At 35.5% G+C, this 72,089-nt stretch overlaps 1 long non-coding RNA gene across 4 annotated transcripts; it reads left to right on the top strand.

Moving 5' to 3' along the window:
* The first annotated feature begins 18,445 nt into the window (after positions 1-18,445).
* Positions 18,446-61,732, top strand: LOC122201084. 4 transcript variants are annotated; one of them, XR_006194070.1, is made up of 4 exons: positions 18,446-18,583; positions 26,076-26,152; positions 26,739-26,931; positions 61,636-61,732. It is a non-coding gene; the product is annotated as an uncharacterized LOC122201084 (long non-coding RNA). The 4 variants fall into 4 exon arrangements; XR_006194072.1 differs by lacking the exon at positions 61,636-61,732 and adding an exon at positions 50,744-50,983; XR_006194075.1 differs by lacking the exon at positions 61,636-61,732 and adding an exon at positions 30,614-30,639.
* Positions 61,733-72,089: the final 10,357 nt, after the last annotated feature.

The raw sequence follows: 72,089 nt of genomic DNA, 5'->3' as shown, positions 1-72,089 counted from the left end.
GTGATGCTTCCCACTTTGGTTTTCTTTTTCAACAATGCTTTGGCTATTCAGAGTCTTTTGTGGTTCCATACAAATTTTAGGATTGTTCTAGCTCTGAGGAAAATGTTAGTGCAATTTTGATGGGGATTGCGTTGAATGTGTAGATTGCTTTGGGTAGTATTGACATTTTAACATCCTTTATTCTTGGATTTAAGAATACACAGAGACTGAAAGGGATGGGAAAATATTCTCAATATTCTATGAAAATGGGAGGAAAAAAGAAAGTTGGAGTAGCAATAATTATCTCAGACAAAATAAACTTTAAAAAAAAGATTGTAACAAAAGACAAAGAAGGGCATTGCATACTGATAAAGAGACCAATCCAGCAAGAATATTCAACATTTATAAATATATATGCACCCAATATACAAGTACCAAAATATATAAAGAAAATATTAACATACCAAAGGGGGATATTAACAGCACTACAATAATAGCAGGGATTTTAAAACACTACTTATATCAATGGATAGATCATCCAGACAGAAATTCAATAAGGAAACAATGGCTTTAAATAACATATTGGACCAGATGGACTTAACAGATATATTCAGAACATAACATCCAAAAGCAGGAGAATACATATTCTTTTCAAGGACACATGCAACATTCTCCAGAACGGTTCACATGTTAAGCCACAAAATAAGTCTCAATAAATTCAAGAAGGTTGAAATCATATCAACCATCATTTCTGTCCACAACAGTATGAAACTAGGAATCAATTACAAGACAACTGAAAGAAAAACATAAATATTTGGAGATTCAACATGTTATTCAACAACCACTGGATCTTCAAAGAAATTAGAAGAAACATTTGAAACAAAAGAAAAGAAAATGCCTAGAGACAAATGAAAGCAAACAAAAAAAAAAAAAGAAATACTAAGATCAGGATGTAGTAAAAATAGTGCTAAGAGCAATGTTCACAGTAATACAAGCCTACCTCAAGAAAAAAATAAATCTCACATAAAGAATCTGATTTTACACCTAAAGTAACTAGAGAAAGAACATACAAAGCCCAAAGTTAGAAGGAAGGAAATAATAAAGATCAGAATAGAAATAAATGAGACTAAAAACAAAACAGAAAAGAACAATGAAAATAAGAGCTGATTCTTCAAAAATGATAAACAAAATTGACAAAACTGTAGCTACACTAAACAAGAACAGAAAGGACTCAAATAAATAAAATCAAAAATTAAAAGGTTACAACCCACATTAGAGAAATACAAAGGTCCTTAAGACACTACTATGAATAATTATATTTCAACATGTTGAACAATCTACAAGATATGGATAAATTCCTACAAATGTATAATCTTCCAAGATTGAATAAGGAAGAAACAGAAAACCCAAAAAAAACAAAAACAAAAACAAAAACAAAAAAACTGTTTAGTAAGAAGACTGAGTCAGCAATCAAAACTTTTCATCAAACAAAAGTCCAGGGCCAGACAGCTTCACTGCCCTTAAAGAGCCTACAGCTGAGCCAGGAAAATAGATGTTAAACAATTACTTAACTATTCACTTTACAATTGAAAGAAAGAATACTTAACTATTCACTTCATAATAATATCCAGGATAATTTTGTGATTATATAGAGGAAACCTTTGGTGTAAAATCCGGAAATGATCACTGAGTCAAGTCTTAAAGCATAAAAAGAAATTGGTTATGCAAGAAGTGAACAGAAGATGGTTTCAAGAAGATGATAACATATATGAAAAGACCCTGAAATAGGAAGGATCATGTGTATTCAAGATACCTAAAATGGTTCATGCTCCTGGGGTGTACCAATAGGAGGGCAGGTGGAAAGGAATGTGTGATCACTGCAGGAATAAGCAGAGACCAGAGGAATCAGAGCTATATGAATATATCCTTCCATCCAAAGTTCATCCAATAAATACAATTACTCTTCCAAAATTACTGCAATGATTACATTTGGATAAAACACATGATTGTGATTTGTTTTTTTGGTCACATTTATAATCCATCTACATTACAGATGGCATAATACGCATCTTTTGAAATCTTAATAAGAGGTTTTGAAGTACTTTGAAAGTGAGCTACAATAAATAAATATATATATGTATATATATATGTATGTATACACATGTATATATACACACATATATATACATATATATATACATGTATTTATACACGTACACACACACACACACACACATACATATAGTCAGTGAATGTAAATAAATCTTTCTGGTATATTCATATCGTTTCTCAGTCCAATAAGTGATTTACAAACAAATGCAATAATCTATCCTTCTCCTAAAACAAAGCCAAAAAGCTAAAAATGAGTATATATCCACCCCCAATGCAGTTTGAATGAATACTATTCAAATATCAATCATGTGATCCAGTTTGAAAGAGGGAAACAATGCATTGCATAGAATGAGACAAATAAATTTACTTCTCTATGTGATTATTTTTTCAACATCATAGAAATGTTCCAATATTAAAGTATTTTTTTCTAATACAGGTATTAGAAATGAATTTTACATTGTTTGTTTTAGAATGAAATAACCAGCTGAGGCCAGAAACAGAACAATTTTCATTCTATAATACGTTCATTTTTTCCAATTTAAAAATTATTCAATTTCATACTCCTCTGTTCCCCCTGCTATTTACCTGTTGGGAATTAAATTGTTTATTTATGCCACTGTAAAAGATTAAGTGGGGAAAAAAAAGCAAACACCTACAAATCCATGACATTTTTTCTTTTTGTTTTGATTCTCAAGCAAAGTATTGATTAAAGAGACCTGGAAAGAATAATGATAAATAAAAGAACTAATTTCCACTTGGAAGGATCCAGAGGTCATCTAATACAAATTTCCTCCTCTTATAAATAAGAAAACTGTGACCCACGGAGGTTAAATGATTTACCCAGGGTTCTCTAACTAGTTATGGAAGTTGATTGATTTCTGGTTTCCAGCTCTTCCCAATACACCCTGTTCATAATTTCACTTTGCCATGTTATTGTTTTTCCACATGTTAAAGAAGTGGCTGCATATTGCTTTTCAAACTGCAATAATGTTAGAAATAAAATTCATCTAGGACTCTTGTTTATAAGGCATCAACTTCAAAAGATTCAATTAATGTTGCAAAGTAATGAGAATGGAAAAAAAAAGCCAGCAGAGCAATAGACCAAGATGCAAAAGTAAAGGGCCATACTCCTGCTGTCATTTAATCTTTATGTACCCCTTCAAATGGATAACCTTGGTGTTAAAAGTAAAGGAATCAATTTCGTTACATTTTATGCCCAACAGTGACAGTAAACTTGTGAAGTGCTTACCAGAAACAGAGGGCTTGGTTGGCTGTCTAGCAACAAAGTAAATAAACATATTGTAACTTAACTGTTTTTTAGAGAGACCTCATTTTATTATTCACTCGTTAAATCTCTCCACTAATTGGAAGAAAATAATACAAGGCATGGTAGAGAGTGACAACAGGAGAAGTAAGCTCCAAATGTTCTAAATTTACTTTCTAGTAATTTATGAGGATGCACTAATTTTTTTCCCTAATTCAAACAGACCTACAAGGAGATAGATTAAATACTGATGAGATAAAGGAAAACTATTCCAGAATCACTGATTTAAAAAAATGTCTTTGTATTCAGCACTCAGTAATTATGGAAACTTTTGCAGCTATGACTCCTCTTACTTCAAGGAGAAAAGTTTGCTACAATAAAGGGAACTTTGAATAGTTTGATAAAATTTATGAATTATATCTATTACAATCACTAATACCGGTAGGCAATTTTCAAGAGAATTTGCTTCAAAATGAGTGGAAGGAGAAAAAAGAAAAGATTCATTACAGTTTTCCTTGTGAACCATTTCTACTCTTTTTACAGGCACATATCCCATCACACAAAACATAGTAAGAAGAGAGATAGTTTATTTCTGGTCTTGAGCAACTCCCTGGCTCTTGTTCTTGTAAGTAAGCAAATAAGAGGCTTCTGTCTCATCCTTTCTATTGCCCATAAGCAGATTTTGTATAATCCTTGACTCTGAACTTCTTGCTTGGCCTTTGAATCGATGGCATGACCACTGACTTCTACATAGATGTTATTTCCTGACTCCTTACTGTACCCTGATTTGGAGTGCTACCCGGCTTCTGTGTCTGTTTTGGATTTGTATAGTTTCCTTACCTGATCCCTAGGCAATATTTTATTTTTTCTTCACCTATTCTGGTTTTGTCTTTTGCTTCTGCCTCTGACATCTATCTCCATTCACACCCTCTCCATGTGCAGAAGTTCCCTTGATATGTTGTATTATAGAATTTGATATAAAAGACAAAATTTAAACTTTTGGTTGGTCACAGTTCTTTTTAAATACTCAAAATCTGTACTTGTGTTGCTACTTAAATGTAATCAACTCTTCATGAGTCAAGACAAACCAAAAGTATGTCAATGCCCATGTGAAAAGCTACAATAATGTAGAGCCAATTAAAATGGATTTTAAATTCCAATAGTTCTGGAGATCATACTACATGTGTATATTCCAGATGTAGATATAAAAAGGAGAGACAGTAATAAGAATTTTATTTTATTATTATTGTTACTAGCACCATCTTTTGAGTACTCCATGAATCTAGCTAGGATGGTACCTGATTTCTTTTCACCAGAGCTAAAAAACATTATTCAATGAGTATTTTGTGGAGCATTCACTAACTGCAGATGAGGAAACCAACACATACATAATTTAATTATCTTACTCAAGATCACACACTAAATAGGTGAAGGAGCTCAATGAGAAACTGGGTGTCAGAAAACAAAGAAAACATTTTGTCAGAAAACAAAATGAAATAAAAGGCATCCAAATTGGCAAAGAAGAAGTCAAATTTTCACTTTTTGCAGATGACACGATACTCTACGTGGAAAACCCAAAAGACTCCACCACAAAACTGCTAGAACTGATACATGAATTCAACAAAGTTGCAGGGTACAAATTCAATGTACAGAGATCGGTTGCATTTCTATACACCAATAATGAGGCAACAGAAAGAGATATCAAGGAATTGATCCCAATTACAACTGCACCAAGAACCATAAAATACCTAGAAATAAACCTACCCAAAGAGGTAAAAGATCTGTATGCTGAAAAATATAGAAAACTTATGAAAGAAATTGAAGAAGATGCAAAGAAATGGAAAAACATTCCATGCTCGTAGATTGGAAGAACAAATGTTGTTAAAATGTCAATACTACCCAAAGCAATCTACGGATTCAACTGCAATCCAAATCAAAATTGCACTGACATTCTTCTCTGAGCTAGAACAAACAATCCATTTTATGGTTTTTTCTTTTTTTTTTGGAACCACAAAAGACCTCGAATAGCCAAAGTAATGTTGAAAAAGAAAACAAAAGCGGAAGGAATCTCAATCCCAGACTTTAGCCTCTACCACAAAGCTTTATCATCAAGACAATATGGTATTGGCACAAAAACAGACACACAGACAATGGAATAGTATAAAGAACCCAGAACTGGATCCACAAATGTATGGCCAACTAATCTTTGACAAAGCAGGAAAGAGTATCCAATGGAAAAAAGAGTCTCTTTAGTAAATGGTGCTAGGAGAACTGGACAGCAGCATGCAGAAGAATAAAACTGGAACACTTTCTTACATCATACACAAAAAATAAACTCAAAATGTATGAAAGACCTAAATGTGAGACAGGAAACCACCAAAGCCCTAGAGGAGAAAACTGGCAACAACCTCTTTGACCTCTTTGCTGCACCAACTTCTTACTCAACAAGTCTCTGAGGCAAGGGAAATAAAAGCAAAAATGAACTATCAGGACCTCATCAAGATAAAAATCTTCTGCACAGCAAAGGAAACAATCAACAAAACTAAAAGGCAACCGAGGGAATGGGAAAAGATATTTGTTAATGACATATCAGATAAAGGGTTAGTATTCAAAATCTATAAAGAACTTACCAAACTCAACATTACCAAACTCAACACACCTGAAAAACAAATAATCCAGTAAATAAATGGGCAGAAGACATGAATAGACACTTTTCCAAAGAAGACATCCAGATGGTCACATCTGGCCACAGACACATAAAAAGATGCTCAACATCTCTCATCATCAGAGAAACATAAATCAAAACCACATTGAGATACCACCTCACACCAGTCAGAGTGGCTAAAATTAACAACTCAGGCAACAACAGATGTTGGCAAGGATGTGGAGAAATGGGAACCCTTTTACACTGCTGGTGGGAATGAAAACTGGTGCAGCCATTCTGGAAAACAGTATGGAGGTTCCTCAAAAAATTAAAAATAGAATTACCCTATGGCCCAGCAACAGCACTGCTAGGAATTTATCCAAAGGACAAAAGAGTGTTGATTCATAGGGACACATGTACTTCAACGTTTATAGCAGTGCTATCAACAATAGCCCAATTATGGATAGAGTCCAAATGTCCATCAACTGATGAATGGATGAAGAAGATGTGGTTTATATATATAATAGAATACTACTCAGCAATGAGAAAGAATGAAATCTTTCTATTTGCAGCAATGTGGATGGAACTGGAGGGTATTCTGCTAAGTGAAATAAGTCAGAGAAAGCCAGGTATCTTATGTTTTCACTCATATGTGGAATTTGAGAAACTTAACAGGAGACCATGGGGGAATGGAAGGGGAAAAAATAGTTTCAAACAGAAAGGGAGGCAAACTGTAAGAGACTCTTAATTACAGAGAACAAACTGAGGGTTGATGAGGGATGGAGGGAGGGGAAAATGGGTGATGAGCTTTGAGGAGGAAACTTGTTGGGATGAGCACTGGGTGTTGTATGTAAGCAATGAATCATGGGAATCTACTCCTGAAGCCAAGAGTGCCCTGTATATGCTGTATGTTAGCTAACTTGACAATAAATTAAGCTTAAAAAAATAATAAAAAACAAAACATTAAAAAATATATTTTAAAAAAAGAAAAGAAACTGGGTTTTTAGGGCCACCTGGGTGGCTCAGTTGGTTAAGCATCTGACTCTTGGTTTCAGCTCAGGTCATGATCTCATGGGTTTAGTGAGTTAGAGCCCTGTATCGGGCTGTATGCTGACAGTGCAGAGCCTGCTTGGGATTCATTCTCTCTCTCTCTCTCTCTCTCTCTCTCTCTCTCTCTGCCCCTCTCCCACTCATGCTGCTCTTCCCCTACTTTCCATGTCTCTCAAAATAAATAAACAAGCTTTAAAAAAAAGAAATTGGATTTTTATGATTTCAAAGCTGATGCTGTCAGCAATTTGCTAATTTTTTTCCTAAGAAGCATAGCCTTTGCTCCCCTGAAACTCTGTTAAAAAGAAAACAAATTCAGTGGATGACTCCAACTAAAAGCTTTAAAAAAAAAGTCTTTTTCTTTTTTTTTTTTTAACTTTAAAAGAGGTAGATCCAAAGGGAAGAAAAAGCAGTTATTCTCACACATTGCTGGTGTGGGTGTAAGTTGGCACAAACACAATGGGAAAGTATTTGGCAGTTTTTACTAAAGCTGAACATATTAGTATCCTATCACCAGCAATTCTACCGCAGAGTGTGGGTATATATTCAAATGAAGTAAGTGCATATGTCAACTAAAGGACATGCCTATGAATGTTCAATCAGATTTACTTATAATAGCCTAAAACTCAAAACAACCCAAAACTCCATAAAGAATAAAAAAAAATTAAATAGATTGTGATATATCCATACACTGAAGTACTGTGTAACAATGGAAAAAGAAACAACTATGTATATCAAAGACATAAAGTTGAGCTGAAAAACCCTGACACAAAATAGTATATTACATGGTTCCATCAAGTTCAAAAACAGGGAAAACTCAACTCTGGTGACTGTGTTGGGGCAAGTTATTTCCTTTAAGGGGGTTGTATTGACTGGAGAAGGTAGAGGGCTCCTCTACAGACATAAAAATATTCTACATTGACTTGGGTGTTGGGTTGCACTCGTATGTATTCGGGAACATTCACTGTACAATTAAAATGTGTGCATTTGTAACCTATGCTCCAATTTTATTTTATTCTTATTTTTTAATGTTTATTTATTTATTTTGAGAGAGAGGCAGAGAGAGAGAGAGAGAGAGAGACAGAAGACAGAGACAGAGACAGAGAGAGAGAACAGGGGAGGGGCAGAGACAGAGGGAGGCAGACAATCCCAAGCCGGTTCCTCACTGTCAACGCAGAGCCGGACATGGGGCTCAAACTCACAACCATGACATCTGACCTGAGCCGAAATCCACAGTTGGATGCTTAACCAACTGAGCCACCCAGGCACTCTATATGCTTAAATTTTAAAAAAGAAATGTTCTAGGATAAGATAAAAATGAATTCTCATCTATAAAAATGTTATAACAATCCCAGAAAATACACAATTTGAAACATTGTGTTTGCTTCTTTCCTTACAAGGTATGCTTATAAGTATGGTTTCCTTCCAAAATACAGGGTTCTTAAGAAGAACTAGTCAATAATTAGTACTGAGAAAATTGTACCACCTTTAGAGAGGAGAGGAAATACTAAATCATTTTCTCAAGGTATACTAAAAAATAAATTCAACATGGTTTTAAAATTTAAACCTAGTCAAGACACTGAAAAAGTCCTGGAACAAATATAGCAGATTGGTTTTTTTTATTATTCAGTTGAATTAAGTCCATGTGTAAAACTCTATTTGAAACCATGAAGGAAAATATTGAACTATTTTCTATTTTAAAATTTATCATCATTAAAAGTTCAAAAGCAGAATTAGAAAAGTGAACCATAACCTAGAAAAGATTTTTCAGTCTTTGACAGCAAATGGTTACTTATTATCTTTAGTACATAAAGAAAACTTTCTAAGCCTAACTCTGTCTGTCTATCTATCTATCTATCTATCTATCCACCTACCCACCTTCCTATTTACTTATTTCAAAGAAAAGTAGCAGAGTAAAATCAAGAGAATATAGATAATGTAAACAATAAGTAAAACACATTTGTGACCAAATGAAAAATATTCAACTTCATAAGTCAAATGGTATAAGTAAGAACTACAATTTAAAAATACTTAATGAGGGGCGTCTGTGTGGCTCAGTCGGTTGAGCAGCCGACTTCGGCTCAGGTCATGATCTCGCAGTCCGTGAGTTCGAGCCCCATGTCGGGCTCTGTACTGACAGCTCAGAGCCTGGAGCCTGTTTCGGATTCCATGTCTCCCTCTCTCTGACCCTCCCCCGTTCATGCTCTGTCTCTCTCTGTCTCAAAAATAAATAAACGTTAAAAAAATTTTTTTAAATACTTAATCAGGGCACCTGGGTGGCTTCACCGGTTAATGTCCGACTTTGGTTCATGTCATGATTAAACCACTCACGAGTTCAAGCTTGCATTGGGTTCACTGCTTTCAGCATACAGCCCACTTCAGATCCTCTGTCCCCTCTCTCTGTCCCTTCCCTGCTGTTTCTCTCTCTCTGTTTCTCTCTCTCTCTCTCAAAATAAATAAACTTTAAAAATACTTTATCAAATTGATGAAAAGTAAAAATATAATAAAGGAATAAGAAATACAGTGAAACAAACTCAATTATGCATGCTTATTACATGTAAATTGTATGAAACTTTGTTTTTAAATTTTTTCTTTATTTGGGTAAAATTAACATGTTCAAACTTTCTTGAGTGGAATCTAGCTATACACAAGAGCTTTTAAATGCTTGTGGGAGTGCCTGGGTGGCTCAGTCAGTTAAGCGTCTGACTTCGGCTCAGGTCATTATCTCACAGTTTGTGGGTTCAAGCCCCATGATATTGCGGTGTGGAGCCTGCTGTTTGGGATTTCTCCCTCCCCTCTGCCACTGGCACCCACATGTGTTCTCTCTTTCTCTCTCTCAAAGTAAATAAATAAAAACTTTAAATGCTTTTGTTCTCTGAGACACCTGGGTAGCTCAGTCAGTTAAGCGTCTGACTCTTGGGGTTATCGCTGCATGTCCAATATTTACATGACTATGACACCATTTGCATATTACAGAAGCCAATGACCACTTTTTCTATGTATAGGAGAAATAATTTTGAAATGTGATGGTAGAGTGCACATGGGAATAAGTGTTTAAAATACGGAAACAACTGACAATTAAGACGGTAGCTTCAAAATGAGATTTAGTAGAATAAAAAAAGGAGAGAGAAAAAGAAAAGGAAATACCCTTCATATGTTTATGGAAAAAAATGAATAAAAGACAAATCATGCTGAACAATATTTACTTATTTGTTGGAAAATTAGAGGAAAAACCCATAAAACTGAAAACTGTGTCAGTTTCAGACATGTTGTAGAAAGAGCAGTTTGGATTTAAGTGAAAACTAATACTCTCATTTGTAGACCCTGATTTGAAATAATGAAGACAAGTCCATGATAACGTTGCTAACATAGATGATAAACAAAGAGTGTAGGAGCTGGGATTTTGGTTGAAAAATCCTTAAGATTTTCTTCGCCACTGGTGGTATATGTTATTGGGAAAAATGGTCTCTAATGCACCAAGATCGATAACATTACTTGGAATAATTACGTATTATATATGATACTTTATGGATTTGTCCAAGATAGCATAAATAGATGAAAACCATGTCACATATTTGACCAACAACCTCTCTCAATCTCGGGATGGGAACACAACATGCTGTGAGAGCAACTTGATTTCACTCAGCCAAGATACAATGTATCAGAAGAGTTCAGGGAAACAACAAAAGTTTTCAGATAAAGGGCAAAGAGGGGCCTCACACCAATTAAAATTAAGTTTTGAGTACATCTACATATATTTGATAAGAACTTTTGTCTGCTATTAATAATACTAGCAAGTCCTTTAAACAAATTAGGGGTGCCTGCATGGCTCCATTAGTTAAACATTCAACTCTTGATTTCAGCTCAGGTCATAATCTCAAGGTTGTGGGAATGAGTTCCATACTGAGCATACAGCCTGCTTAAGATTCTCTCTCTACTTTCACTCATGCGTGGAATTCGAGAAACTTAACAAATGAACATAAGGGAAGGGAAGGAAAAATAAGATAAAAACAGAGAGGGAAGCAAACCATAAGAGACTCTTACATACAGAGAACAAACGTAGGGTTGATGTGGCAGGGGTGGTGGGTTAAATGGGTGATGGGCATTAAGAAAGGCATTCTTGGGGATAAGCACTGGGTATCATATGTAAGAGATGAATCACTGGGCTCTACTCCTGAAGACAAGACTACACTGTATGTTAACTAACTTGAGAGAAAAAAAAAAAAAGATTCTCTTTTTCTCTGCTCCTCCCCTCTCCTGCTCATGCTCTCTAAAAAAATGACTAAACAAATTAAGTTTGGCTGTTTCACCTTTTTAAATACTTTTTAAAATTTTTTATATTTTGGGCGCACCTGGGTGGCTCAGTCGGTTAAGTGGCCAACTTCAGCTCAGGTCATGATCTCACCGTTCGTGACTTTGAGCCCCACGTCAGCTTCTGTGCTCACAGTTCAGAATCTGCTTTGGATTCTGTGTGTGAGTGTCTCCCTCTCTGGCCACCCCCACCCCCCGCTGTCTCTAAAAAATAAACATTAATTTTTTTTAATTTTTATATTTTTTTGTATTAAAGGAAATTGCATGTGAAATTTGCATAAAGGTAATAGTCTAATAAAATACAATACAGAAATGTTTCCTTGAAGAAAATGTTTACATACAAATATTATGAATTACTTGATACAAAGTCTATTTTCTAGTCTCTGTGGACCAATATATAAATATGACTAAACAGAAGGATGAACAAATTGGGAAACATGCTTTATTTTTTTTAATTTTTTTTTTACATTTATTTATTTTTGAGAGACAGAGACAGAGCACAAGTGGAGAGGGGCAGAGAGAATAGGAGACAGAATCCGAAGCAGGCTCCAGGCTCTGAGCTGTCAGCACAGAGCCAGATGTGGGGCTCGAACTCACAAACCGTGAGATCATGACCTGAGCCGAAGCTGGACACTCAACCAACTGAGCCACCCAGGCACCCCGAAACATGCTTTATTTTTAAGTTTTTGTTTTTATAAACATTCCAGCATGAAAATACTGGAAAGAAGAAACCTTGTATGGCTCTACATATTTGCTGTAAAAGATTACAGATACTATTATAAAAATAATGATTTATATGATGTTAAAATATGTCAGGCTATTTTCTAATGATAATTTATTATATGGTAACCCATTATATATTTCAACATGATATATAAAAATGTATAGTTTTTTTTTTCCCAGTTTAGGTATTGCTTTAAAAATTTATTTATAATTCCATTTGTTACTACCTTGGCAAAGATGATTATCTTCAAATTTTAATTCACATAACACTACTATGAACTATAAAGATTCCAGAGAAGCTACTTAGTTTGGAATACCAATTGTGCGAAAAATATTCATGACTAGTGACTTTGAAATGAAGGAAATAAATTTTGATAATTTAGTAATTTGTAAATGATATGTTTCATCCAACTATCTCCAACATATCAAAGAATACCAGACATGGGCAATATTAATTAGATTGAGTCATCTTTGATCTTGATATTTTTCCATCATTCAGTAATATAAAAATAATACTTTATAAAAGTTTTTATTTATGAAGGTATGTTTGTATAGGTAAACAAAACATGTTTTATACCTTATAAATATTTAGACATACTGTATGTGACTCCCAGTGGTATACCAATACTCTTGGTTGCACAAATGTTAGACAATAGGCAAGAGTTCAGTCAGTAAGAGTTAACTCAGTAGAGGGGGTGGTATATGGAGAAGGGAGAAGATTTAAGAAATTAAAAACAGCATGGGGGCGCCTGGGTGGCTCAGTCGGTTGAGCCTCTGACTTTGGCTCAGGTCATGATCTCACAGCTTGTGAGTTTGAGCCCTGTGTCGGGCTCTGTGCTGACAGCTCAGAGCCTGGAGCCTGCTTCGGAGTCTGTGTCTCCCTCTCTCTCTGCCCCTAACCCATTCACATTCTGTCTCTGTCTCTCTAAAAAATAAATAAACATTAAAAAAAAAATCTTATAAAGGGGCTCCTGGGTTGTTCAGTCAGTTAAACATCTGACTTCAGCTCAGGTCACCATCTCATGGCTTGTGAGTTCCAGCCCCACGTTGGGCTCTGTGCTGACAGCTTGGAGCCTGGAGCCTGCTTCAGATTCCGTGTCTCCCTCTCTCTCTGCCCCTAATCCATTCGCATTCTGTCTCTGTCTCTCTAAAAAATAAATAAACATTAAAAAAAAAAAAAAGATGGCCACAATTGAAAAAAAAAACAAAAACAGAAACAAAAACCAGCATGTATTATGGCCTGGAATTATTTCATTTTTTTAAAAAAAAATTGTTCCCATTAAAATAACTGAAAATATTTCAATATACTACAACATTAGCTATGTGATAAAATGCAGGGGTGGATTTAACAGTAGATGAATAAACACTTTATGTTGTATCCATACAATAAAATGCTACACAGGCACTAAAAATCAAATTTTTGAAGGCTGTTAAACTTAAAAGCATTTGCCTATGAATTTAAATACATAGTAAGATATAAAGTAAGATTTCCATCGTGATCTGGGTTATATCCCTGTTTTTGCTTTCTTGTTCATTCTGATGACTCTCTCAGGCCTCTGCCTCTTTTGTGATAGTATCATTTTTATACATATAAAAAATAAGTAATAGTCTAAAATACAGGTGATTTAAAAATATTATTCTTTTATTCTTAGAGGCTTAAAATACCAACTCCTTCCACATATGTCAGTCGTAATGGGAATGTATAAAGTGTTCTATTAACTGAATTGTAATTTTGTATCAGTGAGGGATAATCTGTTATACATTTTATAACTCTCATTATCTAGCTCAGTATTTAATACAATCATGCTTCAAATAATGTTATTTTAAGCATGAGTCCAATACTTATCCAGCATAAGAACTGAATGTCCTTATTAGAATGAAATTCAAACAAGCCCAATGAGTTAATGACAACAAAGGACAAATGGACTTCCTTGAAAACTGCAGTTACCTTGGCTATGAAAATGACAAATGACAAATGATATTGTGAAAGGAACTTCAGGTTAAATTTTTGTTGTTCAATTCTACTTATCAATGTGGGAAGAACACCATCAGTATTTACCGTGTTAGAGCAGATGGGAGGGTCAGTATGTATCTTAATATACATGCCTAATGACTCGCTATTTTCCTCACTGACGTATAGAAAAACAGGAAACATGGGGGATATGTATGAATAATTTGACAATCAGAAAGAATCACTTTCACTAGTCCCCAAATGATGATATAGGTGAAGGGGCTTAGTAAAGCAGAAGTTAATCATGATTATCATGCCCAGAGACATTGCAGACTTCTGTGTTCCCTGCTTAAAGAATGTTAACAGGAAATTGGATCTATATAGTATTTCCCAAGTAATTAGACAGAAGGGGCTCTTTGAATTAAGGTTTAGAGAGTTATATGGTTCCAGCCTTCCTTTGTTTTCTACTTTCTCTGCCTATATTGCCCTTGGCAATATTTCAACAAGGAAATCATAAACTTCTTCTGAAATTAGAAGTCTGTGGTGATTAGATGTAGCACTTAGATGGGCAGACAGTGCTGCTGCAGAAAAATATTTTAACAATTGTTAATTATTTGCTGCTACATAACTAACTGCCCCATATTTGTTGACCTAAAACAACCATTTCTTGGCCTGCAATTCTATGTGATGGACATTTGGTTCCGGGCTGGTAGATCAAACATGGTTTCCCATGTTTATAAACTCAGGTTGGACTTTTGACTGAGGTGCTTCTGCTCACTTCTGTGTAACTTTTCCTGAAGAATAGGCTAGTCTTCTTAATATGGAGGCAGTGCTTCAAGAGGGTAAACCCAATGTCCAAGCACTCACCAAGCCTCTGGTTCAATCATGCTTTTGATAGTCCTTTGGCCAAAACAAGTCACAATGGCAAGCACATAATTAATGTTCAAGGAGACTGCATCAGGGTGTAAGTACCATTATGGAACCAGTAGAAGACTCTACAGTGGGGTTTTCAGCAGCATGCTCAAATAGCCTCAAAGAAACGTCATAAATGTTTTGGAGCTAGATAAAGGTGATGCCTGCACAAGACTGTGAATATACTGAATAGCAGTATATTTGCACAGCCTAAATCGTTTATTTTATGTTATGTGAATTTCACCTCATTAAAACATTAAAAGAAAGAAATATCCTAAGATGTTCCTTCAATTGAGAGAACATATACCACATGTAATATACATATAAGAGCAAATAAATGTATATATATATATATATATATATATATATATATATATATATATATATATATATCAGAGATACTTATTCTTCATCAACAAATTATATGGTTATTTAACTATATATTAAAATGAACTATCTGTAGACCTAAAAGAAACTCTTATCTTTTCATGTCAGTTAGAGAAGACAAAGAGCAAATGATTTCACTCATATGTGAAATTTAAGAAACAAATGAGCAAAGGGAAACTAAAAAAAGGAGGCAAATCAAGGAATAGAATGTTTATTTTTTTATTTTAGAGAGAGAGAGAGCTCATGAATGGGAGAAAGGGGTAGAAAGAGATAGAGAGAGCGAGAGTGAGAGCAAGAGAGAGAGAGAGGAAGAATGAATACTAAGCATACTCCATGCTCAGCACATAGCCTAACATGGGCCTCGATCTCACAACCTTGGAATCATGACCTGAGCCAAAATCAAGAGTCAGACCCTCAACTGACTGAACCACCCAGGCACCCCATGAAAGAAATTCTTAACCATAGAGAACTGATGGTTACCAGAAAGGAGGTGGTGGGGAAATGGGTAAAATAGGTGATAGAGATTAAAGAGTGCACTTACTGTAATGAGACCAGGAGATGTATCAAGTGTTGAATCACTGTATTATACACCTGAAACCAATATCACACTGTATGTTAACTAACTGGAATTAAAAAAAAAAAAAAAAAGGAATTCTTATCAGTGAAAATTATGTATTTTAACAGAAAAAGAACAAATCACATTAGATGGGCTTCTTTTATAAGAAGCTTATAGCTTCTTATAGATTGTTAAACTTTACCTCTTTCAAATTTATTGTTTAATTGAAAAATTCTTCAGAAGAGACAAAATTTTATGTCTCTTAACAGAAGAAACACAATACTCATTTATTTTGCTTCAAATAAATATCCCTACTTTACCATTTTCAAGGAAAAAGACCTCTAACATTCTCTCAAAGATGAGTTCCAAGCAAAAAGACAATCCGATTAAAAAATGGGCAGAAGACATGAAAATGCATTTTTCCAAAGACATACATACAGATAACCCACAAGTACATGAAAAGATGCTCAACGTCATTAATCATTTGGGAAATGCAAATCAAAGCCACTATGAGCTATGACCTCACACCTGTTTGAATGACTATTATCAAAAAGACAAATAATAAGTGTTGGTAAAAATAGAGACTAGGAAACCCTCATGTACTGTTGGGGGGAAGATAAATCGGGGTCGCCACTATGGAAAATAGTATGGAGGTGCCTCCAAAAATTAAAGAATGTAATTACTGTATGATCCAACAATCCAACCTCTGGTGATCTATCCAAAGAAAACAAAAAGACCAATCCAGAAAACTATCTGCACCCCTATGTTCAACAGTATTTGCAATAGTCAAGATATGGAAAGCAGAGTGTAAATGGGTGAATGGATAAAGAAGTCATGGTGTATATATATGTCCACAATGGAAAATTATCAGCCATAATAAAGAGTGGAAGCTTGCCATTTACAAAATGGATGGGCTATGTTGAGAATATTATGCTAAGTCAAATAGGGAAAGAAAAATGCCATATGATTTCAATGATATATGGAATCTAAAACAACAAAACACATGAACAACAAAACAAAACTTATAGATACAGAGAAAAGAGTGGTAGTTGCTGGGAGAAGTGAAGTTGGGGTCTGGCCAAAACTGGTGAGGGGGGTTGGAAGTACAGACTTCCGTTGTGAAATGTGAAGGTCATGGGGATGTTGTACAGCACAAAAGGACTGTACTCAGTGGTATTATAGAGCATATTTGAAGGTTGCCGGGAGAGTTGAGCTTCACAGTTCTCATCACAAGAAAAAAAAAATCTTTTCTTAAATTTTTTATGGTGACCACAGTCACTAGACTACCTGTGGTGATCATTTCATAGTATAAACAAGTGTTGAATCATTACGTTGTATACCTGAAATTAATACAATGTTGCATGTCAATATTATCTCAATATAGGAAAGAAACAAAAATTAAATCAATTCTTTGGTTCAAATGCCTGTCATTCTTGTTTTCTGTTCTATACATGTTGTGACATGTTTATAATACAATGAATGACTTTTTAATACAAAGAGACTGTTTCATTGTTTCATTAAATTAGAACCATTTTCCAATTTAAAGGGATAGTAATATTTTTAATATATTTTTTCTCCTTTAAAAGGCTATATTATTCTGCTTTCAGTTATTTCAAGTTAGGGTGAACTAGAATCTACTCACTTACATGATTGTTCTTCAAGCCTGAAACTTTTCTCCTACTTTCTTGAGGCTTTAGGTGTGCCTTTAGGACTACTTAGAACTCTGGAGGAATTGTTTTACCCTATTATCATAAATCAAGAGAATTTAATTCAAATAGAATACCAAATACAGCTAGTATTCATGATCAGTTTATTTTCTAATAATCTATTCATCTAATAGAATATGTTAAAATACTCTTTGAAAGATACTTTTTCATCAATATGAATAACTTAACTAATTTTCCTATGTCTAAATTATTAGTGAAAATTGAATTTAAATATAACCACATGCATTCTCTAAAAATTCATGTAATTCCAAAGTCCTAATTACAGTTCCCCATTATTTGAGGCTGAGGCCTGACACAATAATAGAATGTTAAAAATTAAATGTAGCCTCAACTCAGATAGAGATGATTTTAATAAATCTTATTTCTATTTTATAGCTTAGCTAGAAGGAGTAATTTAAATAGATGTATAAATCAATGTTGATGTATATCTGCATTTATTTACATAAAATATGTCTATGGCATATTATTGAGTGAAAAAGCAGGTGCATGCATTCACTGAAAATACATGACATGAACTAGGTTTTTTGGTCAGGATCCAGTTAGGAAATCAGAAACCAATCTATGTAAAGCAGTGAGGGGTCCAAAGTAACAATTTATTATAAAGGTGATAGATGGGCTGAAAGAACTCAAGGAAGATGATGGTGTTGCCCAGAAATCAGGACTTCCCACTACCCAGACCAAATCCCCAAGTTCACTTTGATGCTTCTAGATGTATGTACTAAGCAGTAGCTTCTATGCTCCCATTACTGAAACTACTGATGCTGCTGCCTGGGTCACAAAGCCACTTATAGGTGATTCTGATGCTGGAGCCAGAGGCAGAATGGCTATCCCTCTCACCAGGTGTCTTACCTCTGTCCAGAGACAACTATTGGCAGAACCTATATAAAATCCAACTGCAAAAGAGGCTTAAAATGTAATTTTCAGGTTTCCAATTCTTTGCAATAGTTAACACAAAAGCATGGGAACAGGGGTGAGTACTAACAAACATTACCACCAATGGGGAGAAAAGGTTTTGAACCATGCCCTTATGGAAAGCTTAATCTTCTGAGGAAAGACAATTTATCTGAGAAAAACAAATAGTATTTTATCTGTTACAGCTGCTATGAAGGAGAGGTACCCAGTCTTTTAAGACTAGAAGGTATTAGAAATTTATCTAGAAAGGGAGGATAGAACGGTTTCTCTGAAAAAAAAAAAAAAACAAACAACTGACAATTTAGCTGCTATCTAAAGGTGTCACTTATGTTAACTTCAAGAAAAATTAAGGGGGAAATATCCCAGATAAAGGAATTTCCATACTATTGACATACAAGGTACCATTAGAAACCAATGTGAATAGATCAGAGGGCCAAAGGAGAGGGGAAAATGAGTGGAAATTGATAAGCAGATAGGTTTTAAAATAATACATAGAATAAAAATCCATTTATGTAAAATAGCATACCAGTATCTATATTGATTTATATACATAGAGATACACTTTCTGAGCTATTTGGTGTTTTTGTTGTTGTTGTTATTAATGAATATACATATGTTTTTATAACAATACTATTGAAGCACAAACAAAATCACTGAATGGATATTTCTAGAAAATCTGCAGTCAAAAAAAGATGACCTAATGTAAGCACTGCCATATATATGTGAAAAATCAGTGAGTTTATTTTGAATGACTATTTAGAAAGCTGTATCTTTCCAGACAGGACTAAATTCTTAAGTTCCTTTATTTCGTGGCTCAAATGCTGTTTAATGAGAGGTTTATTATCCAGAGACATAAGTTATATACTGTTGATAAATAATATATACAACTAAAATTCAAATATGAAACTACAGTCAGAGTAGACTCCTGAATTCCTAGACACTCATATCTGGAAAGTCATTACTGTATAATCAATCTATGCTCCAAAAGTATAAAAGATATTATATCATGGGAAGCATCTTGAAGGGAATAAAAATTATTTACGGCAGCGCTGACCAAAAAAGTATTGCAAAGTTTCCACAGTTTCCTTAAGAAAAATTTGGTCAAAGAATAAAACTTTGTTTTTCTTTAAGATTTTTCTTTAAAATACTAACATAATAATGAGCATTTTAAATCTGTAAGAAGGAGAGGTAATACATAGCATTTCTAAACTCTGTTTGCCAATAGGTCCTGTTTTAAATTATCATCCTGCATTGCTGATATTCTATAAAACATATTGAAAATATTATTGGAGAGATGGAAGTTTAAAAATATTCCATGAATATTCATGTCATCCCTATATATGTACATGTATGTGAACTCTAAGAAATCTATAAACTTCAAATTTTACACAAAGAGGAAACAACTTTAACCCGATTTGAAAGACTTAGCCATTTAATTCATTCTTTTAGTCAATCAGTTTGCAACTATTTTTTGAGAGCTAACTCATCCCAAGCCCTATTCTGCATCGCAGAGACCTGATTTGTGTAACTCATCCTCAATTAAGAGAATCAAACTTTTAATTCAGTGATAAGGCTTGATAAGGCCTTATCATGATAAGTCATGACAAGGCTTGATATTTTATCTAAAAATATATACTTTTTCTCATTATAAAACTGGTACAAATCTATTATAGAAAAGTGTATCCAGTACTGGAAAGTAGAAACAAGGGAAGAGTCACCCATAATTTTACCACACAAAAATGATCATCTTAATTTTTTCATTTATGTATGTATGTGTCTATTTATGTATAAAATATTTGTGATATTATATGCATATTTTTATACCTTTTTTCAATAAGAAACAGAATAATACAAGAGTACAGGATCTGCGATCAAAGTTTCTGGGATCAAAGTTCAAATTCCAACTCTCATGTTCTAATGATGTAAGCTCAAGCAGTTTACCTAACACCTTTCTCTCTTGGTGTTATCCACTATAAAACAGGAATGATAACAGTACTTGCTGTGTTTTGTTAATATGAGAATTAGAAAGTTACATAAATGTTTGGAATAGTGTTTTAAATATAATGAGCTTTCAATATACACTAGCTACTAATTAAATACTAAAATATACTCTTTCTACCACAATATTAACTTTTTGTGAATGTTTTAAGTTTTTTACTTATATTTTAATTCCAATGTAGTTACCTTACAGTGTTATAGTAGTTTCATGTGTACAATATAGGGATTCAACAATTCCATACATTTCTCAGGGCTCATTGTGTTAAGTGGACTCTTAAGCCCTTCACCTTTTTCACCCATTGCCCCTCACCACATATTACATTAAATTGATATTATATTAGTGGATAATTAGACTTCTTCCATGCTTTCCTTATTATTAAGAGCACTAGAATAAAAATCTTTCTGTATAAAGAATTTACTTTCTTTTTAATTACTCTTAAAGATACACTATCAGAACAGGAGCTATGGTTCAAAGTGGATGAAGACCTTTAAAGATTTTTTTAGGAAAGCAAAATGGCCTCCATTAAGGTTGTACCAACTTATGTTTCTTCAAAACTACATAAGCAGATTCTTTTCACAATGCTGAGTATTTTGATCTTCAAACAAAGAGTTACTTGGGTTACCTTGTGGAACAACAATTCTTTGTCAGGCATTAGGGCAGAGAGTGGTTAGAAAAGCAAACCAAATCCGTGGCATCCTGGAGGCTCATCATCTTTTCTTTATTGATTTCTATCAACTCTTCATACTGCATTGTAGCATCTTGAGCCCTGTTTGAGCTATGTTGAATAGTTGCTGAGTGACAGATCACATAAAACTTTTTTTTTTATGATGTTTACTATGTATTTACCAATGTGTCCTTTTTTCTTTTGACTTAAAAAATTCTTCGAGTACTATTTAAACCCCTAAATTCAAAATTCATTATTTTATAACATTTACTTGATTCTTATCTGAATTTAAATTGTGGAAGACCTGAAGTTTAGAGAGAAAGTATATAAAGGTTATTAAAGTTATCCATACATGTTATCCAGAAGTAACTGCAACTAGAAATTTGTGCATATATATATATATATATATATATATATATATATACATGTATTTTACACACATATATATATATACACACACATAGTGTATACATATCAATATTAAAAATAAAGATAGTATAATTTAATGAGTGGTTCATGTCAATTAAAACATTAAAAGGAATATTGCTAAAAGTTGCCAAATACTGAAAAGACAGTTTTGTTCATGAGAATTTACTCCCAAAATTCTGGGTCTATTGTTGTCTTAGGTACTTAAAATCTTGCAAACTGTATTTATTATTATTTTGGATAGAAGATAAACACTTTCTGCTTATGGGATTTACCACCAAACACTAAATGAGCATGTTAATGTATGAAACAAATATTGAGTTGTCAGAGATAGAACAAATATACAGTTGTTATTTGTTTGTATGCTTATCAAGGACTGAAGTTTAGTGACTTTTAATTTTCTTTAATTCTACCTCATATTTGAGAAGCTGACTTTTTCCCCATTTGAATTGAGAAAGATTTTTTTACTAGTTAGAACAAAATATTAAACTTTATCTTAACTATTTATAAACATTTGAGATTCTAATACAACTAGAAAAGTTTTTAGATGATCTGCTGCATTAATATATTCATCAACAAAGCAAAATCAGAACATTTGTTGAAATGATGATTTTTCTGAAGACTGGTTCTCTTTTTTCTTTCACTCTTTCATGATGGTTTATTTTAAATATTTTTTTTTTTTTTTTGCTTCCCGGACATACATATGTGAACAAACATCTCCACTGGAAAAAAAATAATGTATATCCATTTCAGCCAAAATTACAGTAGAATTTACCTCAGTAAAAAGCAGGTTTTCCACACACATTTGTTCTTGTTTGGTTCACTCATTTTCAAAAGAAGAAAATGGTAAAGGATAAGAATATTAGGGAATAAAATTGGATGTAATAATCTGTACAAGTAGCCTTTTTAAGTAGGTAAAATTTTATGAACACTGGAATGAGGTTTCTACAAATATTCATTCATATACATTTATTACAAATACATTTATATGACAAAACATTTTTATATATCCAAGAATCAATAGCTTAACAGCACATAATTTATAAGAAAAATTTACTATCATTGTCATTGTTATTCTACTAAGTACATGATCTTTTTTTTTTTTAATTTTTTTTAACGTTTATTTATTTTTGAGACAGAGAGAGACAGAGCATGAGCGAGGGAGGGTCAGAGAGAGAGGGAGACACAGAATCGGAAGCAGGGTCCAGGCTCTGAGCTGTCAGCACAGAGCCCGACTCGGGGCTCGAACTCAGGGACCGTGAGATCATGACCTGAGCCGAAGTCCGTCGCTTAACCGACCAAGCCACCCAGGCGCCCCCATGATCTTTTTATACAACATGACATTTTGTATATTCAACTTTGAATATTTTCACAAATCCTTTTCTTAGAAAGTTGATAGTTCTGTTATCACAAATAGAAATAAACTGAGGTTGGTGATACAATCACCTTTGTTCCGTATGCTGAATATTTAAGTCAGCACTCCGTAGAAGTTGTGATTTTTTTTAAGAAATATTTTAAGGAAATGTATGAAGTCTCTATGTGCCTAGGAAAATCTCAAGGAATATTAAAAATGAAATTTTATCTTCCTTTGTCTTTTTGTATCTTCTGGTAAAACTTCATTAAAATGTATCCAAATTTCAAAAGTAGATTTTATATTTGTATTCCAGACCATACATATTCTTCCTTTTCTCAAAGCTTCTCAAAACGAAGCTGAAATGTGCTAAATGGATTCTGACATATCCTCCTTTATAGATATATAAATTGACAGAAACTGTTAGAAAGATTGGGTTGTAGAATAAATTAATTTTGACAGTGAAAGGATAAAAAAAATGCACTCAAGAAATATAGTGATCGTGACACAAGATCTGAATGAGAACTACAACAAAATGTTTTCTTTTTAACTGGAAAAGAAAAAGAGATGTCTAAAATAACCTTATCAAAGTTCCCACAAAGGCTAAAAAAAAAAAAACATATACCTGAGAATAATGTAGATGAATTTTTTTTTTGTAAGTTTATTCTGAGAGAGAGAGAGAGAGAGAGAGAGAGAAACAGGGGAGGGGCAGAGAGAGGAAGAGAGAATCCCAAGCAGGCTCCATGCCATCAGCACAGAGCCCAATGCGGGGCTCCAACTCACTGTGAGATCATTACCTGAAGTGAAAACAAGAGTCAGATGTTTAACTGCCTGAGCCACCCAGGCGCCCCATAGATGAATCTTAATTCATAGATACATAGATAGCTCTGCATACAAAATTAAAAGCCTAAAAATATGATATAGGTGGGAAGAGTATTCTTTTTAGAATCCATTACCAGTGCTTTCATTATATTTTTAAAGTTCAGAGACTTTTAGTTCAAGGCAGTCTTTAAACATAAGTGTAATTCCCCTACCTCCCCAAATCCCATTTGGCATTGGGGGATCCCCAGCTTAAGCTATCTATCACTGCATCCAGAGAGCAAAACTACCTTGACATATACTTTCCATTGAACCAGAGACCACGATCAGCTCTTCTGTTCACAAGAGATGCTATTGTGGAAACTAACTGGCAAATCGCTAAGAGCACCGTAGCCACCCACACTCCTCAGTCTAACTCTTACTTAAAAACATGAGTAAGAATTATCAAATATTTGGAGTAAAGATCTAACAACATAAAAGGGACTAAGATGGATTAAAACGAAACATAATGCAAATGATAAAAGAATTTTAAAATTCAAATCTGTATTCTCAGCAAGGCTATCTGCAAAAAGGAATAATTATATAACTAAATGAGGGCTATCAGATATTTTAAGATTGATTCCTAAAGGGAAAAAATCCAATAAAATGGCACAAGTGAAGAGGAAATTAATGTTCTGGAAGTTAAAGTACTAACACCAAGTGTTGAACAAATGAGACCTAATAATTACATGTTTTACCTACTTTTTTTTTTTTTTCTCAGAGTAATTTGAAAATGTGTAATTAATTATCTTTTCTCAAAATGAAGCTTAGGCACACATAGTTTTCCAGATTTAACTAAGCTCACCCAGTTAACTAAAATTTATTTATATTTTATTTTTACCATTTTAATAAAGAACAACCATAGAATTTAAAGCCATAGAATTTAAAAAGATTTTTTTCTTGGCCTTCCCCTAAGGCATGAATAAAATTTTCTGTAGTCTCTTTCACTCTCTCTATCTTATCTGAATGACCTACTAGAATTAGATTATATCAGGTCAAAGGTTGTATGGATTGATCTCCAATGGTAGGGTCAGTTTCTGGATTCACAAATATCTCCATGACTTTATTCTCATCTCTCTCCAGCCTATTATACCAGCAGACTCACACTGAGCAGGGATACTGTAACCTCCCTCTAGGGGATTACTGTGACACAAACATTTATCCCCCATGAAATCTGGGGTAATCTTTTAGGTTGTATAAAAAGTTAACTAAATTTTAAAATGAAGCAGTGAAACTTGATTAAGTTACTCTCTTTACTACTTCACTATTATGCCTTTTCTGAAAACAACAAGGATAGGTTCCAAAAAAATCTAAAATCTACACATCGGAAATTCCAGAAAGAATAGAATTAAATAATCAAAAATAAAATAAAATTTGTCATTTCTAAAAAAAAAAAAAAAAAATCACAAACTTCCTCATGGAATGAGCCCTTCAAGAACCAACCAGGACTTTTTTTTTTTTTTTTTAAATACACACACCTAAATCTTTTAGATGAAAGTTCAAAATTTGAAGAAAGTGAGAGAATTTTAAATTCTACAGAGAAGTGAAAAACGTATCCTATATTACAGATAAAAATGTCTGGAAACACCAGAGACTGGTGGCGCTCGAATAAATTTAGCAGGGTTTACTATTCTGAAGATGACTGAGAAGCTGAAGAACTGACAAGAACTTTTGAAAATCTCATAGAGCTGGGATACCTAAAATAGTCTGAAGGTTATCAGGGAAGAGGGGACCAGAGCAGGTGTTTGTTTATTTGTTTTTTTTCTTTGAAATACAAGAGATCCTGAAAGGCCAAACTCTAAGAATAACAATGAATCAGATGCAGTACAGCTGTGGGGTGCCTGAGTGGCTCAGTAGGTTGAGTGGTTGAACATCACTCTTGATCTTGGTTCCCGGTCATGATCTCATGGTTCATGAGATTGAGCCCTGTGTGGGGCTTTATCACTGACAGTGTGGGCTTCCTTGGATTCTCTCTCTCCCTCTCTCCCTACCCCTGCCCTGCTTACTCTTGCACTCTTTCTCTCAAAATAAATAAATAAACATTAAAAAAAAAAGAAAAAGAAAAAGAAACAATGCAGCTGTTACAAGGACTGAATGCTGCCATGGGTTCAATCCCTGATTGAATTAAAATTCATATATCCCTAGCCTCACTACCTGACTAAAGCAAATGTAAATTATTTCCAATGAATAACATCATCCTGAGTCTCAAATTAATTCTTACAATTTTTCCATCTATAATGTCTATTATTCAGTAAAAGAAATGAGCAGTTATGAAAAAGGACAAGAATTACTCAAGCAGCAACACAAAAAAGATCAAACAGATTCACAGGTAAGCTGTACATTAGAGTTATCACACAGAGGCTTTAGGGAGACAAACCATAAGAGACTTAAATACAGAGAGCAAGCTGAGGGTTGCTGGTGGGGTGTTGGGTGGGGGGGGTGGGCTAAATGGGTAATGGGCATTAAGGAAGGCACTCTTTGGGATGAGCACTGGGTGTCATATGTAAGTGATGAATCACTAAATTCTACTCTCGAAACCATTATTACACTATGTTAACTAACTTGGATTTAAGTAAAAAAATAAAATAAAATAAACAATTAAAGACCAAGCCTCATTCATTTTTGTTAACACCAACACTTGTTACGGATTTGATAGACAGTATATAGTTAACAAATGCTTGTTGTCTAAATAAAAAATAAATAAATGCTAAAATTAATATATTCAGGAACACAAATAAGATGCAGAATTTAGACAGTCAACAAAAACTATATTTTTAAATTCTAAAAATCAAGTGGAAATGAAAATGTAATTAAGAACCTAGTACATGTGTGCTTAAGAGCAGATCAGATACAGCTAAAGAGTTAATTATTAATCTTGAAAATTATTAATCTTGAATTATTAATTTTGAAAATAGTTCAGGAAAAAAAAATCCAGACTGAAGTTCCAAGATTCACAGTACTGGCATCCCAGAATGAGAAAAAAAGACAGAACGAGGCAATGGAATATTTAAAGAGACGAGAGCAGAGAATTTTCCAAAACTGAGGAAAGAAATCAAGCCACAGATCTAAGAAATTCCAGGTGACTGTACCTCCCTAGCAAGATGACATGTGAGTATATGTCATGTGATACTACTGAGAGCACAGCTCTCTCCCTCCCGCATTAATGAAGCATTTCTACATGAAGCCTTAGCTGGATAAATGTGTTGCAGACTTCTCACCTGGGCCAGTTCATCTCATTAATCTCAGAGGCAGACGTATAGTGCATTCTATGATGCTGGCAAACAGTAACCTCTACACAAAATACCTTTTAAAATTCCCAAAGAAACGAAAACTAAAACAATATCTCATATTTCACACCCAGCCTCCCCAGGCCAACTTGGCCTGATCGAAATACTTTCTTGAACTCAGTATTGGATAATGGGAACAGAGGTCTGTTTCTTTGACAATTCAGGATTCATCAGACCTTATCTTAACAGTTGCCTACAAGTGAATGAGAATCAGGCTGATTCATAGCTCTCATTTTTCCCATACATCTCTTTGTATCTGGACTTACATATCTCCTTTCTATGTTAACAACTGGTAAATGCTCATAAGTTAAATCCTTTTTCTGAAAAGTTCAACTTTAATCCTGTATTCTGTTTTCTATTCATGCTTTTTAAATTCTCCAATTTAAAATATCTACTCCTCTTCTCTTTTTAATATCCCTTACACAGTTTTCTCTATCCTTTTCAAATTTCCTCTGTTAAGTTGTTTTTGCTGTATCACTTGCATATAATAGACAGATGCTTTTTCCATGCTTGTGAACCTTGTTATTTTCAGTGAGAATTTAATGCATTTGCATGTATAGTTTGGACTATTACCGATTATAACTAAATATAAACTAGATTTTATTGTTTCCATGATTGCTTTTGTTTGGTTGTTTACTTTTCTGTTGAGGTCACTTTCAAGGTTACTAAGCATTTTCTTTTTACTGTACATATTTTTTGGAAGAGTAAACTCTATCCTGACCTTAATTTGACTACTTTTGTTATAGACAGAACCACTTGGTTTTCTAATTTATCTGGAACCTATATAAAAATCTCTCTCAAAGCTATAGTCACAAGGTTCATTTTGTAGGTTTAGACAGATTTCCTGTTGAGCTTAGGCAATGACTGTGAATTTGGTGTGAAATTTGTATTTTCCTTTATTTTAAGGAACGTGCCAGAGTGCACTCTGCCTAACAAGTACCCACCTTATTTTTATGTGGATGCCCTAGGGTTCTGCTTCGTTTCCCAATCAAGGGTGAGCTGTTGAGGCTTCATTTCAAATAGAAATAATCTATCCAAGGGACTTACTTTATAATTTTTTATCTTTCCTACAGCCAAAGGAAGGAGAAACAATAAGCAAAACTTACAGGTTTTGACCAATATTGTTATTATTCAAAATAAATAGAGAATATCATTTGAGATTGCCTCTTACCACCAATGTTTTTTTTTTTTTTAAAGTTCTATCCCTGTTTATTTTTCTTTTTACATTTTGTTTTGAATGAGCATTATCTAGATTATCTTATGGATTCCTAGTAGTCAGATAAATATAAAATGGCAAATTCTTCCATTTTCCCCCCAAGTATCTGGTGATTAATGATTTATCTACAGTGGTAATAAAGGGCTTTTAATCTAGAGTTATAGTCTGTATCTTTTCTCCTCTCCCAATTAACTCCAAGTTCTCTCATTAATTTCTCCTTCAATCCCTCTAGTTACAACCTGTCTCTTTTGATAGTATTAACTTACTTGATCTTTAATCTCTTCTGAAGTAGCCTGTTCTTCTTCAGTTCATATTATCTCTTTTAACATGTACCTCTTTATCCTTCCTGCGGTCAAGTGCTTTTTTCTAGAAACCTGTCTATAGCTTTTCATAGACTTGGTATTCTTCTCTAAGAGGCTGGGAGTAAGCTGCAGAGAATTTAAAACTGTGATCAGAATCCCTTGTAGATAAATCCAGTCACATGTATAAAAAGAAATGAAGAGCTGACTTAGCTACATGAAGTGTCATCAAGGTGATGAGGGTGATGATAAATAGCAGACACGGTGGTGGCTCCACTGGCAGTATAGCTTAGATAAAAATAAGGCAGTAGCAACAGTGGTGGTGTTTTGATGATAGCTATATTGATAACTATGTTAAGAATACCAGCAAAAGTAAGTGGTAAGTTGAAATAATGAGGGCAGTTATAGTGCTATTTTGAGAGACAGTGATGGTGGTGATGGCAGAGGTGGTAGTCGTAGGGTGAGTGATGGATCTCGTCTCCTGAAAAATGTTTCCCTACCTCTCAGTCTACACCTATCCTGCCTGAGGCCCTTTCCCTAGTTATGCTATCACTAATGTCTGGGAGTAAGGAGACTCACCAGCCTTGTTCTACAAGGGATAAAAGGTTACTATCTAACCTCATTGTTACAGCTAAAGAAAGAAAGATGCACCCCCTAGATTTTATAGAGAAGCTGGAAGGCATTAGTCTATAACAAGAATTACATATGTAAATTTATAAAGTAATAAATCCATTTTCTTAGCTACAGTATCGGGATGTTAATAATACTTCCTCATCTAATTGTGAGGTTAAGGTGAGACAATACCATCTGTCAAACACATAATAGCTTTCTAATGGCTTTTGAAAACATTTTTTTTTCCTTTCTTTTCTGTTTCCTTAAAACTTATAGTCCAACCTGGCATGCAAACTGTTACTTCAGTTTGAAAAGCAGGCTCCCATATGAAAAAAAAAACAAAAAAACAAAAAAACAAAAACAGTTCCAGGTTTTAATGAAGTTGGTTCACGAATTAATTTTCAAAACACACGATTCTTGAGAGGGAATTGGCAGGATCTAGTTTAAACAACTGGGTAGGAGATTTGTCCCAAATGTCAGGAATAAGTTTCCAAGACATGTCCCCTCAAAACCCTTATGTTATGGTTTATTTTATAAGAGCTCAAGTAGAAGAAAAAAAAAAGTGTATTGTATTTTGTTTGGGCCATGATAGGGAGCACAGAGCTTATGACAACAGACAACACAGATATAGGTAAGAATGCTCAGGTTAGAAGCCACAGCATCACAAAAACACAGAACATTTTCCTTTAATGAGTGCCTAGGATTACACATTTTGCAAAGAGTACTAAAGGAGAGACATCTTCAAAAACAATCCACAATAAACAATGTACTGAAGGCAAACTTTTACCAGTTGCAAATCCAAAAGCTATGATATTTCTTCTTCCAGAAAAAGACAAGTTTGGCCTCCACTTCCCTTCAATTCACCACCTTGAGGCTAGAGCCATCTTTTCAAAAGAAACATCTGATTATTCCATCTCTCTGCTTTTGAATCTTTTGATGGATACTCAATATTCTTAGAATAAAGGCAAGGTTCTTTGTCATGGTCCCAAGGTCCAGCATGGTTTTGTTCTAACCTATCAACAACCTCACTCTCACTTCACATCATGCTCTGCCTTGCTGATCCCACTTCAACTGCTTCGTCTTTGTTCACTGCCACGCAGACAATTTATCCCCACAGCCTGGAATATTCACATCTTCCTAAGAATCTTTGTTCACACTAGAGTGCAATGGACCTTCACCTCAGGGAAGCCTCCCCCGAAATTCCTTACCTAAAGCCAAGTCATACTCTTTGTGACTCTCATGACTCTTTTCCATGTTATTTACTATAGTAATTCCCATTTGTTTAAAATATGATTTGAATAATATCTTTTGTTTCCAAATTAAATTTCAAACTCTGTGAGGGCAGGGATTGTGGCTGTTTTTTTCTTTTCACTCAGGTTCCTGATACCTTCCATACTAAGACACACAGTAAGTATGCATCTTCTATTCCAAATGACCTTCCCTATCACATTAGGTGGGGTGAAACCACGAGTCACATAGGAACTCATTAAAGCCCAAGGAAAGAGGAATTAAAACCTTCATTGTAAGGGGTAAATTTCCTCACCATTTTTTTGTTAAAAAAGAAATAAAGTACATGTATATTCATAATATAACATCTAGAATTGATAACCAAATATATTTATAATTATACTAAGAAAGATATTAGTATTTATATTTATTTATATTATATTATTATATATTTATTTATATATTTATATTATTTATTTTTATTTATATTAATTTTTATATATTTATATTATTATATTTAAATTCTTTTTTCTGACATATAAGTTCTGTGAGTCTAAAAGAAATTTCATTGCTATATCCAACATATCTATGTGTTTCCATAAAAAATGTCTACCCATGACAGATCTGGCACTCTTTAAATTTTTTTTTAATATTTATTTTTGAGAGAGACAGAGCATGAGAGGGGGAGAGGCAGAGAGAGAGGGGGACATAGAATATGAAGCAGGTTCCAGGCTTTGAGCTGTCAGCCCACAGCCCGACTTGGGGCTCAAACCCATGAACTGCGAGATCATGACCTAAGCTGAAGTCGGACGCTTAACCAACTGAGCTACCCAGGCAACCCCAGATCTGGTATTCATAACAAAATATTACCATCAAGTTTTGGTTTCCCAAAAAAGATGAAAATGAGATAAATAATACTCCTTGCAGAATATTACTTCTCAAGCAGGAATTCTTTACAGATGGGCATAGTTTCTATGTTTGATTGACGACATGGCTTTTTTACATACAATATTATGACACAATTAATGTTGCTTATCTACACTCACAGTGTTTTTTTAGAACAGACTATGAATCCCATTCTCACTAACTCCTTGTCCTACCCATCTTACTCAATGTTATGGCTGAAGTTCTAAACATCAGACAAGAGACCACACATAGATGACTTCAAGGGTCATTGCTAGGGGAAGTGGAGATCCATGAACATGTCAAATCCAGGCAGAATATACATAAATAACAAGTAGTATATAGTTCCAATACTTATGTATCCCTCACTCATGCTAGAAGCTAGGGGTTAAGTGCATAAAGCCCTCAAAAATGGCACAAGTCATCAGTCTGGTAAATTTATGTTTCTAATTGCCACTATTAATGTAAACCCACCCACACATTCATATTTTATTCATTCCTCTCTACTATGTTCAAATCACTAAGAACTTATTTCTTCCTTGTATCTGAGAGACCTGCACTAATTTTCTGCAATGGAACCTGGATTATGTTATAAGGAAGGTTCAGAGCTCATCAGAGTTCAGGATCAAACCCACCACCTGGTCTACTATGTAGGGTTTTTGCCTGGAGGAATCAATGGTAATGGCAATCTAACTGCTAATTCAAGAATGCTCCTGAATATATTACTCTAATGGTTAAAATGATGAAGACCTAGACTTATGGGAGATGTAAAAACAGGTCCTTATCAGCTCCATCTTCAACCAAAGGTAAATGCACAGGTCCCTGCTAAAACCACCATACATAGGCTCCAATACATCAAGGTATCTGGCGAGTCTCTGCCTCCTATATCCCATTCTTAACCAGTTTTATGTTGATTATGCCTCCATTATCCATCCTCTTATCCTGAGATATACTGCAGGGCTCACAACATTCAGACAGATACTTCATTGTCACTATGCACTGTGCTTTCAATCTGAATTTAACCTCCAACATGGGCTTCTGGATTATTCTAGGCTCCCTGTCTTAAAACTCACCTGCCAGTCTCACAGCTCACATGACTTGCCTACTTGCCTTACTGAGTCCAGAGTCTTTAGCTTCACTTCTTTGGAAGGAGGTTTGGCAAAAAATACAATGGATGGATTTATAATTCTCTTGGGCCAACAAATGTTAGTGGAGAGAAAAACCAGTACGTCTCATAGGAGTTTATTTATCTCGACCAAAGAATGCCAAATTTAAGACTTCTGTTGTATAGCTGCTTTATTGCAGTTTCCTGTGCCAGCACTCCAGCTGATAGGAGGCAAGTCATGTCTAGACCAGTCAAGCTTGAGTGTATTAGCCTCAACAGCAGCTTATATGTAGCTACCTTCTCCCTCTAACTTCTTCCCAACATCCACCAGGTTGACATATAAAAAGATGTTTACCTTATTATTTACCAAAACAGGAAAGCATCTAAAAGCTAAAATAAACTGCACTAGAAAATGTGAAAAAGGAGAATGGTTAGGTCACAGTTTTTTTTTTCTTTTTTTTAATGTGTACTCAAAAGAAAGATTTGCTCTCCAAAATCAATTTCTGCCCACTCTGATTCTTGTGTGAGTGTTTTGACAAATGCTTTGAAGAAGCCTTAAGAGGTAGGAATCAATATTGAGATTACACTAACTGGCCTATAAACAATTCTTGCCTTTGCAGCCAAAATCTCAGGATAAAAGCCACAGAAAGAGGTCATATTTAACTGATTTTTATATGAGAAGCAATAGACAGAGTTGGGACACATGAAATCTGCTTTTTTTCTGCTAGATATTTGATTTCTAAATCCTCACTTATCATATATTGAGGAAAAAGCTGACAAGAGTTTTAGATTGTATCTGGAAAACTATAAAGTTTATACCTTGGAGATTTCCTTATTTAACACATATAAATAACTGTTGATAGCTAAATTTAGATATTTGGGTAAAAAAATCTCCCCATGACAGGCCACCTGTTTTAATATCCTTCCCATAAACATGTGAGGCAAGATGTCATAATGGCTCTATAAACTGGGCACTAGCAACCCAGACAGCTAGTTAGTTAGTCCCAAAATGACTTAGAAGAGCCTTCAGCAAAGTTATATGTGAGCCTCTGCATCATAGACAACTACTCACCCTTTTCTAAGGCCTGGCCTTCCTCTCTATCAGCAGCCACCTCCTTTGGGTATCCAGACCTTCGTTAATTTTCCAATGGTAAGAACATTTAAAAACTAGAGGGACTGATGGGCTGTTTGTTTGAGAACAGACTAATTCATGGAATCACAGAAGAGGTGAAACACAAGGCCACAGGAACCAGGAACCAGAGCAAATACGGTGGCAGATATTTATAGACTGTCCCTTTAGATTGCTGCCTGTGAATGGCCAACTGGAACTACAAGCCAGCCCTCATCCTTTGAGGAGGGTGAGAGAGCAGTAGGTAATAGACTGAAAAACCACACTGGAGTAGGGCTCCTGGGTGGCTCAGTCGGTTAAGCATCCAACTCTTGGTTTCAGCTCAGGTCATGATCTCATGGTTTCATGAGTTTGAGCCCTGCATTGGGCTCTGTGGTGACAGCACAGAAACTGCTTGGGATTCTCTCTCTCCCTCTCTCTCTGCTTCTCCCCTGTTCACACCTTCTCTGTCTCTCTCAAAAATAAGTAAACTTTTAGAAAGAAAGAAAGAAAGAAAGAAAGAAAGAAAGAGAGAAAGAAAGAAAGAAAGAAAGAAAGAAAGAAAGAAAGAAAGAAAGAAAGAAAAAGACCGACCACATTGGAGTACCAAAGAAAGAAGAGCTCCCAATGGAAGAGATGCTGGTAAGGCAAACAGAAACAATGTCAACACAGTGCTCCAGAATCCAAGGAGTGTTTTAAAAAGAGAAAACTGAACCAACATTTATCCCACTTGTGCTCAATTTTATACCTATAACTTCATTAGGTAAAAGTAAACTCCCTCCTCAAAAGCCGATTTCCAAGTAAGTCAAAATACCACTACCACCTGTAGCACTGTCATTTAAAAATGTTAATGCTAGGATTCTAGCAACATTATAGTATCACTTTTAAAAGCATAAGAAACTCCACAATATGCATTCAAATAACATGTTTTTTAATGAGATGAAGTGCATCCATTTTATTTCAAAAGATGAGTCATGTGAGAATGATTCAAGATAGCATCTATCACATGCAGACCCTATCAGGCATATAAAAAGGCATAAAAAGTCTTACTCTGGGCATTCTAGCAGATTTAGGTGAAGTGAAATAAAATTTCTAGGTTCCCCAACAAAGGCTTATTTACACTGAATTTCACCATAGTGGGCCCAGTCTCCTTCTAGAACAGCACCTGGTAATTTTAATAGGCTTTCCCTGATCACTCTGATCTCCCCTGTTTTTAAGCATCAAAAGCTTAAGCTATTATAATTTCAATTTATTTTTGTTAATTATTATTAATTTCATAAGATAGAGTAAAATGATAAGGTAGTATGAAAAGATAAAATTTAGCATAAAATGATATACCTGGACTATAAGAAACAAAAGATTAATGTTTTTATCATCTATTCAGGACATTAAATTTGAGGGAAAAAGTACTGATGGCCTTAAAGTTCTATTTCCCTATTCTTCTTAAATTGTACTTTCTTGGGGTGCCTAGGTGGCTCAGTTGGTTAAGTGTCCTACTTTTGATTTCATCTCAGATCATGATCTCATGGTTTGTGGGTTCAAGTCCCATATCAGGCTCTGTGCTGACAGCTCAGAACCTGGAGCCTGCTTCAGATTCTGTGTGTGTGTCTCTCTCTGCTCCTCCCCTGATGCTCTGTCTCACTCACTCTCAAAAATAGATAAACATTTAAAAAAAATTTTAAGTGTACTTTCTTTAGTTTCTTAATTTTTATTCACTCTTACAAAGTGAATTGAACACCTAATCAATGCTCAATCTTGATGAATAAGAAATGAGCTATATGGTGAGTGAAACTTTTTCATTGTTGTTGATCACTCCCAGAATTTAAAAAATTTTAAATAGAATTCTTTTTAGCCAGTTGCAAATGCCTGTGTTTCTTCAGTCACTGAACTGCAAAGAGATAAATCCGAAGAAAGTGGTATCCTACTTTTTTGCACCAAGCGTCACCTTTCAGTAGCCCCAACTCAAAACCAAATTTTCCCAAGAAATCTGAGCAACACTTCTCTTTAGAAGAAAAGGAAAATCTGGGGGCACCTGGGTGGCTCACGATTGAGCATCCTCCTCTTGATTTTGGTTCAGGTCATGATCCCAGGGTTGTGGGATTGAGCCCATGTCCGGCTCCAAGTTAGCATGCTTGAGATTTGTTTTCTTCCTTTCTCTCTCTCTCTCTCTCTCTCTCTCTCTCTCTCTCTGCTTCTGCTCCCCTCCTCTACTTGCTCTCTGTCTCTAGAATAATTTAAAAAAAAACTTTTAAATAAATAAAGAATAAAAGACAAATCTAATATTTATAACTAGAAAAAAAAGCAAACTTGTTTTGTTTTCAGTTAGCTAGACATAGAAAAAATCCTTGTTTCTTCTTAGATGCCTGACAGGTTGAAAACTAGTTCAGTAAAACAGACATATAAGAAAGAGCAAATGCCATTACTTTCTCATATCTTGACAAAACAATGGGATTTTCTCCACCAAAAATATGGCTTAAGTATGCTGAGCAAGGTGATTTTGTTGACAATGCTACCAGTTATCCTATTCAAAACATGCCTTACTTGCCTGAGTACTTTAACATAGTTTAAAATCTATGCACTTTTTGTTGTTGTTGTTGTTGTTGTTGTTGTTGTTGTTGTTACACAAAGGTTTTCTTTGCTTTCATGCACATCTGCCAGCAGTCTTTCTAACATATTTAAGAAACCCATAGCCATAATTCCAAAGACATTCTAGAAGCATATTTTCCATCTGCTTATTCTATCCAATATCAAAAAAGAGATACTAATGAAATATAAACTAATCACTTTAAGCAGCTCCTTTGTAAAACATAATAATCTTTCCAATAATCATATTAATTTCTACCCTAAAATCTGTATGTGTTAATTTTTAATAAATTTTTAAAGGAATACCTTCATGATAATGCTTTTTACTGGCATACCTAGTTTATCAAGCAACTTTTTTGCTAACCTGCTAAACAGTTGCAAAGAGTTTATTAATATTACCCCTTATCCTTGATCTGGTTTTTTTATTTCCATTCTATGAAACTATTATGTTCCAAGAAATACTAGAGTTTGAGCAATAATTCTGGTTAGAAGAAGTGAGGAAAAACAGGAAGATAAATTTTGTGGTCACGGCCTATATTTACACATCATTACAACATATTACAAGAAAATGTCAAAATGTTTATCGTTCTAGGGGCACCTGAGTGGCTCAGTCAGTTAAGCGTCACACTTTGGCTCAGGTCATGATCTCACCTTCTGTGAGTTCAAGGCCCCGCATCGGGCTCTGTGCTGACAGCTCAGCTCAGAGCCTGGAGCCTGCTTCAGATTCTGTGTCTCCCTCTCTCTGCTCCTCCCCTGCTTGTACTCTGTCTCTCTCTCTCAAAAAAATCCTTACAGCAGGATTTCTACTGCCTTTAGGCCATACTGAAATAAAAAAAAATTATTCTTTAGCAATAACTCATAAATTGCCTAATAAGCCTGTTAATTTAATCATTATTAGCTGATTCAGCAAAGAAATCTTTATTGAGGGCATGTGATGTATCAACACTAGAATGAAACATCCTCAACATTACTGTCTTACCTGGGAGAAAGACAAATTATGACAATATGCATGATAAATAAAATAAGTGAAAAATCAATGAGGCACAAAATTAGGCCACAGAATGGAGAAATTACCTCTACCAACAACAAAGAAGTCTTCACAGAAGAGGAAATCACTCATCTCTTAATAATTAGGGTTTACAGGGCAGAAAAATAATAAACAATAAGTGCACTCAATGCAGAGAAAATACTATGTGCCATAACACATAACAGGAGATCACTATCACCTCCATGTAAGGAGAGTTGGGTGAAACTGCAGGAGATAATGGTGAAGAAGGTAAGGCTGTATCAAGAAGATCTTCACAACACAAAATTAATTCATTAATTTAATAGACCTGTTTTAGAGATAGGAGGACTTAAAGGAATTTCATAAGAGGAATGATGATATATCATAGCGAAATTTTAGCTTGGATATGATCACAGCACCAGCCCCCTCCCCATTCATACAGAACTTACGCATGACTCACTGTCCTCCTCTCCATCATTACTCTTTGGGAGCTTAAGCATCAGAATGACTCAAATAACGCCCTAAACTTTTGGACCTTTGAACTTGTCATCTCCAAAATTTTGCAACCTCAGCCACACAAGCCCAAAAACTACATTACCGATAACTGGGCTGCCTCTGATTTCTTAATTTCTCATTCCCTAAATAGCGCCACCAAGCACCCTGCTTTCCTCATCTAGTAGTATTTCTTCAGTCAATACTTTGACCACAAAACTCCAAATCTATGGACTTTCATAAGTTTTCACCATGTCACCATGTTCTTACCTTCACTTGTTTTCATGGCTAGTTTAAATTCCATGCTATGATGGCGAATATGATATGCCAATGACTGGGGCAGGAGGTGCTCCTATATTTGGATTACCATTATTTCTGGTTATGTCTGTGAGAATGTTTCCAGATGAGATTACTATTAGCATCAATAGATTACAAAAGCATATGACCCTCTCCAATATAAGTGAGCATCATTTAGTCCATTTAGGGTCTGAATATTGAAAAACAAAAAAAATGGTAAAAGGAAGAATTTAGTCTCTTAGCCTGACTGCTGAGCTGGAACAATGGTCTTTTTCTGACAGGTGATCTTGGCTGTCAGGCCTTTTGACTCAGACTAGAACTGCATTATTCATTTTTCTGGTTGTTTAGCTCACATTCAGCCTCCATAATCATGTGAGCCAATCCTCCATACATACATCTCTCTCTCTCTATGTATGTATATTTATATATATATATGTATATGTATATATATATATATATATATACACATATATACATACATATACATACATATATATATATATATGTATATATATATCTGTAGGAGGAGATAATGTATGTGTATGTGTATGTGTGTGTATATGCATAAAATTTCCTATGTTCTGTTTCTCTGCAGAACCTGACTAATCTAATGCATAAGGTTAATCATTATATCATTCTCTTTAAAACATCCCCCACTCTCCAATATTCCATCCATGCACAAACTAAACTTATGAGAGCCCAATTTTCTTACCTTTCCAAGTATGATTCTCAGCAGTTCAATGTTCTTTTATAAAATACAAATATACATTCATTATTTGCCTTTTAAACACAACTATCTATTTAGCTTATCATAAGCCAGACACTGTCCTAGACCTGAGAGATAGAGAAATAAGCAAGACCAAAGTCATGTTCTGTTGGCTTTTTCATTCCAACAAATGAAATCGATTTGATTTCGCAGATGAAAAGTAAATACATAAAGCAATTTTAGTTAGTAATAAACATATAAAAATTCAAAGCAAGATAAGTAGTTAGAGAATACGAGGTGAAGCAAGTTGATTTTGGTCATCAAGGGAGGTCTCTCTGAAGAGGAGAAATTAGAGCTAAGAATTAAATAAAGTAGGAACAGGGGATTCTGGGAAGATGGTGGCGTAGGAGGACACTGGGCTCATGCGCCACCTGCTGATCACTTAGATTCCACCTACACCTGCCTGAATAACCCAGAAAACCGCCAGAGGACTAGAAGAACGGAGTCTCCGGAGCCAAGCGCAGACGAGAGGCCCATGGAAGAGGGTAGGAAGGGCGGAGAGGCAGTGCGCGCTCCACGGACTGGCTGGAGGGAGCCCGGCGGAGGGGCGGCCCGCCGGCCAAGCAGACCCCCCGAGTTTGGCTTGCAAAAGCGGAGGGGCCGGACGGAGTGTGTTCCGACAGCAAGAGGGACTTGACATCTGGAAGGTTATAAGCTAACAGCTCTGCTCGGAGAACAGGAGGGCTGGAGGACAACAGGAAGGAGACTTGTTGAGCCCTGGACCACAGAACTCAGCTTGGCAGGGAACAAAGGCGCTCGCCAGTGTCATCTCCCTCGCCCATCCCCCAGCCAAAATCCCAAAGGGAACCGGTTCCTGCCAGGGAATTTGCTTGCACCACGCAAACACCCAAAGCTGTGCTTCTGCGGATCCATCCCTCTGGTGGGTCTGACTCCCTCCTGGTGCTGCAGGGTCCCTCTCGAAGTGGATCTCCGAAGGAAAAGCGAGCTGAGCCTGCTCTCCTGCCCCTGTGCACCTTGCCCATCCACCCCAGCTAATACGCCAGATCCCCAGCACCACAAGCCTGGCAGTGTGCAAGTAGCCCAGACAGGCCATCCCCCCCACAGTGAATCCCGCTCCTAGCAGAGGGGAAGAGAAGGCACACACCAGTCTGACTATGGCCCCATCGGTGGGCTGGGGGCAGACATCAGGGCTGACTGTGGCCCCTCCCACCAACGCAAGTTATTCAAGACAGCACAGGGGAAGTGCCCCAAAGTCCCGCACCACTCCAGGGACTATCCAAAATGACAAAATCAAAGAATTCTCCTCAGAAAAAGGTCCAGGAAATAACAACAGCAAACGAACTGATCAAAAATGATTTAAACAATATAACAGAAAGTGAATTTAGAATAATAGTCATAAAATTAATCGCTCGGCTTGAAAACAATATAAAGGACAGCAGAGAATCTCTTGCTACAGAGATCAAGGGACTAAGGAACAGCCAGGAGGAGCTAAAAAATGCTATCAACGAGCTGCAAAATAAAATGCTCGGATTGAAGAGGCAGAGGAGAGAATAGTTGAACTAGAAGATAAAATTACGGAAAAAGAAGCTGAGAAAAAGAGAGATAAAAAAATCCAGGAGTATGAGGGGAAAATTAGAGAACTAAGTGACACACTAAAGAGAAATAATCTATGCCTAATTCGTATTCCAGAGGAGGAAGAGAGAGGGAAAGGTGCTGAAGGTGTACTTGAAGAAATAATAGCTGAGAACTTCCCGGATCTGGGGAAGGAAAAAGGCATTGAAATCCAAGAGGCACAGAGAATTCCCTTCAGACATAACTTGAATCGATCTTCTGGCACGACATATCATAGTGAAACTGGCAAAATACAAGGATAAAGAGAAAATTCTGAAAGCAGCTAGAGATAAACGTGCTCTAACATATAAAGGGAGACCTATAAGACTCGTGACCGATCTCTCTACTGAAACTTGGCAGGCCAGAAAGGAATGGCAGGAGATCTTCAATGTGATGAACAGAAAAAATATGCGGCTGAGAATCCTTTATCCAGCAAATCTGTCATTTAGAATAGAAGGAGAGATAAAGGTCTTCCCAAACAAACAAAAACTGAAGGACTTTGTCACCACTAAACCAGCCCTACAAGAGATCCTATGGGGGATCCTGTGAGACAAAGTACCAGAGACATCGCTACAAGCATGAAACCTACGGACATCACAATGACTCTAAACCCATATCTTTCTATAATAACACTGAATGTAAATGGACTAAATGCGCCACCCAAAAGACATAGGATATCAGAATGGATAAAAAAAAAAAAAACAAAACATCTATTTGCTGTCTACAAGAGACTCATTTTATTTTATTTTTTTATTATTTTTTTTAATGTTTATTTATTTTTGAGACAGAGAGAGACATAGCATGAATGGCGGAGGGGCAGAGAGAGAGGGAGACACAGAATTCGAAGCAGGCTCCAGGCTCTGAGCTGTCAGCCCAGAGCCTGACGCGGGGCTCGAACTAACGGACCGCGAGATCGTGACCTGAGCCGAAGTCGGACGCTCAACCGACTGAGCCACCCAGGCGCCCCAAGAGACTCATTTTAGACCTGAGGACACCTTCAGATTGAGAGTGAGGGGATGGAGAACTATTTATCATGCCACTGGAAGTCAAAAGAAAGCTGGAGTAGCCATACTTATATCAGACAAACTAGACTTTCAATTAAAGGCTGTAACAAGAGATGAAGAAGGGCATTATATAATAATCACAGGGTCTATCCATCAGAAAGAGCTAACAATCATAAATGTCTATGTGCCGAATACAGGAGCCCCCAAATATATAAAACAATTACTCACAAACATAAACAACCTTATTGATAAGAATGTGGTAATTGCAGGGGACTGTAACACTCCACTCACAGAAATGGATAGATCATCTAGACACATGGTCAATAAAGAAACAAGGGCCCTGAATGATACATTGGATCAGATGGACTTGACAGATATATTTAGAACTCTGCATCCCAAAGCTACAGAATATACTTTCTTCTCGAGTGCACATGGAACATTCTCCAAGATAGATCACATACTGGGTCACAAAACAGCCCTTCATAAGTATACAAGAATTGAAATCATACCATGCATACTTTCAGACCACAATGCTATGAAGCTTGAAATCAACCACAGGAAAAAGTCTGGAAAACCTCCAAAAGCGTGGAGGTTAAAGAAGACCCTACTAAAGAATGAGTGGGTCAACCAGGCAATTAGAGAAGAAATTAAAAAATATATGAAAACAAATGAAAATGAAAATACAACAATCCAAATGCTTTGGGATGCAGCGAAGGCAGTCCTGAGAGGAAAATACATTGCAATCCAGGCCTATCTCAAGAAACAAGAAAAATCCCAAATACAAAATCTAACAGCACACCTAAAGGAAATAGAAGCACAGCAGCAAAGACAGCCGAAATCCAGCAGAAGAGAAATCATACAGATCAGAGTAGAAATAAACAATATAGAATCTAAAAAAACTGTAGAGCAGATCAACGAAACCAAGAGTTGGTTTTTTGAAAAAATAAACAAAATTGATAAACCTCTAGCCAGGCTTCTCAAAAAGAAAAGGGAGATGACCCAAATAGATAAAATCATGAATGAAAATGAAATTATTACAACCAATCCCTCAGAAATACAAGCAATTATCAGGGAATACTATGAAAAACTATATGCCAACAAACTGGACAACCTGGAAGCAATGGACGAATTCCTAAACACCCACATGCTTCCAAAACTCAATCAGGAGGAATAGAAAGCTTGAACAGACCCATAACCAGCGAAGAAATTGAATCAGTCATCAAAAATCTCCCAACAAATAAGAGTCCAGGACCAGATGGCTTCCCAGGGGAGTTCTACCAGACGTTTCAAGCAGAGATAATACCTATCCTTCTCAAGCTATTCCAAGAAATAGAAAGGGAAGGAAAACTTCCAGACTCATTCTATGAAGCCAGTATTACTTTGATTCCTAAACTAGACAGAGACCCAGTAAAAAAAGAGAACTACAGGCCAATATCCCTGATGAATATGGATGCGAAAATTCTCAATAAGATACTAGCAAATCGAATTCAACGGCATATAAAAAGAATCATTCACCATGATCAAGTGGGATTCATTCCTGGGATGCAGGGCTGGTTCAACATTCGCAAATCAATCAACGTGATACATTACATTAATAAAAGAAAAGATAAGAACCATATGATCCTGTCAATCGATGCAGAAAAGGCCTTTGACAAAATTCAGCAACATTTCTTAATAAAAACCTTCGAGAAAGTCGGGACAGAAGGAACATACTTAAAGATCATAAAAGCCATTTATGAAAAGCCCACAGCTAACATCATCCTCAATGGGGAAAAACTGAGAGCTTTTTCCCTGAGATCAGGAACACGACAGGGATGCCCACTCTCACTGCTGTTGTTTAACATAGTGTTGAAAGTGCTAGCATCAGCAATCAGACAACAAAAGGAAATCAAAGGCATCAAAATTGGCAAAGATGAAGTCAAGCTTTCGCTTTTTGCAGATGACATGATATTATACGTGGAAAATCCGACAGACTCCACCAGAAGTCTGCTAGAACTGATACATGAATTCAGCAAAGTTGCAGGATACAAAATCAATGTGCAGAAATCAGTTGCATTCTTATACACTAACAATGAAGCAACAGAAAGACAAATGAAGAAACTGATCCCATTCACAATTGCACCAAGAAGCATAAAATACCTAGGAATAAATCTAACCAAAGATGTAAAAGATCTGGATGCTGAAAACTATAGAAAGCTTATGCAGGTAATTGAAGAAGATATAAAGAAATGGAAAGACATTCCCTGCTCATGGATTGGAAGAATAAATATTGTCAAAATGTCAATACTACCCAAAGCTATCTACACATTCAATGCAATCCCAATCAAAATTGCACCAGCATTCTTCTCGAAACTAGAACAAGCAATCCTAAAATTCATATGGAACCACAAAAGGCCCCGAATAGCCAAAGTAATTTTGAAGAAGAAGACCAAAGCAGGAGGCATCACAATCCCAGACTTTAGCCTCTACTACAAAGCTGTCATCATCAAGACAGCATGGTATTGGCATAAAAACAGACACATAGACCAATGGAATAGAATAGAAACCCCAGAACTAGACCCACAAACGTATGGCCAACTCATCTTTGACAAAGCAGGAAAGAACATCCAATGGAAAAAAGACAGTCTCTTTAACAAATGGTGCTGGGAGAACTGGACAGCAACATGCAGAACATTGAAACTAGACCACTTTCTCACACCATTCACAAAAATAAACTCAAAATGGATAAAGGACCTGAATGTGAGACAGGAAACCATCAAAACCCTAGAGGAGAAAGTAGGAAAAGACCTCTCTGACCTCAGCCGTAGCAATTTCTTACTTGACACATCCCCAAAGGCAAGGGAATTAAAAGCAAAAATGAACTACTGGGACCTTATGAAGATAAAAAGCTTCTTCACAGCAAAGGAAACAACCAACAAAACTAAAAGACAACAGACGGAATGGGAAAAGATATTTGCAAATGACATATTGGACAAAGGGCTAGTATCAAAATCTATAAAGAGCTCACCAAACTCCACACCTGAAAAACAAATAACCCAGTGAAGAAATGGGCAGAAAACATGAATAGACACTTCTCTAAAGAAGACATCCGGATGGCCAACAGGCACATGAAAAGATGTTCAACATCGCTCCTTATCAGGGAAATACAAATCAAAACCACACTCAGATATCACCTGACGCCAGTCAGAGTGGCCAAAACGAACAAATCAGGAGACTATAGATGCTGGAGAGGATGTGGAGGAATGGGATCCCTCTCGCACTGTTAGTGGGAATGAAAATTGGTACAACCACTCTGGAAAACAGTGTGGAGGTTCCTCAAAAAATTAAAAATAGACCTACCCTATGACCCAGCAATAGCACTGCTAGGAATTTACCCAAGGGATACAGGAGTACTGATGCATAGGGGCACTTGTACCCCAATGTTTATAGCAGCACTCTCAACAATAGCCAAATTATGGAAAGAGCCTAAATGTCCATCAACTGATGAATGGATAAAAAAATTGTGGTTTATATACAAAATGGAGTACTACTTGGCAATGAGAAAGAATGAAATATGGCCCTTTGTAGCAACATGGATGGAACTGGAGAGTGTTATGCTAAGTGAAATAAGCCATACAGAGAAGGACAGATATCATATGGTTTCACTCTTATGTGGATCCTGAGAAACTTAACAGAAACCCATGGGGGGAGGGGAAGGAAAAAAAAAAAGAGGTTAGAGTGGAAGAGAGCCAAAGCATAGGAGACTCAAAAACTGATAACAAACTGAGGGTTGATGGGGGTGGGAGGGAGGGGAGGGTGGGTGATGGGTATTGAAGAGGGCACCTTTTGAGATGAGCACTGGGTGTTGTATGGAAACCAATTTGACAATAAACTTCATATATTGGAAAAATAAAAATAAATAAATAAATAAATAAATAAATAAATAAATAAATAAATAAAGTACAGAACAAACACTATGAAGAGCAGAGTTAGCCCTGAAATATGTCCTGCCTTACTCTGTGTGTAAGACATGGTTCTCCAATGGCCTAAACCAGTGAAGGTCCCTGTGACTTCTCTGATCCAGTTTTCTTTTGCTTTCTTCTTGGATTACTCTGGTGTAGCCACACAAGCCTACTTGACCAGCACTGGATGGGCATGCTGCCATGTTGGAGACTGCATAGTAGCTGTTTCCTACATTTAGAACACCTTTCCCCAGACATTTGTGTGGCTAACTCCCTCAAAGAAGCCTACTTAAAACAATCCCTTGCACATAATAAGTGCTATATGAGCATTAGGTATGGCTAGTTTAATAGGGAAGTTTAGCCTTGACTTTTTAAGGAGCTCCCAACCCTCTTCTTGGCAATGGAGGCAAGAAGAAAAGTATCCTTTTGACCACATACTTCTGCATTAAAAACTAAAATAAACAAGTGTTTTACTAACAAAACACATCTGTGGTATGCTTTTAATCTGAAGAGCATAATTTTGAAACCTCTTGTCTAAGGGCTTTGCCTTTGGGAAACCATGATCATTCATACAATTTCTGCTTTGTACCACACCATATAGCTCCTGTAAGGCAAGTGAACATAGTGTCTATTTGCTGTTTGAAGGGGAGTTATGGGAAAGGAGAAACTACAGGAATAAAACAGTGAAAAAGTAGAAATAGTTTACTATCTCAAAATACTATTCTGCCATCATAGACTTTATAAATTCTTTCATGTACCAAAGGATTATCCCAGAAGTTCTTTGAAACTTTGGTGTATCAGTAATAGACAGGTAAAAGGTTTGTGCATTTCATCAGGAATTTTAACTTTGTGCTCCACACTGTTATTTAATAATGGTGCAGTTACAATGGTGCTTCTTAAATTTAATGTACAATGACTCACCTGGAGATCTTGTTAAAAAGCTGATATTGATTAAGTACTTTGGGGGTGGTGCCCAGTGTTCTGCATTTCTAACACATCCTCAGGATGCTAATGTTGGTCCTGGGAACTTAATACAAGCTTAGTTTGGATATGTCTTCCTTTTTTTTTTTAAGTTTATTTATTTTGAGAGGGAGAGAGAGAGCATGAGCATGGGAGGGGCAGAGAGAGAGGGAAACAGAGAATCCCAAGCAGGTTCCACACTGTCAGCACAGAGCCCAATGCAGGACTCAAACTCACAAACTGTGAGATCATGACCTGAGCCAAAATCAAGAGTTGGACGCTTAACCGACTGAGCCACCCAGGTGCCCCATTATTTTTTAAGTTTGTTTATTTATTTTCAGAGAGAGAGAGGGAGAGAAAGGGAGAGAATCCCAAGCAGGCTCCAAACTGTCAGCACAGAGCCCAATGTGGGGCTTAAACTCACAAACCATGAGATTATGACTCGAGCGGACACCAAGAGTGAGATGCTTAACTGAGTGACCCAGACACTCCTTGATATGTCTTTCTTAATGGAATATATACGTAATTGCTCTATATAACATACCTTGATGTATGCAAGCCAAAACTTATTTCAAAGAATTAGAAAATTAAAAGTTGAATAATTTGCACCGGGTTTACTCAGAATCAGCAGTACAACACATCTATAATTTTAGATAGTCCTCAATATTGCACACTACATGATTCAATTCAAAGTTTTCAACACACAGAACTGGAATTTGGGTTGTATACTTTTTATTTGTTTTACCTTTTTTTTTACTTTTTAAAGAAAATGTTTAGTTGAATATTTTTAAGAAAAGGGGTTTTAATCTTTTCTTATGTAAAAGTACATTAGTGAGAGAAAATACGTCCTCTCTCTCACATACACATACAACAATGGATACAATTAACATAGTCTTGTTAACAAACAAGACTTATTGAATTACAGCCTTAGTAAAATTTTAACTAGACGGCATAACCTGGTGTTAGAAAGAAACAAACATAGGAAAGGACTTACCACTTTACACAGCAACTATTATTGCTGAACCTATCACCTCAGTGTGGAATACAGGATAACATTTTTTTTTTCATTAAAAACAAGGATTATATAAATTCCATTGTGGAAACTCTAAGTTAAAGAAAGCAAATAGTTTCTTTTGTGAAGTATATGATCAAATACAGAAACCATGCCCTCTGCCAACATGCCTTTTACTGCCATGGCCAAAGAGAAAGTGCATTCACTAAATATTTTCTTGGAATACAGCTCCCACCCAGGGTGACAAGTATTATAATTTTTATTTACATAAAAAAAGAAATAATTGTAGCAGTTTGTGTCTATCTTACTGCAATTCCTCATAAGCAGAAGAAATAAACAGCTTCATACCAGCTAAAAATTAGACCTGGTTAAAAGTTTGAGAGAAGTTGATTTCTTTGCTGTTTACTTAAATCTTGCTAAAAATAGAAATATTGTAAATTATACATTTATAAAGTTATACCTGTCCAACAGATTTCTTCTGGCCATTTCAAAATTTCTCACCATTCTCCAAGCTCCATGCAGTTTTAGGATTAGTAGAATTTGACATTTTTTTTGTAAGGAATGTCTGGGATACCCCAATTCTTTGTCCACCTGTTTTATTCCTCTTAGTATTCTAGACTCAAGTTAAGAACCATCCTTCCAGTTAAGTTTTCTGTATTGCTTGTTTATACTTCAGCTGATATTTTCTTCTTCCTGTGGTCACATTGACATTTTATATGTATTTCATACAGCACCTGTATCACTGTATTAAAATAGCTTGTTTACACCTTGTCTCTAGTAACCACCCAGCTTCGCTAAGGCATTCACTGAGACAGCCCAGATATCTCTCATACCTACAAAACTACCAGACTACAATACAGACCTACCAAGGTGGTTGATGGTTTGGGTAAAGGACTAGATGAATGAACAATACATTTCCTCCTCAATGTATGGACTTTAAAAGCACTTAAAATATGACCACATCTAAGTTAAAAATATCATCTGTATTATACCATATAATCCTCATCACATTTTTAAGAAAAATGAGTAATTATTAACTCCACCCACGTAATATGGAAACTGAGACTCAAAAGGTTAATTAAAGTGTCCAAAGTCACATAAATAGTAAACTATGACACTAAAATTTGAAATCAGACCTCTTGGATTGTATACACTATGATAGTAAGGGGTGGAAAATTTAAATAGGATATTTGCAGAGGGAAAATTCTGACTCACACTGAGATGTATCAGACAACTCTGAGCCTGTGAGATTCCTAAAAACCACTATCTACAAGAATGCTTCAGACCCTGTCACTTATCCTATATATTTTAACTCTGAGCTGACCTTGGAACTTTGTTTTCACATGGATTAGCATTTCTAACTTTGGCCACACTGTATTACTTCATACTCTAAAAACAAGGTTGCAGTTTTTTTCTGTAGGTTCTAGAAAATTCACAAACCACCAATTTGCCTCCACTTTTGAATTCATAATACACAATGAGGCCAAGGAGGAGCAAGAAATGGAGGAAAAATATAATAACAATATAATTTCACTGCATTTCATGCTTTCTTGTTATACTTTTATGTTAGAAATGTCTTTGTAACTTGGTGAACTTCAGCTAGCAGGTGATCAGCACATTCACTTAATAAAAAGAGACTGAATAAAATTAGTTATTAAAAAAAGTACCACAAACAAACTACATATTACTATTCATACCATTTCATTACATAACATGCCAACAAAGAAAATTGAATAAAAGGAGAAAATATACCATGGACTTGCTATTTTTATTTGTTTTGTATGGGTTATAGCCTATTAGAAGTTTTGAATAACTAACAATAATCCTATTTATACAAACTGGATTTTCAGTCAACAAAAAATGATAGAACACAATTCAGCTTAACATGACTTTAAGCAAGACTGAAGTGTATGAAAAGAGTACAGAAATCAGTTATGTATGGCTTCAGGTTCCACACTATTAACGAAAGAGCTATTGATTATCCAGAATAAAGGACACAACAGCCAGTCAATAGCACTTTCGGTTACTTTTCCAGAAGTGGCAATGGGTTTTATTAAGCCTTTCAAACTCATCCATATGGTTCTTTAATAAAAATATAAGCAACAATGACAATTCCATGTCTTTTTCACATGTACCATGACTGCTTCTTCTCTTCTCTCTAGAGAAGATGGGTCACTAGTTTCATCTTATACCACAACTTACAGGAAGACAAACATTTACAAACCAAGTTTAAAAATATGGTTCTGCTTCCCCTTAGCCATGATTCATAAAACTGATCAAATTTCTTATGATTAACAGCACGTATTACAGAGCTCTATATATCATGGGCCCAGAAAGAACCCAGAAGAGACAAAATGTATCATATCTAACTTTGAAAAATATGACCACAGTAAAATTGAGTGAATGGACACAAACTCCATGATTAGGCAAAATCAACCAGGAAGAGCTCAGTGGCTAGACTTGCACACAGTATAGGTGTACCTCCTTGAATCCACCCATTGACTTCATTGTTTCTTGTGCCTCTGCTCTGTATTTGCAAAAGTCAGTGAGGATCAAGCACATACTCTCAGCATTGAGCTTTTCTGTGAGCTTGGTCATGATCTTTGTCTTATTAATGAAGTATTCTAAACAATTGAAAATGAATGTTTGGAATTGTTCAGGTAATTAGAAAAATGTCTTCATTCCAAAAACAAGTGCAGGAAGAAAGAGGAGCCTTCAAACTCATGTTTTCTGGAAACTCCACATTTTTAAATAGAATTTTACACAGAAAATAAAAAACACAATAACCTGGCATATTTACAGTATTTTGTAAGAATTTAATGGTGGTGGGCTTTAGTAAGGACTCCCATTCAGGCTTTATTACTTTAATAAAACAACTTTAGTACATTTACTATTCTACAGCAGTACTTTATTATGAGTTACCGAAAGTAAACTGCCCTTGTCAAAATAAATAAAGTACATCTCAGGATTCCACATTCCTGATTTTATAATGTTGCCTTTTAATGTTCATTGCTACTCATTTGCACAATTTAGTTATCTCTTGGGAATTTTCAAGTCATTAGTATGAATTAGTACAGTATTAAGTATAAAATGACAGATACTTCTAAGAATTTTAAAAGAAATGCACTCAGAAGCACAGATTAATGGAAGTAATGTATCTCCTACATTTACAGCTCCCACAATGAAAGCAGATGGACCACAAATACACTTTTTCTAAGTAGTCATTTTTAGTGGCAAAACTGCCAACACAGCAATATTCTAAGTCCATTTCTCCAACACAAACTCACAGAAAAACTCAACATGGTATAGCATAGAGAATCCTGAAGAGACATTGGATAGAAGTCTTGGTCGTGCCCTGACATTGTCTAAATGACTCCATGCATGATGTGGTTCCTTCATCTGTTCCCAAATGGTGCCTTCCACAATGTGCATACTCAGGAGTCCAAAATATCTGGCAATGTCTAGGGAGTTGATAAAGTACTTTGTAGTTTACATAGCTCTTTCCTATATGTATTATTTTATTTTTGCAGAATGGCATCATCCCATGCAACAAGAAGGGGAAACTACAGCACTTCCAAGAAGTTTATTAGCCATGTTTCTAGCAAGTGCCAGAATCAGTACCAGAACCTACATATTCTAAGTCCTCATGGATCTGAGGAGGAAGCAACCTTAGCCCATTATGCCGCAGAGATTTCATGTATTAAAAAGACTAGGGTCAGAGTTGACCAAGGTTCCTTAAGACTTTACTAATGCACACCCCTTCTGAAGTAATACATCCTCCACACCAATCCAATAAATTTCTTGCCTAATCTTTAAATACACTGGTTGTTTTTTTATGAGAAACAACTGAGCTAGTTTGTTTGTTGTTGTTGTTGTTGTTGTTGTTGTTGTTGTTGTTTATCTGTTTTAATGCTCTTGCTAACTCTTAGAAAGCATCACTGATAAGGTCTCTTTGGAGAGGCTATAATCCCCAAATTAAATCCATGGTAAATACTAAAATAAATACTAAGTTTTTAATATAAAACTTATATAAAAATACTAAGTTTTTAATATAGTCATTATTTACCTTAGCTTAAACTAAAGAACTTGGAATTATGTAACAGCCAAGAAGTTGTTGAAGCTATATTTATGTGGCATCCAGTACATGATGAGTGCTGTAAGCCTAAAATAAGAGAGTAGATATAAAATGGGAAGTTTTAAATTAAATTTGACTACAAACATTAAATATGAAAGTAATTACTATCTTATTTTTGTTATTATTCTTTAACCAGAGTATCTATACTGTTCCCTCCTTTAGGATTCCTTACTCCATTATCAACCCATGCTCCACTTTTTTGCCTAAGAACTGCTCATATGGCTTAAGCCCCAGCTAATATATCAGCCATCCAGTGTGGCTTTCCTGGACAATTAAAACAAATTTTGTTAACTCCTCTTCTGTGATAACCCACTTTAATCATATTTCTGTTTCAAAATTTCCTAGTTTTATTATAATTACTTTGCATGTTTGTCCCAGCCTTCACTCTGAGTTTCTTATGTCAAGAACCTCTTTAGTGGTCATTATGTATTTGTCTAGGTATATAGGTATGTATTGACTTTTTGACTGATTTATGGGTAGGGTATACCTAGCACCTGCAACAGAGCCTCTGTAAGAGTCTGGAATGAAGGAATACATGAGGGGAGATGATAGAAAATATTTGAAATCTGATGACTACAAAAGTCAGTAAGTCCATGCAATGAAACTGAGCACTTTATAGTCCATATAGAACTTGCTATAGTGGCAGGTGTAAAAACAGAATTTTAAAGAGGACAATAGGCAAAAGCATTTGTATCTTTCCATGGCAATATAAAATGAATAGAGATAAATTAATGATTATCATAGTCCATCAAAAGGTACTGCTTTTCCCCTTCAAATTATCTCTTATCTCCTCTTGACATAGTCGAATGAATTCACTAATTAATACTAATGAACAGAAATCCTTAGGTAAATCATTCACTTCCCTTTGAAAGGAGGCTAAATTAACATTAAGATGGGTCAAAGTCAGGCCCAGAATCTTCAAAAGTGACTGTTTAATTGAGTGGATTTAACTTATCTTCCCATGATAATTGATAGCAAAAGCATTCATTTAATTGGAAATCCCCATGAAATAAAGCAAGACATACTGAAACTCTGTTCCATATTTTTTTTTCAGGAATCACTTATCTTTTAAGAAAAATGAAGTTACTGATATATTTAGCAATTAATTTTCAGCTGTCATATAATTTAAATCTTTGACAAGAAAAATTGGATAACTTTGATGTTTGACTTCTAAAATTAACAAACGATGCTGGATTTATGCTAGAGTTAAACTGCTCACTGTAAATATACAGACTATTTACCCTGAATAATTAGTAACACAGAAGGTTACAAGATGAGATTCCAAAGCAGCATCTTTAGATTTTAAGGTCATTATCCCAATGTAGAGCTGAAAAATGTTTGTAAGTATCTCATCAGGTCAGAAGGTCAATAAACTCTACTAAAAAGGTATAGAGAGAATGAAAAAAATTCCTAAGAGACATGATAAAATAAGAAACACAAATTTACCTTTGATTTTGACTCTTTATTTAAAAGGAAAGAACATGAAAACTGGAGGATAAAATCTACTCTGAGAGTATTATGGGGCTCATATTACAGAACAGTGATGGCTGACATGGGTATTCGGACAGGCTGTAGCCACAGGACATGAAGGGATAGAGGAGGCAGCATTGCTGGAAGTGAGCATAGGAAGGCCTGATAAGCAAAAGAACAAGTGATTTATATATACTCAAAGATAGACTTCTGGACTCATTTTCTTCTTTCACTTACTAGTTCAAGTTATATGACTCACAAAACCTGTTTTCTTAACTGAAGAATATGAATATCAACCAAACTTAAAGAATTTATTTTTACTGGTCAGGGATTCCCGGAACAAGAGAAACCACTTCATGTGTTCTAAGCATGAAAGATTTGATACAAAGAATGAGAGAACTACCCACAAATTCGAAGAGTTGGGGAGTGAAGGTCAGAGAAGCCACCCTGATTATCTCAGCCTGGAGCACTGATATGCATTAGCTGCTCCAACTCCTGCAAATATATGGAAGCTCCCATTGACTTTTTCTTTCTGCAGCAGTGAGAGGGTGGTCCCCAGGAACTGGCCAGGAAGCCCATATCAATCAGTGTCTCATCTGCACAGCATCTGTCTGACACTGCTTTCTGAGAATAATGGCCTCGCCTTCCTTCTGCTTTCCTAGTGAAATAAAAATGCTTCTTATTGGCATAGACCAACCAGGAACATACAGGGAGAGGGATTCTAAAAATGGAGGCTTTGGCTTTTCTGTATGTCAAAGGAAATTTTAGAAAGAAATGGTGATGATTTGGAGCGCCTGCGTGGCTCAGTGGGTTAAGTGTCAGACTTTGGCTCAGGTCATGATCTTGTGGTTTGTGAGCTGGAGCCCTGTGTTGGGCTCTGTGCTGACACTCAGAGCCTGGAGCCTGCTTCAAATTCTGCTTCCCCCTCTCTCTGCCCCACCCTGCTCATGCTCTGTGTCTTTCTGTCTCTCGATAATAAATAAACGTTAAAAAAAAATTTTAAAAAGTGGTGATGGTTCAACTACTCAACATAGATGGAAATAAGATTAAATTAATTTATGTATAATAAGAGTACAATAAGTAGTGGTACCATCATCATCATCATCATCATCATCATCATCTTTATAGGCCAGAAAAAAAACTATTGGACAACACTGACTGTCAAAGAGAGACTATGTCTTAGTATTGGGCTCCAGGCACCAAGAGTCTTTTCCAAAAAACAGAGTTTGGTGGTCTTTCAAGGAAAAAAAAAATTAATGAGGAGGTTTTTCTCCATACTTTTTATTATTTCTCAAAATGTTTTTTGGTGGACCCATATAACTTAGACAAGGAGAAGTTAACATTATTTTAGGGAGAAAAAGGAAAGTGGAGAATGAAGGGAGGGAAGGAGGAAGAGAGTAAAGTGTGAAAGAAACTTGGATTTTAGCTGTTATGTTCCTGGGACTCAGTTCAAGCCCAAAGCTTTTCCTCCTTGTTTTAGGTTACTCATAACTGATGTGGAAAAGCACCCATTGTGTCTTTAATTAGTGAGGAACATGACAATGAGAAGGAAAGTTTTAGCAGCTAGGAAACAGAATCAAGCACAAGGAAATAAATAATCTAATTGGTAAAAGTAATCACGGACAATTCAGCAAATTCAGCAGTTTGACACTACACATATCTAAAGTGCAGCCAATTATAATACAGAGAAAATATAATGTATTTACACAGCAATATAAAAGCTCATCATGAAAAAAAAAACCTGAAATATTATTGAGCCTCTCTGTTATACACAACTCTGCTGAAGAAGTTATGACAATGAGAGCCAGGGGCAGGAGATGGAGCCAGTGATAGATAACAGTACAAATAAGCTCATGTCACGTGCCTCCTGACTGGCACAGGCAAAAGTCAAGACCAGGATGCAGTATCTGAAATCAGGACTCAAGAGTGGTTCTCTCTGAGACAAAGTCAAATAAAGTAAGAGAGTAAGTACAAGCTTCTTTGAAAGAGAGCTAGAAACAAGGGGAAACAAAAAGAAAGTGACTGGAAATGTTCCTAGAGTTCCATGAGCCATAAAGCTGTACATACATACACTCTGTGGAGTTAGTCACTGGGAGGGTGGTCATCAATCAGTATGGTCACACTGGAAGACTCCCTCAGGGCAAGTTAAGAGGAAAAATAAAGACCTAAATAGTGCCATATATCAAGCCCATGAATCTGGGAACAGGATGGGAAAAGATGCATTTATGGTACAAATTAATCCAAACGATCAAGAGGGCAAATGTTTTCCACATGAATGCTATGTGTCATAAAGTACCCTGTGACCATGCATAAAATAGTGGCACATTTTGCCAGAAAGGTCATCTTGTTTACTCTTACTCCAGCCTTTTTCCTTTATCTGTTTAAAATATATCCATATAGGTTTGCAGCATGCCAATATATTCAAGACTATATTCAATACAAAGACATTTTGTTCACTTCTGTTCTCAGGCCCTTTGAGGAACATTAAAGTGCTTTTTTCCTAACACATCCTGATACATTCTCACAATGGACTAAACTGGCATTAAGAACGTCAATGTGTTGTAACATCTAAGAGATTAGAAAAAACTTCTGAACATTCATTGAACAATGATTCAAGAGGTACCTTTAATGTTCTAGTTCCACTCTTGGTTACTGGCTATGCAGTGGATTTAAGCTACTCTCCTAAACAAACAATGCCAACTTCCCATTGCTTTCAGAGTATAAATACCACACTGTGGCTTTCAAATTCTTCTACACCATGTCCCCAATTTATCTTTCAGACACATATTCAAATATAAACCTCAAATAGCACATTCTTCATGAACATTTTCATATTTCTCCTAAACTGAATGTGGTCCTTCCTTACATAAAATATCTTTCCTTCTCTTTTATATAACATCATGTCTTGTTTCCAGTTAAATGCCTTTTTGTAAGAAGCTCACATCAAACCTTAGTGGATAACAACAGTAACTTATTATTTTTCCTGTTTCTGAACCGTGTCTAGGAGTTTCCTTTGCTGAATTTGCCTGTTCTCATTTATATAACTGTGCTCACGTGGAAGGTGAGCTCAGCAGGAAGGTCCCAAATGGCCTCACTTATGTCTGGTAGTTTGTACTGCTACCAAAAGGTAAACCATTTTTTTTCCTTCAAGACATCCCTCCATCTTTCTGCAGGCTAGACTGACTTAGTAATATTATGGCCTCAGAGCAGCATTCCAAGGTGACAAAAAGGACACTGCAAGATATCTTGAGGCCTAGGCTCTGGAGATCACACATTTTTATCACATTTTATCAGCCACATTTTTTTAGAAACAGCAAGTCACAAAGCCACCTGTGATTCAATGAATGGTAAAAGAGACTATTTCTTGGTTGGAGAAACTAAAAAGGACTTATAGCCTGACTAAATCTATCACAATCCATCCTCTGGTTGTATAATTACTTATAATCCTCCCCCATATAAAATACTTTAATTTGTTCTCAAGACCCCTATAAGTATTACCTGTAGCTTACTGACCTCAAAGTCCATTCCTGAATTATCTGCATTTTTCCCCGAGATCTGTAAGCTAAGATGAAGGCTATGTACCACTACTGCCTCCCCCAAACATCCATCCATTCATCTAGCAAACATTGTAAAATGGAGACAGAATAACCTCAATAAAAATACTGCGAACACATAACCTCAATGTGAATGGGAACACATGGAATTTACTGATGCAGCATAATTCTGAAATCCAGCCTGTCACTTACTGCTATTTGCTGTAACTCTGAAAATTAGGGAATATTATTTGATCATGGCCCCTATGAACTCCCTAAGACTGGTTCTTTAATCCATTTTTCTCCAAAGTTCTTGGTGCCTTCTCTGCATTCCTGGTTCTTCTAAGATGCTTTTCTTTTCTACAGCCTATGTAATTAAGTAGTTATTATGGCCTGCTTGCTGCTTTCCAAAGACCTCTTTTCTTTTTTAAATGACTTAACTCCTAAAGGGTAAATCCAAGTTGGTAGTCTTCTTACCAATTCAACACGAATGTTCTTGAATAGCAATCCTAGAATCTTCTATTTTTAAAAAAATTGGCTTTCAAATAAAACAGTTTCTTCTGTAGTTCATCTATAATTTCCCATACCAAATCCTAAATAGCTATGAAAATATAATTGGCACCTTCAGGATCTGTCTAGAGATCCCCTTAGTCAAAACTCAAAAGGTATTTAGTACAACAGCTATCTTTTGAATTATAAGTGATAGTTTTGACAACTGTTCAGCCACTTGTGACATAGATCATTCTTTCTCCAGCTTCCAACTGTTCCTTTATTTCCTTTCTAGCCTCTCCTGGGAGTCTCCTTGCCTCTATCCATCACCTAGTCCCAAATATTAAACCTATTTAGGGTTCTGTTGCAGCCTTACTTGTATCCAGCTCATGTCTGGCAGTTTGTGCTTTCCATCCACTGGGGCACCTTGGTTCTTTGTCTTGTGGCATCTCATCCTCTAATAGGTAATGCCAGCTTCCTTACATGATAACCTCAGGGCAGCATTCTAAGAGCAGAAAGGCAGAACCCACGCAATATCACTTCCATGTCATTCTATTTATCACAGAAAATCACAGGGCAAATGTCCATTCAAAAATTGAAGAAATCTAAATTTTGTTGAGGATTTTTGCACCTATGTTCATTAGAGATATTGGCCTATAGCTTTCTCTATTATGTAGTGTCTTTATCCGGTTTTTGTTGTCAGGATAATGCTGGCCTCACAGAATGAATTTTAAATCTTTCCCTTCTTTTCTATTATTTGGAAAGGTTTGAGAAGAATAGGTATTAACTCATCTTTAGGTGCTTGATAGAATTCACCTGTAAGGCCATCTGGTCTGGACTCTTGTTTGTTGGGAGTTTTTTGATTACTGATTTAATTTCATTGCTAGCAATCAATCTGTTTGAATTTTACATTTCTTCTTGATTCAGTTATGAAAGGTTTGATGTTTCTAGGAATTTGTCTATTTCTTCTAGGATGTCTAATTTGTTTGCTTATACTTTTTCATAATACTCTCTTATAATCCTTTGTATTTCTATGGTTTGGTTATTATTTTTTCTCCATCTTTTATTTTGAAACATCTTTTTGTTTTGTTTTGTTTTGTTTTGTTTTGTTTTGTTAGTCTGGCTAAAGTTTTATCAATTAGCAAAACATATCCAACACTACATTTAAAAAATCATTCACCATGACCAAATGGGATTAATTCCTATTGTGCAAGAGTAGTTCAACACTCACAGATTAATCACTGTGATTCATCACATTAATAAGACAAAGGAAAAAAAAACATATGATCATCTCAATAGATGCAGAAAAAGCATTTGACAATGTACAACATTAATTCAAGATAAAAACCCTCAAGTAAGTAGGTTTAGAGAGAACATACTTCAACATAATAAAGGCTACATATGAAAAACCCACAACTAGCATCATATTCAGTGGTGAAAAACAGATCTTTCCCCCTAAAGTCAGGAACAAGACAAGGATGTTTACTCTCACTACTTTTATTTGACATAGTACTGGAAGTCCTAGCCACAGTATTCAGACAAAATAAAGAAAAGGTATCTAAATTGTTAAGAAAGAAGACTTTCATTATTTTCAGAAAACATGATACTATATATATAGAAAATCCTAAACACTACACATGCACACACACACACACAACTACTAGCACTGATAAATGAACTGAATACAATTGCAAGATATAAAGTCAAATACAGAAATATGCTGCATTTCTGTACACTAATAATGAAGCAGCAGAAAGAGAAATTAAGAAAACTATCCCATTTACAATTGTACTAAAAAGAATAAAATACCTAGAAGTATTTAACCAAGGAAGTGAAAGATCTGTACTTTGCAAACTATACAACAGTGATGAAAGTTCAAGATGACAGAAACAAATGGAAAGATACTCCATGTTCATGGATTGGAGAACCTATATTGTTAAAGTGTTCATACTTCTAAATGCAATCTAAAGATTTAATACAATCCCTTCAAAATACCAAAAGCATTTTACACAGAAATATAACACAGAATCCTAAAGTTTGTATGGAACCACAAAAGACCTCAAATAGCCAAAACAATCTTGAAAAAGAAGAACAAAGTGGGAGGTATTACAATCACAGATTACAAGATATACTACAAAGCTGGAGTCATCAAAACAGTATGGTACTGGCAAAAAAAAAAAAAAAAAAAAGACACATATATTAAGAGAACAGAATAGAGTCCAGAAATAAACCCACATTTTTATGGCCAATTAATCTATGACAAAGGAGACAAGAAGATGCAATGGGGGAAAGACAGTCTCCTCAAGACATGGTGCTGGGAAAACTGAACAGTTACATGCAAAAGAATGAAACTGGACCACTTTCTGAAGACACCACATGCAAAAATAAACTCAAAATGGATTACAGACCTAAATGTTAGATCTGAAACCATAAAATTCCTAGAAGAAAATATAGGTAGTAATTTCTTTTATATCCACCCTAAAAACATTTTTCTGGATGTGTCTCCTTTGGTGAGGGAAACAAAAGCAAAATTAAATTATTGGGAATACACCAAAATAAAAGCTTTTGAATAGCAAAAAAAAAAAAAAAAAGGCAACTTACTGAATGGTAGAAGATATTTGTACATGATATATTCAATAGAGGTTTGATATCCAAAATATATAAAGAACTTATACAACTCAACACCCAAAAAACACATAGCCTATTAAAAAGTTGGCAGAGGGCCTGAAGAGACATTTTATCAAAGAAGACATACAGATGGCCAGGAGATACATGAAAAGATACTCAACATCACTAATTGTCAGGGAAATGCAAATTAGAACCATACCAAGCTATCGCTTTACACTTATCATATGGCTAAAATCAAAAACACAAGAAACAACAAGTGTTGGCGAAGATGTGGAGAAAATGGAACCCTCGTGCTCTGCAAACTGGTGCAGCTGCTGTGCAAAACAATATGAAGATACCTCAAAAAATTAAAAATAGAATTACTATGTAATTCAGCAATTCCACTATCGGGTATTTACCCAAAGAAAACAAAAACACTAATTTGAAAAATATATGCACCCTTATGTTTATTGCAGCACTATTTAAAATAGTCAAGATATGGAAGCAATCCAAGTATCCATCAACAGATGGATGGAAGAAGATGTGGTATGTATGTATACACACACACACACACACACACACACACACACACACACACACAATAAGATATTACTCAGCCATATAAAAAAAAAGGACATCTTACTCTTTGCAACAGGTATGGACCTAAAGGGTATAACACTAAGTGAAACAAGTCAGTCAGAAAAAGACAAATACCATATGATTTAACTCATGTGTGGAATTTAAGAAACAAAACAAAGAAACAAAGAAAGAAAACAGGCAAACAAAAAAGCAGACTCTTAAATACAAACTGGTGGCTGCCAGAGGGGAGATAGGTTAGGAGATGGATGAAATTGATAAAGGGGATTAAGTGTACATTTCTCTTAATGAGCACTGAGAAGTATATAGAATTGTTAAATCAGTATATTGGACACCTGAAACTAATGTAACACCATATGTTAATTATACCAAAAAAAAAAAAAAATTTGAAGAAATCCACCCCAATACAAAGAATGCAAAACCACATTTCTACCACACATGTGGTAGATAATTACACTCTTTCTTACTAGTCCTATAGCTCAGGGACTCTATTGCCACAATGTCTTCCACATTGTTTCACACATTATTTGTTACACATTTTGTACTTATTACATATTTATTCTACAAAAGGTAAGGCTAACCATAGTATTATCTCTAAATTAAAGGATAATAAATACATGTCTATGCAAATGTTTAAGAGAGCACCATATTCTTAAAAATTAGAGATGCATCTATAGGCGATTAAGCACTTATTGAAAATTAAAAGCCATTCTAATAAGCTCAGTCTGCTTTCTGCTAATAGAAATGTGGATTATGTGTCTTTGAGAAAAAACATACAGGTAAATATCTTTAAAGCAATCTATGATTTAGACTTTTTTATCTTTTCTATTTTGAATTTTGTACACTAAATGGAATTTCACTACATGGAAGCCTATATTAAAAATCACCTTCAGACAGGGTACATAATTCAAATTCAGAATAAACTTTCAAAAATGTGAGAAACTGACTTATAACTAATGACATAAACATTTTCTCAATCATACTGTTCTTTTCTAAGCATTCCTTAAAAAGAAATTTCATGATGAGAATAAATAATTTAACACACTTTTTCCTGTGGCTGTAATTACTTATTCCAAAAAACAAAAAATACTTAGGTACTGTTTTACTTCCACTTAAGCATATTTAAAAATACAGCTAAATATTCATCTGGTTTTATCCAAGTAAACTTTGATACAAAAGGGGGGAAATATATTTCATTCAAAGTCAGTTTTTAAACCATTTTTCTTAAATAATAACTATGTGGCACTGAGGAAATAACTTAATCTCTTTGGATCTCTAGTTCTTCACCTAAGATCTAAAATAGGAATTTCTTTCAGGTCTGAAGCACTTCGTTTTCTATATGACTCTTTGCTGTCTAACACACTAATGCAAAATTGAAGGACTCATTAAGTTGTTATTCACTATCCATCAGTTTCATTAACAAGAGCTTTACTACTTAGAAGGGAGAATATGGTAGTAGATGATTAATGAGCCAGATCTTCAGTCCAAATATACGTTCTCACATTGCTTAGCATACTGATTAACCAGCTAAGAAAAAAAATCATAGGTTGAGACCGTCTAATTTCCTTATGGTGGCAATTTTATTTTTCAGTTAATGAAGTTAACACCTAGGAGACTGGAAGAGAAAAATGGACAAAATGCATAAGTGTCTACAAAATGAGGACAAATGCCAAATCAAAATACAAGAAAACAAGCAATGTTAGAATAAAATATTAAAGCTAACTTGCAAATGATATTTTTTTAAGTTCAAGTCTCGGGTTAACTTTTTTCCTACAGTATTTACACAAACTACTGACCTTTGATCATGGCATTCCTTTTTCTGTTTTTCTTTTCACTTCTAACAAGAGGTTAAGATGGCAGGAAGCCTCCTGATTATGTCATTTATAATTATACTTTCCATACTGAAAGGGACCAAGGCTTCTTAGACAACTGATTTTAGCTGGATCTGGTAATATGTAAGAGATATCTGAGATGCCCTGTTTTGACAAAAAACAAATTGCTATGTCAAAAGCACACAGAAGTTAACTTGAAAACAGGCTTTCACTCTCCAGAAGTGGAACTGTTTCAGCATCAAAATAATAATGTGAGAATAATGTCATATAAATGAAATTTCATTAAGTTCATAACGGTATTTTAAAACTTACGGGTTATCTTTAGAGATTACTAGAGTACCCATTCATTGTTCTGAAAATTGGTAAAGGGAATAAATAAGCATTTATCCTGCTTCTAATTCATGAAGTATGCTTAGGGCAGGCAAACAGTACAAGGTAGGACAATGCTATACCAATGCTTATGCCAATGCTATTGCAATCAATAAAACAGAAATAGTATATAAAGATCTAAGTGCAGGAATTTTGAGAGCCCTTAAGCAAAATTTTCTTACAATCAAGAATTTTCTTAAATTGCGCTTGAGTGCTGGTGTGTTCTTCCCTCTGCTCCTTCCACGGTATAAGAGCTCAGACCTCAGCTCTGAGCTCCTGTAACTTCTCTCCTCCTTCCTTCATGTGGGCACAGAAACCATATAACTTCATTGTTCCTCCAGGAGAAACACAAAGAGCTTCACTTTGGAGCATCCTTACACAGGGGTATTTTTCCCACTCTGTAAAGGCAATCTTGAATTTGATCCCAAATATCATTTGTACTAGTTTTTCAACCCAAAACAAATTTGTATGTTTTAGCTTAATAAATCTTCTTAAATTTTCAAAACATTTCCACATGAATTATCTCATTTGATCATGTATGTTATTCTGAACAGTATTACTTAATTGAAATGTTACCAGGAAGAGGTTTTTCCAGTGGACATTGTGCATATAGGGTGGAAAGACACTTTACTGGAAAGAGGGAAGAAAAAAAGGAATAGATTTGAATGGGGATATAAATATAACAGCTTGATGGAAGTGAAAGAAAAATTTGAGGAGGTTCAACAAAAAAATGAGAGAAAAGATGTGTTTGTTTCTGTGTGTGTGTGTGTGTGTGTGTGTGTGTGTGTGTGTGTGTGTGTGTAAAAAGAAAAAAATGAAGATCAAGGAAGAGGGCATAGGATGGAAAAAAAACTGATAGATTCAACAGGTTCTGAAGTGTGTTAATCAAGCTATATTGCTTATACCTAATTGTGCTGTCCATTTGATCTATGGCTATTAAAATAAGTTACAATCCATAATTTATTATCTCTGTCCTTTGAGAGACTAATTGGCTTTTTTACAATTAAACACTATTCAGAACTCTTCAGCTGTTCTTATCAAACCTTCAACTGACTATAAATGTATGACCAAAGCAGTCCCTTGGGAGAGATGATTCAATTGCTAAATCGTCATCAGAAGAAAACACTTTCAGAGCGTTTTTCTCAAAGTGTGAGCTAACTTTCTAGGATCAGTCACCTAGTATCCTTACTAAATCAGATTCTTGGGTGCTGCCAGGACACACCAGATCAAAAATTTCTGAAGGTGGGACGCAGGAAATTGCATTTTTAACAAGAATCTTAGGTGTTTCTTATATACACTAAAGTGTCTTCTGCTAGGAGAAATAGAGACAAGAGGAATATCAGGTTAATCATCTCAAGTACGTTTTCCAGCTATTGGATCAGTATCTTTCAGAAGAAAAAAGAATGAAACAAGTTCAAGAAACAAGAAATAAGTTATCTGGTAGTCCTCCTCAACTGTAGGGCAAGGGCAAGGCAACATCATTCTGCACAGAATCACACCGTTTTAACTTCCTTCTGTAACTGGCTAAAGTAAAATACCGGTATCTTGAAATTTCAAAGAAAACTAAACAATAAAATTGAAAAGTAGACAACTTGGCTGTAATTATGTGGCATTTGTTTCTTTCCCAGGTATTCATTCTTTATCATATTTAATTTCTGTCACCCAAAATGGGAGAATGGGAAGATTAAAATAAGAGTATGGGTTTATTGAAAAGTCTTAGAGAAATGTTGCATTAGAACCACAAAGACCAGGGAAGCAGTCAATCTTATGTAAATAAAAGCCCTGTTGCAACTCATTTTCAAGGCAGATGTATGGCAGGATCCTGCAGGAGCTTACATCTGTTACATATGTGCCAGCCTTCCTCTGTAGGAACTCTGAGCTGTGTAATCAAGCACATTCTCACTCACCAGGGGAGGCTAAAATCCATATGGCTCACTTACTGCTTATTCTTGGACTGAATCCTGATGGGAACCATGTGACAGACCAAATAGGTATAGATTTTAGGGATGATAGTTGAATAAGATCTGACTATTTGGAAACCATTTTTGTCACACTATCAAGTATCTTTGGACAAATATACCAGAAAATACCTTTCTTGTGGAGTTCAATTTGTTGGACAAAGTCCAGGATGATTTCTGTTTCACCATGTCTTGAAAAGTCTCAGAGGTTCCATGTAAGACCCAAATAATGTAGTATTCAAGAGATATAAATGGATCTAGAAATTCTGAATGCTACTGAAGTTACCCAATTCCTCATCAGGTCTAGAATCCCACTGAACTATAAATGAGAAATGAGCAAAATGTCCTCTACAAGGTCATTATAGGCTTATTCATCCATTTACCCTGATAGTAAATAAGACTGTTCTATTTGTTCTATTATCTCTCATGTGGTTGTGAGAATTATTTAAGATAACATATATGAAAATTGTGTAAAGGGATGAAGTATAATAGAGGATTGGATCATGTTGATGACATTCCAGGATAGTTGCCCCAAGATAATGTGTCTATGTTAAAATTCCAGATAACAACATTAATTAAAAAAAAAATAAATTTTTGCACATATGTTTGGTAAATATCACTTATAAATGTGATTATGCACAAGAATCTTGTTATTGTTCATTTAATATCTGCTTATCATTTCCTCTTATCCTTCACAAATCTCATTTACATGCAGGGTATCCTCAGCCTTCACTGATATCCTACTGACTCCTGTAATTTACTGTCTCTTATTACTCACGTAAGGTGGCCAAATACAGCAAAATGGAGTCTGTTAAGTTGTGCATGTGCAAATTTTTGCTGTGCTAACTACTGTGCAAACAATATATGGACAGCATAAATATTCCTCTCATTTTCTGCTTTTATTCTTCAATGTCTTTAGATATGGGAACTTCTTCTTTTTTTGCATCAAGTATAAATTCAAGAGGTACCTAACAAGATGAGTTGAAAAATGTTTGACAGCTCATATAAGATTTTCTCATGTAGATTCTATTCAGAGAACTGTGCTAGGAATTTAAGAATGTAATAACTAGCATTTATTTTTATTATATATAATAATATATACTACATATGTTTGTATATATAAATGTTTACATATATAAATGTTTATATATATATATATATACATATATATATATATATGAATTTTATTATTTCTTAAACCCCATGAAGTAGGCAACTATAATTATTTTCATATTACATATACCTAAACTGCAGAACACAGAGGTTAAGTAACCAACAGACAGTAAATGGCCAATCCAGGTTTGAGCCAACTTTCTGATTCCATAGATGACTGAGTTCAAGAGCTCCAAGAAGCAGACACCAAACAGGGTTAAAAATACAAAGAGTTTACTTGGGGAAATACCTATGGAGAAACAGAGAAAAACCCAGGAAAGGCCAGGAGAGCTGTCAGACCACTACGCAAGTCTCTATAGAAGTGAAAGAGGGAAAAAATGGATTGGGCAGAAGGGACTTAGATGCAGGGAGTCTAAGGTTTGGCAAGGCTGTTGGAGTCTGAAGATCAGTTACCATCAGAGGATCACTCTGTCTCCCAAGACTGAAGCTCCCATCATCTCCCTGCTGTGCTCAGGTATTGAAGAGAAACAGCCAGTACGAAGTGTGCCTCACTGCAAGCACAGCTACAGGTTTGAGAACACATATGGGACCTATGGTCAGTTATGCTCCTTATGCTCTCTATACCTATAGGTCTGCATAGCACATTCTCAGGACCAAGAACACAGTCTTAAACTCTACACTATCCTGTCCACTAGTCTCAAGCAGAAGGGGGTGGGGCAGGGGGAAAGTTGAAGAAAAATCAGGAAAAGCAGTTCTGTGGCTACGTTTTAAGAGAGAAGTGAGTTTAATAAAACGGAAAGTGTGCAGTAGTAAACCCAATAGAACACAGATTCTTATAAATCCTTGCATTCTTCCAAGTGAGAATTGAGCTAAAAGATTTATATTTAGAAAGTCATATAATTTGTGGACTAAAGGTTATATAGAGTTGCTTGGATCGTTCTCATATCTGAAACATGGTCTCCCAAGGGTTTGACACACCCAAGGAACTCATCCTGGGAACCTGACCGTTAGGCACTCAGAACTGCGCTGGGGATGCCCACAGTTTTTTATTCCTAGTAAGTGTTTTGGCACATACCTGGAGACTCCAAAGGCTTTGGGAAGGGTAAAAAGGGCCTAAAAATTCCTGAAGGGAATGGAAAACCAATGTTGAGCTATCTTCACCCCATCAGGTGTATTATCTGTACCAGATGGCCTTTTAAGGCTTTAAAAACCAGTAAGAGCTGTTCCTCTGACAGAGATACATGTGAAATGCAAATTTTAGATTGAGGATAATCTAAATATAGTGAATCTAAATATAGTAAATTATTTCTTTGTATATATATGCAATAATACCCTTTAAATGAATTTATTAACATTTTCTTGCCAACTCTTTTTACCACGTAACACCCAAAGCAACTGAATTCTTATATTAACCAGCTTAACTTAGATAAGAAAATTCACAAGTTACACAAGAAAGGTCCATGTAGTTACATATTTCAGAAATCATCATTTTCTTCTACACGGCTCACTATAACAATTTATTAGATGTTCCTACCCCAGCCTCAATGCCACTACAATCTCTCCCACACACTGTTGTCAGATGAATCTTCTAGAGCTGCAGCATATAATGAAAACTACAGACACGTGTTTGAATTCCAAGCTTTTCTGATCATTTGTGTGACTCAGAAAGTCACAAAAATCTCTCTGACACTCTATTTCCTAATCTATAAAAAATAAACAAGATGGGTTTTTAGTTTCAAATTTGCATTTCATTGTCTACTACTGGACACTGTTAATTGTTTCTCCTTTTCTAGAGGACATGATGATAAGCTTTACCAGTAGAGGGTGCTGGAGAGACACCGGAGGTGGTAGGGGTTTCCCTGCCTGGTTAGGGTGAGCCTCTCTCCCAGGTTCCTGAAGCACATAGAATTTGGGGGTACCCAGCTCCTATATCACATGGCAGCCAATAGCACCTGTGGGCAAGCAATATGCAGCACTTTTCTACGAGCAACTTCCTTGGCATGCACTTAAGTAGCTATGCAAAAGATATGACCATCTATGGTCACAGGTATGACCTGTGATGACCATAGATGGTCATACCTGTGAATAGCTTTCCCTCTTGGCTTCTCAGGGCACTGTGAGGCTCAGAACTTTTCCAGAGACAGCTTCATGACCATCCCAGAGAATGATTCTCAATGAGCCTTTTTTGAAAAACCTCAGCCACTTTTACCATACAGTGAGCCATGGCTGCAACCTTTCCAAAAAAGTTTGCATCTCAGTCCCATAGGAGGAAATTATCCAGATTTGCTTCATTGTTGGGTGCTGGGTATCGTCCTTACCTAGGAGTAGAGGCTTCTGCCTATATTTGTTATGGCAAATTCTTTAGCTTTCTTTCCCCCTTATTAGTCAATCCAATATTATATTAATTCTTTGTATTTTACTTTCCATGTTTAAATTACTGTGTGATTTCTGTCTCCTAATTGGAAGCTAATACAGCAGTAATACCTATTGCCATAGGATTGTTAATTGAAATGAAGGATATAAATTGCAAAGCACAGTAATATGCTAATGGAAAAAGTACTTAGTAAGTTGTAACTGCTAATATTATTATTGGAATTTAACACTGACAATGATAATTCCTAATCAGCCAAATTGGAGAACTCACCATTTTGCAAACACACTGGTTTCTTATCTCTATGTCTTTGCTTATGCTAATACCTCTGGTTAGACTGTCTTTGAACTAGTTTGTCAAGATTCAGAACCTCTGGAAAAATACCAGAATTCTCACCTAGGGTTATTCAGCCCTAGCCCAAGGGAAACTTGATTTGAAAGCAAATGCTCTTGATAGTGGTAAATTCATTTCAATCTAATAAACATTTGCTATATGCCAAACACTATGCTATTCACAGCAGATACCAAAGAAAAATAAGGTAGCTTTCTGCCCTCAAGTCAGTTACACCCCGTTGAATATACAGAATTGATGACAAAGAACTATAATGTGATTCTAATGGGGTTACAAGTTTATTTACACTGCACTTAAATGTGTTCCCAAAATTTATCTTCTTTTATCTATTACTGATTTTACTTTCTAAGTAGCTGATCACCATTAATATTAAACATACCCAACATAGTAAAAATGTTTATAACAATTTGTTTTAATTTTCAGTTTCTTGACAATCTAAGTCGTACTCCATTCTACATTCACCCTCCTCCAAGAAGACATCTTTCATTGTTAAAGAAGGCATCTAGGTTTGACTTTACAGCATTAGCAGAAATGAAATATTCTTGCCTTAAGCTGGCTCTTGTGTCTGTGTTGGTTAGCATTTCTGTGGCATTGGTGCATGTGTTTCCATCTTTGGGCAGTATAAGGGCTCCTGCTGCTCAACTTTTGCCTCGCATAACTTGTGGTTTTTGTCCCTATCAACTCCTTAGTGAGACCTTATGTCTGACTAAACCCCACTGTGGTACTCACACTGGTACGGGAGACATCTTCTGATTCTCTTTCCTGTTAATCACCACAGACCCCTAGACTTAGTCTAACCGACACCCTGTGCTGTGGGGTCATCTTGGATCTGATCCACTGCATGCCCATAGACTCCCAATTACTTTCACTATTCCTGGGACCAGGAGGCAACTCTGGTAAAACATAACCAAAGAGAGCCAAGATTACTTCCCAACTGTTAAATAGGTCCTTTCTACCTAACTAACTCTGTTCTCTGCAGAACTGCCCTGGATCAATTCTAGACCACAGCATATCACCGGTTGTCTATGCTAGAGTCCGAACAGGAAGAGGAGCCACAATGTCCCCACCTTCAACTTCTCCCTCTGACAACTGCAAGGATTTCATTTCAGTGGGACTCACACATCTCGACCAGATGTCTCCTGTACCTCTGAGGGAGGTGTACCTCTGTTGTCCCCATAATTCTCTGGAGCCAGGAGAAGGAGATTTTCCTTTTACTTCTTTTCTGAAAGAGATTTCATCTACATGATATTTTTTTTTCTCAGCTCATTCCACTCAGAAAAGCCTTATGGTAGGCATAGAATCTGAGTTACTACTGAAGACATAAAAATGTTTTACCTATTACATCATTTTCATTTTTCAACATGGTTTAATTAGGAAATTCCCTTCACAGTGTTTCCTAAAGTATAAAGATTCTTAGTGTTTCCTAAAGTATAAAGATTCTTGGTGTTTCTTGTTCTCTTTAGAGGAGGAGGTCTCCTAAGTTGCATCCAAAATCCTCTCCTGCCTCATTGGCTCAACCATATTCCAGCATCTGGCTCACTCATGAAACTGTCCTGATTTTGTGTGTGTGTGTGTGTGAAAAATATTTAACCTGACTTTTTGAGCTTGAAACTGATTTAGCAACCTATGTTCCCCTCTTCATGTTCTGCTAGCAGTAGCATCTTCATTTTTCTGCTTGGATCCTGGACTACATGTACAGACAGAATAATTTGGACACAATCTAAAAGAAATGTGTTTCCACTAGTTAAAAATGCGTATCAAAGATACACACAAAAAAGTACTTAATGACTCCAACGCAATCCCCAGAATTCTATCCACACTGCAGAAGGACCTTGAAAGGACTTTAAAAGATCAAGAGGAGGTATTGAGTTAACTTGACAGAGAAGATATCCTTAACTCAGAGGTCATTTCTTACTTACCTCTGTATTCTTCCAAGCACCTCACATAGCTCATCTCATATTGTAGCAATACCAACTATTTGTTGAACTGAACTTACTGGAATTGGTACATCACACTCCATCTTCTACTGAATAAGTAAAAATTAGAGTCACTCACTTTTCCCCTGATAAAATAAAAGCATATTCCTTGACAAAATCTTCTCATGAAATCTCAGGCAGAACCTGAGATGTGTTTTGGAAAGCTGGGCTTATTTTTATTTCTACTAAAAATGAATCCACTTGAATCTAAAAGCTAAGTGGCTGCACTATGTTTGGTTTCTACGCACCACTTCATCAACATTTTCATGATCTATTGCTTTTGTTTGCTTTCCGGTGAAGGGAGTCTGGGATATTTCTCTGATTGAAAAAAGAGGAGAGAAGTCATTGGTGCATAGACGGTTCCAAAACTTCTTTCCCTGACTGATTCTGTAGTCACAACAAGCGTATCGCTGCAGGTGGTTTGAGTCTGAAATTCAGCTTGAGGGAGAGTCAATCAATGATTCACTTTAAGGAAAAATGGCTAGCTTTAGGCAAAAAATTAAAATTCAGGACAATAAATGAAAGTGTATGCCATGTTCAGAAATTGTATTAGTGACTCAACAAAGAGCTGAGAAATTCAACATTGTTTTAGTCTTGCCCTTATTTGTTTTAAAGTGTCCTGCATTTTTTTTTATAATGTCATCTAAGCTTTCTTTGTCTAAAGCAGGGCTTTAAACTTAGCAGAAAAATGAAATACCCTGAAAAGCAGTTTAGTCAAAACTCTATCACAATGATCAGAACAGACCGTCTACACAGGAACCCAATAGGCAGGATTTCACTGTATCAGTTACACACCACAGAAATGGACTGAGCTGATTACGTATATGCTAGAAATGGTCTTTGGAATAATTTAATTAATGTATTCACATATAGTTTTGAAATACATAAAAAGAAGTCAGTAGAATCACATTTACTTTAGCATAGATTGCAATAATGTCTCAGAATAGATGGAGAGACATGCACTTGAAAGCAGCATAAAGAAGTAGTAGAATTAATAAATGGATAAGGACATGCTTTTTTCAGCATTAAGAAGTAGAATTACTTTTATATTACAAATTATATAAATTAGGCATCAGAAAAACAATATACATTAGTAGAAAAAGTATTGGCTCTTCATTTGAACTAACTTGAGTACATTAGTGCTGAAATTGGCAAAAATCCAAATTAGATTTTTTTCTGATGAGTCTGAAGACAAAGGGTACCCATGCACTGCTGGAAAGAATGCAAAATGGTGCAACCATTATGGAAGGGAATTTGGCAATGTTCAGCAAAATCAAAATGCTCTATAGAATCTTCGATATAGCAATGCCTTCTCCTAGAAAATTATCCTAAAGATATCACAGAAAAAAATTGGAAAGATATATGCAACCATCTGTCATTTAGATGTTACAATTTATAATAACAAAAGAATGAAAATTATCCTTCATAGAAACTTGAATATATGATTTCATATCCATACAATGAAATATACAGATTTGTAAAAGTAATAATTGCTAACTAGTGTGTTTTGCCATGGAGTAATCCCTGGTATATATTTCAAAGTGAGTTAGCAATGTAGGGAAAATTTGTATAGTAGGCTACCTTTCATCTAAAACAAGAATTGTCACTTTCCCAAAGAAAACATCCAGATGACTAACAGACACATGAAAAGATGCTCAATATCACTCATGATCAGAGAAATACGTATCAAAACCACAATGAGTTACCACCTCACACCTGTCAGAATGGCTAACATTAACAACTCAGGTAACAATAGTGTTGGTGAGGATACAGAGAAAGAGGAAATCTTTTGCACCGCTGGTGGAAGTGCAAACTGGTGCAGCCACTATGGAAAACAGTATGGAGAGTTTTCAAAAAATTAAAAAGAGAACTATCCTACGACCCAGCAGTTGCACTACTAGATATTTATCCAAAGGATACAGAAGTGTTGATTTGAAGGGGCACATACACCCTAATGTTTATAGCAGCACTATTGACAACAGCCAAAGTATAGAAAGAGCCCAAATGTCCATCAACTGATGAATAAAGAAAATGTGATATATATACACAATGGAATATTACTTGCCAACCAAAAA

Source organism: Panthera leo, chromosome A1 (assembly GCF_018350215.1).
Source record: "Panthera leo isolate Ple1 chromosome A1, P.leo_Ple1_pat1.1, whole genome shotgun sequence".
NCBI lineage: Eukaryota > Metazoa > Chordata > Mammalia > Carnivora > Felidae > Panthera > Panthera leo.
The sequence above is the reverse complement of the archived record's forward strand: the minus strand, read 5'-3'. Positions and strand labels throughout refer to the sequence as shown.